The following is a 72,089-nucleotide window of genomic DNA, read 5'->3' as shown; positions in this document are numbered from 1 at the left end:
CTCACTAGCAAAATACCTGGGCAGCCTCAAGGGGTGCTGTCGCTGCAGAGGGAAGCACTACAACTCCCCCCCCCCCCAAAACACACACACAGCTCAGGGGCTGTTCAGCTCACTGGCAACTTGCCCCCTGGCTGCAGGAGAGGCGAGCAGGCTCTGGGAGAAGAAAAAAAGGATCAGGCCCCTTGGCACTTTTTTCTTTTTTTTTTTCCTTATTTTTTGCTGCCAGGTCACATAGCCCCGGAACTGTGGGGAAGGTTGGCCCTTCCCTCTACGGTGACAGTGCACCCTGGGACTACCTGGGTGGGGTGCTAGTAGGCGGGTGCTGTCTGGGAGGCACTACCACCATGGAGGGAAGGACTGCCCCCCCCCCCCCCTGCAGCTCAGGGCCCACTGGCAGCTCATCCCCCAGCTGTGGAAGAGGCAAGCAGGCTCTGGGGTGGGGGGAAAGAAAAGGAATTGGACCCCTTACCACTTTTTTTTCTGGCAGAATCTGCACTTGTTCAAGGAGGGGTGAACTGCCAGCAGGCCGTCACTGTTCCATAACAGTGGCGGAAGTCCCTAAATTGAAATGACACAATTAAAAACCCACCATTTCAGGTAAACCCCCGTCACATGTACAAGTGGCCTACAATATTTGGACAGCTAATATTAAATCTTACCTAGAGGGGAAAATGAACCCATGGCATTGGTGTTATGGAGAATTAAACAGAAACTGTTTTAAATTCTCTGGTACTTTAATTTTGGGAACTTCTACATCAAGACAGCAGAGTGCTCAGACTTGATTCCAAAGAAATAAGCCCTGCTTAACCCAAGCACTGTGTGTTGACCCTGGAAATGAAGTAGTGAGGACACTGTTCTTGAAGATGCTGGAAACTGTAGATTAATCTATGGTACCAGGTGTGCCCATTAAGGCAGCTTCATCACCTTCTGAGAAGACTTATCAGAATGACGATGACCAGTTTTGGAGCCTTCTCAATTCTGCTTGTTTGAAAAATCTTTCTGCTTGGAATGAATGTTGTCAGCTACTTAGTTGAAATAAATGTATGGTTTCTGAATAAAGAGGAGGTAGTACAATTCAAAACTATAGAGTAAAATTCCAAAAATTATTATTTTTCCTAGCACTGTTGAGGGGTGAAATATATGTCCACAGTCTCCCTTTTAAGTTCATGTTTCCCCTTTAGGTAATTAGCTTCTTTCATGGTCCAATTCTAAGTGATTTGATTTTTGTGATATGGAGAACTATGTCCCTAGGTTTGAAGGCAGGAAGTCTGTGAAGGAACTGTAGAAGAACATGTGGTGTTATGTAGCTGTAGCTAGAAATGGTCATGGAATAAGGAGATCTTTTAAAATGTTTAGACCCAGAGTGGTTCCCGATTACCAAAGACCTAGTGACCCACAACAGGAACATGCAAGGAACATTCCTTGCTTTCATTTATTCTGTGTGTGTTGGGGGCGGGGGGTACTAAAATTATAGTCACTATCTTGCCTTTCCTTTTTTTTGTCCTTCAGATATACTGGTGGCTTTTCTTGAGGGAGATGGGGTTGGTTTTCTTTGTTTAGTGAGGTTTTTTGCTGTAAACTTTTAGTAAATATCCGTCCAATTTTATAGCAGTCATAAACAGCTAAGTTTCTCAGATGTGAAGTTTCTATGAAGTGAGTAGCTTTAACTCTGCATTTTACACACAGGACTGTGTACTCTTCATTTATGTATAATTGTACTCTTACTTGTAATGTTAAGTATACATCTTCACTTTTCTCTTACATTAATATATAAGATAATAAGGGAAAAAGCACTTTTAATATTTTTACAGTGTTTTCTGGAGATGTAGTGGAATGTTCATCTTTTTAGATCCTATCTTACCTATTCTGAACTGCTTCTGCTTCTCTCAGTCAGTCTTCTACAACAATGCAAAGTGCAAAATGCTAACATCCTGAGTTAATAACATTTTAGTCCCACTTCACACTGATACAGATGGCTATACAAGGTGAAAGGCAAGATTCACTCTACTGGCTTACCAGAGTGCCTTCCAGTCTTCAATTTGGTATTTGATTAGACCCAGCTTCCAAATCATCTGTAATGCCAGGCATTTCTCATTCACCTCCTGCCAGTTCATCCTCTGTACCTTAGCTTTTGAGGCTGCAAAATCCACATTAATAGCTCAATTTTCATACTCTTCATGTTCTTATAAATTCATATTTGTTTCCTTATGCACCATTTTCCTGTAGGGCCTAGGGTAGAAAAATCAAACGTGGTGGTGGTGTTGCTAAAGGATAAATGTAATGAAAATATTAAATAATTAAAAATTATATTGTTCTAATGTCTTATCCTTCTGAGATAAAACATAATTGGTTTTGTTCTTTTATTTACAAATTCTTTTTTTGAAATTTATTGATAAAAAGTTGTCAAACACAGGAATTTGTGGAACTATTTTGCTGAACTAATTTTTGGCCGGGTACAAACATTACACTTTTACTGGTATAAATGATCAGAAACTGGTCAATAGATTTGTCTTCCCCACCAAAAGGGGAATGTGCATTCTGTTTGCTACTGATCTAAAATAGCCATTTATAGAAAACCACATAGTTCAGATAGATTCTGCCTATGGCTTTTTGCATGTCTGTACTTAGCCTATAAGCACAGACAGAAGTGCAGCTCCCTGCTGTGACTCAGAACTCTTTGCAGGAAGTGAAATGAGTTACAACAATCCCCCACACCAAACAGAAGTTCAGCTGGTTCCAGGTAGGGTTGCCAGCTCTGTTTGAATCTATTCTGGGAGGTTTCTGTAACACCAACATGCCCATGACACACAACATGAATGTGCCCGCGTGTTTGCATCAGGAAGGCAAATGCACTTACTATTACATTTTAAAAATCCACTGGACTACTGTATAAATTGGATTCAACATTTATTATTTATTTTAATGAATGCCCTATCATTTATCTCCCCAGTGACTCTCAGCAGTCTCCTGGAGATTTATATCTAATTCCTGGAGACTCCAGGGCAATCCTGGAGGGTTGGCAACCCTAGTTCCAGGTGGAAGGGGAATCTAGTTCTTGGCTGTGAGCCTGCAACCAGTTTCCAATAGCAATGGCCCCTCCTCCCTGCCAGTCCACCCTGTTTTCAGAGTGGGAGGGGGGAAGGGGAATAGAGAGAGCTCATTCTAGGGGTTCTCCAGCTGGTGCTGGTGTTTTGGAGCCACCTCAGGAGAAGGCGCTCCAATACACCCACCCCACTCTCCAGTGGGGGCTTAAAAGACCACAGACTGAACTCCCTCTGAAAACAGCTCAGAGGTTGGCTGGCAGTGCAGACAGAAGTTATAGAAGATGCTATGTTTTGAAATGTCTTCCTCTGACCCTTCATGCAATGAAGGGTCAGAGGAAGATGTTTACTGAGTTGGCCATTTTTGAAGAAGTCTGGCCATGCACTTGTGTTTGGTCATAGCTATAGACCATTTTCTGTGCCCAAATAGGGCAAAAATTGTCACTTCTGTTTGCACTTTTTGAGACTACAGATTTATAAACTACAGATTTATACTGGTAGAAATAAGGACTGTGATTCTCCTTTATAGAAAAATATATTGCAGATTAACTTAGTGGGGCATACTGGATCAGATCAGTACCCAGTGTCAGCCAACATCTTCAGAGAAAGGTGCAAGAAATTTTAAAATGAATAAATTATTACCCATGAATAAAGTTCATCCTTTGTCTTCCCCAGCTGGAGACTGGTTTGTGGACTAACATTGTTTGTAATTATTTTTGACCAATTACTATTATAGCTAACACATTTTTATTATTAAGATTTTATCCAAATGCCTCTATAGTTCAATATGAACTTGTGCAAATGAGTTCCCCAAATCCTTTGGTGATATAAAGTATTTTCTTTAATCAGGTTTATGTTTACTACCATTCCATTTTCTTGAATGCCTTTCAGACTTCAATTATGACAGACAATGAACAGACATTCCTGAACTGACCTTGTGGCCCATCTGGTCTTAAAGAGGGACAATTCTCTATTGAGAGTAAGTTTATGCTAGAACTAGCTCTTGATTTACTAACTTGAATACCAGATATCTAGAATGAAAAATGAAACATGTATGCAAAGTCTCAGCTAGACCTAGGAAGTGCTTCTAAACTAAAATGATTTGGGAAGCCATACTATACAACATGCAACAGAAGACGACACTTAATTTTACAAATTTTGGCCCACTCCCACTTATGTTATACATCCAACCCCCTATTGAAGTTAATGATTTCATTAGACATGCCAAAAACAAGTGTGCTCGGTCTGTGTGACAATAAAACACACATTGATGTATTATTTTTAATAATGTTAACCTGATTGCTAAAATGCAAAGTTAAATGATGAAGTTAATAAAAAATAATCACTTTTGGATTAAATAAGAATTACATTTCCTCGTTTAATTTCAACTTTGTCAAGAGAGGAAAGTAATGCTTTATAGCATGGTAATGTGATCTATATTAAATCATGGTAAAATAATATTACAAAGTCCACTTTAAATAATCCCAGGAAAATGTGATTTAAGAGCAGTGTTTTAATATGATGAATGTCTGAAATATCCATCCTATTGAGGATAAGGTTTTGGCATCTTTACCTCCCACTGACTTCAATCAGTGGGAATCTGGGGCCAGCGTCTGCAATACTATTGAGCCAATATTATTGAGCCAATAGCTTGATATTGTTACATTTCTGGTAGTTTTATATGTTTCTGAAGAGTTTCTGTATAGAGCACAAGATGTGAAGCCTGCTTAATCCACTGCTTTTTTTCAGTGACTTTGAAGTATTGTTGCCTGACCTTCATTTTGTTGTACCTGCTGAATCCTTTTCATATGAACAGTTGGGCCGCATCTTCACCCTTAATCCTAAACTTTTGAAGCCACAATACATTCTTTAGATTTAAATCTTTTTATTTGAAATCTAAGGTATTATTGAGTGAAATAACAGAAAGAATTAAAATTTGGGGTAGTGCTTTTCTCAAGATTAAAAGGTCCTATTCTGGAGAGGCATCTCTGAGAAGGAAAGGGATTTATTAGTAACACTTTGATATAGGAATAACTTTGAAGTCCTCCCTTAAAAATAGCAAGGAGGAAAGAGGGAGGATCACCAACCTGTCATTAGTTCCAAGAAATAAGGTGGTGGTATGTATAAGGGGCCAAATTTTGCTGTCAAATCTACTAATGTGAACCCAGAGAAAGCATCAACTGATACAGATTTTGGGCTAGATTCTAATCCTGGTTACATCTTTAATTCATGGAATAACTTCACAATCAAATTGGGACAGGGTTACCAGCCCCCAAAAACTTATTCTTACTGACAAACGTGCAAACTTTTTATAGACAACTATTTTTTTACATAATATGAAGAGAGTACAAATCATAAAAAGATGTTATTAGGCCTGTACGAAGTAGCTAGTATTAATTTTGGATTTGGATTCAGCCGATTTGGGGGACAGTGTTTCGATTCAGTGATTTGAATCATTGTCCTGAATCAGTTCAGTCCAATCTGATTCAGAGATTCAGCTGCTGCCGAATCAGCTGAATCTCTCAATCACACAGGCCCCATCCCCTGCCCACTCTCAATGACTGCCCTGCCCTGCCCACCCCAACTCCTGGCTCTTTGAAAAAAAAGCCCCCACTCACTGGCTGCTGCTGGGCTGGGGGGGCAATCCTCGTTGGCCCCCACTGCTCCATACCATGTGGGAGGCTCTGCCATGAGCTCCCAACCCCTGCCTGCTCTCCCAGCCCTCCCCCCAAGGCTGCCCCAGCTGCCCCAGCTCCCGGCCCTTTAAAAAAAAACAAACAAAAACCTCCCACTCTGGCTACTGCCTGGCAGGGGGTGATCCCTGCTGCCCACACTGCCCAGCTCTGCGTGGGGGTCTCTGCACAAGCCCCCAGAAGCCCCAAGCTGCTGCAGCACCCAGTGAGCCCAGGAGGCATTTTTTTTTTCACTTAAAAGGGCCAGAGCAGGGGCAGGTGGGGCAGCCATGCAGCGGGGGTCTGGGACAGCAGGCGGGGGTTGGGGGGCTCATGGCAGAGCCATCCCACATGGCATAGAGCAGTGGGGGGCAACAGGGAATGCCCCTCCGCCTTACAGCAGGCAGTGAGTGGGGGCTTTTTTTTTAAAGGGCCAGGAGCTGGGGCCGGCTATGGCAGCCATGGCGGGGCTGGGGGAGTGGGTGGGGGTCAGAGGGTGCTTGGGGAGGCTGGGGGAGCAGGCAGGGGATGGGGCCTGGCAGGGGTTCCCCCATGGTCCCCTCCTCCCGCCTCCCCTCCCCTCCCCTGCCCCTGCCCCCTACTTAGCAGCTTGGAGTCTGCGTCCAGCTCCCTGCTGCAGCCATCGGAGACTGCCCAAATCACTGAAGCTCTTCAAATATTTTGCAAATCAATTCAGAGAGCTTCAAATCAATTCAGACCTTTTAATTGGTCCCCTGATTCAGTTCGGATTTGGAGATTTGGCCACCAAATTGAGCCGAATCAGCTCCGAATTGAATCAGCACCTGAAGCTTCACACAGCCCTATTATTTATGTAGTTCACAGGCATAAAAAACACATTAATCTCTTTCTCTTTACTGCCAGAAGCAAGTACTTTTTAAAATCCCCAGTATCATTAAATACAGCAATTTACAGTGTTTTCCATCACACCTGCATTTGTGTTATCTTTTTATATAGCAAAACTCTTCTTTTAGCAGTGAGAACTAAAGCTTCCCTGCACAGAGGACAGAGGGAGTGGGAAAATCCAATGCAGAACCCACAGAAAGACAACTTTCCCACTTGCCTTACTCTGGTAATCACCTGCCTGACTGCATACTTTAGAAACAGCTTCAAGCACCTGCTGCTCTTCCTCAAATAAACTTCCCTTCTCAGTAAAGGCAGGGGTGTATTTTCTCCCACCCCCACCTATGCAATGTTTCATCTCTGCCAAATCACAGCACACTCCCCCAAGAGGAAGGGTGAGGTGCTAAGGCTTTCCTGATTGCTCCTTCCCTTCTAGAATATGGGAAACAACCCCTAGTGGTGCTGGGAATAGGCTATGAGTAACCCTCTTTGCTACAGCTGCTGCTCCTTGACCTGTTGTAACAGCAAAGAGCCTGATCCTGCTGTCCCCTCCCATTTGCTTCTGCAAACAAAAGGGAAGGCTGGAGGGAGGCAGTGGAATGCACAAGGGATGAGTGCACTCCGCAACGCGGACAGGAAGGAGGAAAGAACTCAAGCATGGGATGGGGACATTCCAAGCCCCTGTGCTCAGGACATTGTCCTCACCAGCCAGGCCCATCCATGCCTGTCCTCCCACCCCAGAGGGCAAGCATGAAGGAATCTCCCATTCCACACACACAGTACTCAAAGCATTTTTGAAAACACCCAGAAGTCCCAGTGGAAAGCGGCAGGGACAGCATGGTTGCCAACCCTCTGTCAATTTTAGAGACATCTAAATATTTTTACAGACTTGACAGACAAGCACTTTTAGCCATTTCTTTTATGAACTGTGTGGGGCTAGCAACCCTGCAACCCTGCACTAGGCCCAATTGATGGAGGGCTAGCAACCCTGCACTGGGGCTAAAGTCTGTCCCATTATTTTGAGCTTCTGCAAATAGTAAGATGGGAAAACATACATTTTCCCATGTAAAAGTTAACAGTAAAAAAAGAGGAAGAGGAAATAAAGTGTTGAGGAGAAGGAGGACATAGCATATGAACAATGAAATATTCCCATTGAATGAACTTGCATTTGGTCTCACACCAGTTTTACACCAACTTCTACATCATTGAAATATTCTTGACTTGTGCCCTTGCCACAGATGAAAATATAGCTGGGTTCTTTAATGTATCGTCAACTACTTCTTAAATATACAAAATATATTTGCTTAAAGGTGTGCATTGCATTAAAACTACAGATGCACATGGAATGCACTATGGATCATGATCCTGGGCCAGATTCTTTACTGTCCTCACCTATGCTTGCTGCAAGGAAAGAGGATGGAATCAGGGAATCGTGACTGCCAGATCTTCAAATTATTTTTGTCCTGATCCTGATTTAAATTAGGGCAACCTATAGTCACTTGGTTATGGTACCTGAATGGATTATATTCCAGGTGAGAATACAGATGGAGGAGAAAGACAAAAGTTCAGGATTCTATATCCCATGCTTTTCACAGTAGATCTTTCATCTTCATCAATTCCAGTGTTCAGTTGATTTATGTGGCATTTAGGAGCTTCCAAGTCCCTTTCTACTTTCTTGACTGGTCTTAGAACTTGGCACACACAGGCCTCCTATCCCTATGGATACTTTTGAGTGTATCACATTTTCTGCCTAAATTTAGGAATTTTCTTAATAGGAAAATTAATGGCCACACTTAAAAACCCCACTGATTTCCAAAAGAAGTCCTCAGTGTTTGGCACTTTGAATATCTATCCTTCTTTTAAGGGATTAAATATTAACTTTAAACCCTGACTCTAGTTACTCATTTTTTAACAAGCATAGAACTGGACTACTGGGGTATAATGTCTAGTGTATTGGGAAATGGTGTTATAAGAAAAAGAAGATTCCTTTATTTGCATATTAATTTCAAAGAGAAAATCATACTTTCAGAAACTGACAAAAACTTGTAGATCACTACATTTGAAGAATAGCTTGTATTCAAATTGTAGATAAAAAGTACTTAAAATATATTTCTGAATTATATCAGGATACTTTCCAGGTCACAAACTCGAACATTTTTAACATTACTTCTGATTTTCCCTTCCACAATATATTTTGATGGAGTACTTCAAACTGTGGTGGTGATGGATCCCAAGTCTCAAATAAGAGGGGTTTAGTTTTTACTGCTAAATGCCACTATACAACTGCATCATAGCATAATAATCTTCTTGAGACCTGCTATAAAAAACAGTAACATAATCTCACTTGATGTAGTATAATGTGATACTATTTAATGAGAAGCAATTTCATTTTCAGAAAGTATCTACTAAGGTATGATCTACTAAGGAGTAGAACTTAGATTGGAGCCATATCTGATTTTTATACCAAATAAACAGCACGTGGGAGGAATTATTGGGGGGTGGGGGGTATATATGTTTTGCTTGTCCTAATTAAAAAAAAAAAAACTTTTATGATTGGACATAGTCTGAGTTATTCTTCATAGTAAGTACTCCATTAAGAGTGGGCAAACATCAACACATTTCAAAAATCGGTTTGATTAAAAAATCCAGGAGTTCAGGTATTTTTATAGAACAAAAAATTCTGTATCTTTTTGCCTGTAGAATTGGTTCATAAATGCAACATAAACAGTGGCATTTCTGGACAATCAAAGAATCATAGCAAATTAGATTTGAAAGATACCTCAGGTGCTTACCTAGTCCAACCCCCTGCTCAAAGCTGGACCAGCTGCAACTATATGAACCCACCCAAAGCTCTCTAGCCTGGTATTAAAAAACTCCAAGAATGGAGATTCCACAACCTCTTTGGGTAGCCTGATCCAGTGTTTTACTACCCTCCTACTGAAAAAAAGTTTTTTCCTAATATCTAACCAAAACTTCCCTTGCTGCAACTTGAGACCATTGCTCTTTGTTTTGTCATCTTCCATCACTGACAACAGTTTAGTTCCATTCTCCTTGGAACACCCCTTCAGCTCGTTGAAGGCTGCTATTGAATCCCCTCTTGGTCTTCTCTTCTCCTAGGCTAAATAAGCACAGTTCCATCACGTCTCATCATAAATCATATGTCTTGCTCCCCTAATCATTTGATTGCCCTCTGCTGGACTCTCTCCAATTTGTCTACATTCTTTCTGTAGTGGGAGGCCCAAAAATGGACACAGTACTCCAAATGTGGCCTCACCATTGCAGAATAGAGTGGAATAATTGTTTGATCTACTGGCAACAATTCTACTAATGCAACCCAGTATGCAGCTAGCCATTTGGGCAACAAGGCACACTGTTGACTCTTATTCAGCTTATTGTCCACTGTTATCCCCAGGTCCTTTTCTGCAAAGGTGCTGCTTAGCCATTTGGTCCCCAGCCTGTACTGGTTCATGGGATTGTTCGGTCCTAAGTGCAAAACTTTTCACTTGTCCTTATCAAACCTCATGAGATTTCTTTTGGTCCAATCTTCCGATTTACAGAGGTCTCTCTGAATCCTAGCCCTCCCCTCTAGTGTATCTACTAATCCCCACAGCTTGGTGTCATGTGCAAACTTGTTTAGGGTGCACTTCATCCCATCTTCTAGGTAACTGATGAAAATATTTCTCAAGCCGTTGATTACTTCCCCCTGAGCCTGATGATCCAGCCATTTTTCTATCCACCTTACAGTCCATTCATCCAGCCTGTACTTCCTTAGCTTGCTTGCAAGAATACTGGTGACATATAGGGGGCACACTCAGGTGCACATGCACCACCTGAGTGAGGCAGTGCACCCCCTATGAAAAGACACCTCCGATAGTGCTGTCAGCACCTGCGGATAGTCAGTGATCTGTTGGCTTTGTCTGTGGGTGGTCGCTAACCCTTGGTCAGCACACCACTCCCCCCCTCCCACCGCCGACAGTGTCAGCGGCATCTGTGGGAGCTCCCAGCATACCACCACCATGCTCCCATCACCACACTCCTGCCACCACTGTGCCCCACAGCCCCCAACATGTGCCCCCAACATGAACGGGGTATGTGTCATTCCTGTTCAAGAATGTTGTGAGTGACCATATCAAAAGCCTCACTACAGTCAAGGAATATCACATCCACTGCTCTCTCCCCATCCACAGAGCCAGTCATGTCATTATTGTCACAACCCAAGGGTGTGATTTTTGTTTGTGTGTGCTTCGGCACTGCTAAATTATTTCCCGCCACTCGTAGCTTTCTTTGCAGGGTGCATTTCTAGGTTGCAAAAGAGAAATGCACGGTGCAAGGAGTTCCTGCCATTCGTATACAAATTTGTGTCCCACTATTGTCCAGTTCTAAATAATTCCCACGTGGAGGCTAGTGATTGGCCTGCTAGCCGTATAAGAGGCTTGAGTGGTTTCCGCCCAAGTTGGAGATCTCCAGAGGAGAACCCTGCAAGGGGGACTCCGTAAACATCTTGAGGAGAACTCTAGGTGCGCTGCGGAGCCTATCGGACCCAGCGCGTGTACCTTAGAGCTGGCTATAGGGGTCTGATCAGCCTCTCGCCTCTCCCCGTCACCGCCTGATCCCTCGACGTACCCTTCCCTGCGCGCAAGTTCCATGGAGCCTAGCAAACTTCGTGTGAGTGTATCCAGAGCTCTGTCCGGGTTCGAGTCCTGAAGGTTTATCTTCCTGTCGCCGAAAACCCATTGCGACGTACTCTCGTGTTTTGCATCTTCCCGTCACCAAAAACCCCCTGCGACATACTCTCGTGCCCTGCAGGTTCGAGCTGTGTTTTGTTTTGTTTTGTAACTGCAACTCAAGCAAGTTTTCCTGCCTGCACCGCGACCATCTTCGGTGTAAGTAAAATAATCTTAAATCAACCACTTAGCTTCCATGCCTAATTCTAGCGTGCCGCCTGCCTTCCCCTACCTGGCGTGTCCGGGCTGCTGGCCACAGTCCACCGCACGAAAAACCCCCGAGGGCCTCAGACCACTCCCGGTCCGCACAATTATGAAAGACAATGAGGTTGGTTAGGCAGGATTTGCCCTTGATGAATCCATACTGACTGTTCCTAATCACCTTCTTCTTCTCAAAGTGCTTAGAAATTGATTCCTTGAGGACCTGCTGTATGACTTTTTCATGGAACGGAGGTGAGGCTAACCAATCTTTAGTTCCCCAGATCTTTCTTCTTCCCTTTGTAAAAGATGGGCATATTTGACCTTTTAGAGTCATCTGGGACCTGTCTTTATCACCATGAATTTTCAAAGATAATGGCCAGCAGCTCTGCAGTCACCTCACTCAACTCCCTCAGCACTCTTGGGTACACTGTATCTGGGCCCATGGACTTGTACATGTCCAGCTTTTCTAAATAGTCTCTAAGTTGTTCTTCTGCCACTGTTGGCTTGTCACCTCCCCAAACTGTGCTGCCAGGTGCAGTAGTCTGGGAGTTGACCTTGCCTGTGAAGACTAGGGAAAGACAATTAATATTTCAACCCTTTCTGCATCAACTGTCACTAGTTTGCCTCTCCCATTTAATAAGGGACCTACACTTTCCCTCATCTTCTTCTTGTTGCTGACAGACTTGCAGAATTCCTTTTTATGAGGATGCTAGCTGCAACTCCAGTTGTGATTTGGCCTTCCTGATTTCATCCCTGCATGACTGACTAATACACTTATACTCCTCCCTAGTCCTTTGTCCAAGTTTCCATTTTTTGTAAGCTTTCTTTGTGTGTTTTACCTCACTGAAGTGTTCCCTGATAAGCAAAGAGAGGGGGTTTTTTTGCCATATTTGCTACTTTTTTTCATAGCTGTTAGGGTCAGAAGGGACCTCAATAGATCATCGAGTCCGACCCCCTGCATAAGCAGGAAAGAGTGCTGGGTCTAGATGACCCCAGCTAGATACTCGTCTAACCTCCTCTTGAAGACCCCCAGGGTAGGGGAGAGCACCACCTCCCTTGGCGGCCGTTCCAGACCTTGGCCACTCGAACTGTGAAGAAGATCTGCCTAATGTTCAATCTAAATCTGCTCTCTGCTAGCTTGTGGCCATTGTTTCATGTAACCCCCGGGGGCGCCTTGGTGAATAAATACTCACCAATTCCCTTCTGTGTCCCCGTGATGAACTTAAAGGCAGCCACAAGGTCGCCTCTCAACCTTGTCTTGCGGAGGCTGAAAAGGTACAGTTTCTCTAGTCTCTCCTCGTAGGGCTTGGTCTGCAGGCCCTTGACCATACGAGTTGCCTTCTCTGGACCCTCTCCAGGTTATCCGCATCCTTCTTGAAGTGTGGCGCCCAGAATTGCACGCAGTACTCCAACTGCGGTCTGACCAGCGCCCGATAGAGGGGAAGTATCACCTCCTTGGACCTATTCGTCATGCATCTGCTGATGCACGATAAAGCGCCATTGGCTTTCCTGATGGCTTCGTCACACTGCCGGTTCATGTTCATCTTGGAGTCCACTAGGACTCCAAGATCCCTTTCCACCTCTGTGCCACCCAGCAGGTCATTCCCTAGGCTGTAGGTGTGCTGGACATTTTTCCTCCCTAGGTGCAGCACTTTGCATTTCTCCTTGTTGAACTGCATCCTGTTGTTTTCTGCCCACTTGTCCAACCTATCCAGGTCTTCCTGCAGATGTTCCCTGCCCTCCGGCGTGTCCACTTCTCCCCATAGCTTTGTGTCATCTGCAAACTTGGACAGAGTACATTTCACTCTCTCGTCCAAGTCACTGATGAAGACATTAAAGAGTATCGGTCCAAGGACCGAGCCCTGTGGGACCCCACTGCCCACACCCTTCCAGGTCAAGACCGACCCATCCACCACAACTCTCTGGGTGCGGCCCTCTAGCCAATTCGCCACCCACCGGACTGTGTAGTCATCCAAGTCACAGCCTCTTAACTTGTTCACCAGTATGGGGTGGGATACCATATTGAAGGCCTTCCTGAAGTCTAAGTATACGACATCCACCCCTCCTCCTGTGTCCAGGCATTTCGTAACCTGGTCATAGAAAGAGACTAGATTGGACAGGCATGATCTGCCCGCCACAAACCCGTGCTGGTTTCCCCTCAGCATAATTTGCCCTGCTGGGCTCTCACAAATGTGAGCCTTGATAATTTTTTCTTACCAAGGATGGAGGTGAGACTGACTGGCCTATAGCTGCCCGGGTCCTCCTTCCTCCCCTTTTTGAAAATGGGGACCACGTTAGCCCTTTTCCAGTCCTCCGGGACTTGGCCCGTACGCCACAAGCGTTCGAATATTCCCGCCAGTGGCTCTGCAATGATGTTGACCAGTGCCTTCAGCACCCTCAGATGGAGCTCATCCGGGCCTGCCGACTTAAAGGCATCCAGTTCTTCCAAGTGACTCTGCACCACCTCAGGATCTATGTATGGAAGTCTGGCGCCTTGCTGCTGCCTCTCTACAACCCCAGTGAGAGACTTGTCGTGTCCCTCACTTAGGAACACTGAGGCAAAGAACTCATTGAGGAGTTCAGCCTTGTCCCCCCTATCTGTCACTAATTGTTTCTGCCCATTTAGCAGGGGTCCTATTCCACCCTGGGCCTTCCTTTTACTCCCAATATATCTAAAAAACAATTTCTTGTTGTCTTTTACTTGGGTTGCCATCCTCAGCTCCATGGCAGCTTTGGCCCATCTAACTGCCTCCCTACAAGCATGAGCAGAGGAGGTATATTCATCTTTAGTGATCTCACCTTGTTTCCACTTTTTATGTGCTCCCCTTTTGGCCCTTAGGCTGCCCTGGATTTCTATGGTCAGCCAAGGAAGCCTCCTGGGCCCTTTCCCTCTTTTGCCTCATTTCGGGATCGTCTTGCTTTGTGCCCGAAGGATCGTTTCCTTAAGGCACAGCCATCCTTCTTGGGCTCCCATCTCTTCAAAACTCCTACTCTGCAGTGCGTCCTTGACTAATCGCCTGAGTTCATTGAGATCAGCTTTCCTAAAGTCTAGCACTTTCACCCTACTAGTTACCTTACCCACTCGACGTCTTATGTTGAATTCTATTATTAGGTGATCACTGTCTCCCAAATGGCTACCGATCTGGAGGTCCCCTATCATGTCATCCCCTGTTGCCAATACCAGATCCAGTATGGCATTCCCCCTAGTGGGACCATGTACCTCCTGTGTCGGGTGGAGGTCCTGTACACAGGTTAGAAACCTGCGTGAGCAGTGGGACTTTGCTGTTTGCGTCTCCCAGCAGATGTCCGGGTAGTTTAGGTCCCCCATGACTACTGCCTCTTTAGCTTTTATGGTCTCCGAGAGTTGCCTCAGGAGCCCCGAATCATCTATTTCTTCCTCTTGGTGTGGGGGTCTGTAGCAGACCCCTACCACCAAATCCCTTTCTCCTTTCCCCCCATGTAGCCTAACCCATAATCCTTCTACTTCCTCAACCTTGGATTCTGTCTTGATAAGGGTTGTTGTATATTGCTCACTGACATAAAGTGCAACCCCCCCCCCCTTTCTTCCCCAGCCTGTCCTTTCTGTACAATCTATAGCCCTCAATATGTACCGCCCAGTCGTGGGATGAATCCCACCAGGTTTCTGTTAGCCCCACTAAGTCATAGGTGTTTAGTGCAAGCAGGAGCGCTAGTTCATCCTGCTTGTTCCCCATGCTCCTAGCATTAGTATATAGGCACTTGAGCCCTGCGACTGGTGCCTTTGCTGCCTCCCTGCTCTGAGTCCCAAGGGGCCCATTGTTTCTTACCTTCTTGATTCTTACCTGTTCTGTAGTGCTGGTCTCCCCATGGCTTTCAGGTTTCCAATGCTCTCTTTCTTCAGGCTGGTCTGTCCTTGTGGGTGCCACATGGTTTGGTGGTCCACAGCTTCCCCTGCCCTCGTACTCCCCTCCCCCTGACGAGCCTAGTTTAAAGCCCGCTGGAGGACATCCACCAACCTAGAAGAAAACACACGCTTACCTTCGGGGGACAGGTGAAGCCCATCCCAGCTGAGCATGTCCCTCGTCGTGATGTGCGGGTCATTGTCCAGGAAGCCGAAGCCTGCCTCGAGACACCACTGCCGAAGCCGCCAGTTGGTTTCTTGGATGCAGTTCTCCTGCCGTCTTCCTCGTCCGGTCACTGGTAGGATGGAAGAGAATACCACCTGTGCACCAAACTCCTTCAGCACGCCACCCAGAGCACTGTAGTCTGCCATCAGACCCAGCACTCTTTCCTGCTTATGCAGGGGGTCGGACTCGATGATCTACTGAGGTCCCTTCCGACCCTAACATCTATGAATCTATGAATCTATGAATCAGGTGATCGGGGGTTCTCCTGGCCGCATCATTAGTACCCACATGGACTAGGAGCATGGGGTAGTAATCGGTGGGCTTGATCCTGGCCTGGATTACCTCCATCACATCCCAAATCTTTGCTCCAGGGAGGCAGCATACCTCTCATGCTGAGGGGTCCTGGTGACAGATGGGTCCTTCCGTACCTCTCAGGATGGAGTCGCCTATGACGAGCACTCGTCTCCTCCTCCTCTGGGTCCTTGTGGATCTCTTGACCTGTTTGGAGTGTGAAGAACGTGGTGTTTCTTCTTGCCCAAGGGTTTCCTCCTCCCCTCCATCTCCTGCATGGTCGCCAGGGCCTCGTACCTGTTCACCAGTCGGACTGGAGAACCTGGTACCGGTTCGCTGCGAGCTGCTCCAGTCCTGGCTGTGACCGTCTGCCACTCTGCTGTGGAGGGCATTCCCCAGGCTGCTTCTTCCTTCGGTGCCTGGGCCTGCAGGGAAAGGAAATAACTGTCAATTTCATCCTCCGCCTCCCTGATCCCCCTCAGCCTGCTAACCTCCTCCCGGAGCTCCCTCACCTGCGCCTCCAGAGCCCTAAGACAAACACTTCCTACACTTCATACTCTTCCTACACATTGGGATGGTTTGTTTCTGTGACCACCCATAAGGTTTCCTTAAAGTCCAACCAGGTCTTTTGGCTTCCTTTCCCCCTCAGACTGGCCTTCGGGGGGAACCTGCCCATCAGTTCCCAGAGTGAGTCAAAGTCTGCTTTTCTGAAATCCCAGGTCCTTACTCTGCTGCTTTACTTCCTTCCTTTCCTCAGGATCCTCAGGTCACTGCTGCCCAAGCTGACATCCACTTGCACATTCCCCACCAATTCTCCCCTGTTTGTGAGCAGAAGGTAAAACAAAGCATGGCCCCTAGCTGGCATCTTCAACTCTTGTACCAGTAAGTTGTCCCCAAACTGTTCAAAAACTTCCTGGATTGCCTGTGCACTACTGTATTGCCCTCCCAGCAGATGTCAGGATTATTAAAGACTGTAACAAGTGGGCATCCTGAGGCCAATCTCAATATAGACCCACCCACTTGATTCCAGGCTAGCCACCCACCCATCTTTCCTGCCACACCTTGATGTTCCTGATTGTCTGATGTTAATCAGGTGGGAGGCTGTCTTTTACCTGCCCTAATGACAAGGGCCTCTGTATATGCTCCAATCTGCCCTTGACATGTTTCATGCTTTCCAGATGTTTTTTGGCCTAATTCCCAACCACATCATCATTATGGCGTAACAGCTGGCTTCATCATAATATCTAGATGTAATGGGTTCATGGGCCTACTAGCCACATCCTCTGGCTCCAGGCCCTGTCCTCAGGCTCCAAGCCCTGTCCCCAGCCACCCTTCCCCAGCAGGGTGCAGTTTCAGGTCATGTCCAGGACCATGGAGCCTCCTCCTTCCCCATATCCCCAGCCCTTACTTCCAAGATGTTCCAGACAGCAGCTCAGCTGGATGTTGCCTCCTTAGCTGGTAGCAACAAACTGCTTCCCTGAAGTTCAGGAACTTCTTTTATACTCCAGCTGGTCCCTGTTCCCCAATCAGGCATCAGTGCCCAATCATGTTATATTTTCATGACTTTGTGGGGACTTCCAGTTCTTCCTGCTTTGTGAGGACTCCCAGTTTTTCCTGCTTGTTTCCCAGGCTGCATGCATTTGTGTACAGACACCTGAGGTAACTAGCTGATTGTCCTCCTTTCTCAGGAAGAATGACAAGGCCTTTCCTGTTGCCCCTCCTACTTGTGCTTCCTCCAGATAACCTGCTTCCCCACATATCATAGGACTTTGGTTTCCATCCCTGGCAAACCTATCTTAAAGTCCTCCTCATTAAGTTATCAAGCTTGTTTGCAAATATGCTCTTTTCACCCTTCATGAGGTGGATCCTGTCTTTTCCTAGGAAAAGCAGATCTGCCCTAGAGAACTTGACGTAGCAGGCTTTTAACCAACAGTCAATGCAGAGCTGGTGAAAGAACAGCTAGAGAGGCTGGATATCTATAAGTCAGCAGGACTGGATGAACTCCATCTGAAAGTGCTGAACAAACTAGCTGAAGTCATTGCAGAACAGTTGGCGAACCTCTTTGAGAATTTGTGGTGCTCAGGAGAGGTCCCAGCAGGCTGGAATAGGGCCAATATTGTGTCCATCTTCAAGAAGGGAGGAGAGAGGACCCAGGAAACTACAGGCTGGTCAGTCTGACCTCAATCCCAGGAAAAAGCCTCAAAAAATTTCTCAGCGAGTCCATATGCACTAAGCTAGTAGAAGGCTAAATTCTCAGTGGCAGCCGGCATGGTTTTGTCATGGGTAGGTCATGCGTGACTAGCCTCATCTCCTTCTATAACCAGGTTACTCACCACCTAGATGAGGGAGATGAGATCAACGTCATGTACTTGGACTTCAGGAAAGCCTTTGACTTGGTATCTCATGAGGCTCTCAAGCTAAAACTAGGGGATTATGGGCTCAACAGTTCAATGGTCAGATGGGTGGGAAACTGGCTGTGGGGTCAGACCCAGAGAGTTCTAATAGACAGATCTGTGTTGACTTGGTGGAATGTAGCCAGTGGGGTTCCCCCAGGACTTAGTATTTGAACTGGTGCTTTTCAACATCTACGTCAATAAGCTGGATGTAGGGGTGAAAAGCACACTGGCAAAGTTCACCAATGACACTAAGCTTTGGGGAAGTGCAGCCATGCATCAGAGTAGGCTGACAATCCAGGCAGACATAGACAGATTAAAATGGGCAGAACAGAACCAAATGTGCTACAAATCTTGAGAGATGGGTCAAGAAGCTTGAGAGAGTCCAGGGAAGAGCCACTTGTATGATTAGAGGTCTGAGGAGTAAGCCGTAAGCCATATGAAAAGGCCTGAGGAGTAAGCCGTATGAAACTGACATACATGGGACTGTTCAGCCAAGAAAAGAGGAGACTTCAGGGGGTTTGGTGGCAGCTAACAAATATATGAGGGGTGAGAATCAGGGACGAGGTGATCAACCATTCACCATAGCTCCCCAGGGGAAAACCAGGAGCAGTGGTCATAAACTCCTAGATGAAGGTTTAAGAATGGATATAAACAAAAACTTCTTCATGGTTTGTGTGACCAGACTCTGGAATACACTCTCAGTGTGGGAGGTGAAGGCACCTACCCTGGAGATCTTCAAAAGGAAACTGGATGAACACTAGTGCTGTGCGAAATTTTGCTGCCAGTTTTGTTTTGATACAAACAGGTTGAAACAGCAAAATTGAAATGGAATAGATATAGTTGAAACAGCCTCAAAACAAAATGAGGCAAATTGAAATGTTTCGCCGTTTCACTGCTGTTTTGACATTTTGCCCATAGTTTATAATGGGGAAGGGCAAAACAGCATATACCTTTGTCATTTTGTTGGCTACAAATGTCCAACACAGGATCCTTAAAATTCTGGTTTATTAGGCAGATTGAAACACTGCAATGAAGTCAAATCATAAACCTTGGGGCTGGTCCCCACACACACACACATACACACACACAGTAGCAAGCTACAAGAGTCAGGTATACCTATCCCACAGGCGCTGGAGTCTGCCATCAATGGCTAGTCAAGGCTTCTTTCAGCGTGGTGTTTTCCTCCAGAAGGGAGTCGCTGGCTGGTCCTTCTGGCTGGACAGGTCAGGTGCTAGTCAAGTTGGAGATCAAGAGGGCACCGCTGAGGGTCACTTTTTGCTGCTTTTTATCTGCCCTTGGCAGACTTTGGTGACTCCCCAGTTTTCAGGTTTGCCCAATCCAGGAGTCATTGACCCTCATGGGACTTCCCCCTTGATGGCTACTGGATGGCATCTGTCAGCCCCAGGGGTTGTCTGCATGTACGTGCAGGTTTGTGAGTCTGTTGATGAATTTTGAATAGGGCTCTGGGAGCGGTCGATCTGGAGATATTCAGCCCAAAAGTTGGTCCCTGGCATTGATTAACTCAGACCAGGGCTTCTAGGCCTTGAACAGTGAAGTTTAGACAATTCCTGGTTGCTACATTGTCTCCTATTGATTTCTTCCCTTGGTTGATCTGCAGTTTCCCTAGGTGTTAATTGCTGCCTGCTACCGTGTTACGCATTCAGTAACTGATTCACTCACTTTTTCAGGGGCCTGTCTGATACAGGGAAGTGGCAGTTTGATTTCTGCCATTGTTAACATTGTTACAATGTCTAACTTACTTCTGAAACTAAACACATTTAGTTAAAAGGTGAGGAGTATAAAATATAAGCTACAAGAGTAATGCCATGGCACACAAATAGATAAAAATACCAAAATACAAGGAGAGATACAAAATGCACACATAAAAACTTTAAAACACAATTCCTTATCTTATACTCAAAGAAAGAGGAAGGAAGAAAAGGTAGAAGAAGAGAAACATATCCAAAGAGGGGAGAGCAAATGCAGGCAACAGGAAAAGAGGGCTTTCTGCTACAATTTATGGTCTTATTCGAATTAAACTTTCAGGACTGGTAGCTCAGTCTGAGGGTATAAAGTGTGCCAAGTTTCAAGGAGATAGGTGCAGGGGTTTGGGGAAAACTGCACCCCAAATTCTTGAAAGCAAAACTCATGTCACGTGTATGTGTTAAGCCACAGTGGGGTCAAAACTGCAGGTTTGTTATCCTTTGTTGAGGCCACAATGCCTGCAAGGTTTCAAGGAGATTGGTGCAGGGCTTTGGGGGAAACTGCACCTCAAGCTGTGGACAAGCAGAACTCATGACATGGGTGACACTGTGTGTGTTAAGGCGCAGCAGGGTGAAAGCTAAAGGCCTGCTAGCCCCTGCTGAGGCCATGAAGCCTGCCAGCCATCAAAGAGATAGGTGCAGGGGCTTCTGAGTTCTGGGGCCCTGCACCTCTAGCTGCTGACAGGCAAAACTCATATCATGGGTGCTTGTGGGACTGTGTTTGTCTTGGGGCACGGGGTCAGGGGGGACTACAGCAGGCCTGGCTGCTAGGCCCTGCTGCTGCCACAAAGCCTGCCAGCTGTTAAGGAGATAGGTGCAGGGGGGTTCTGGGGCCCTGTGCCCCTAGCTGCTGACAGGCCAAACTCGTGACATGGGTGCTTGTGCAACTGAAGTCTCTGTCTTGGGGCAGAAGCAGTCCCCAGCTCTGTATTGATTCTTTCCTCTCCTTAGTCTGTGGTTTTGTAGGTGTTAATCCTTGCTCATTAACTACTGTGTATTGAGCTGGTCCCTGAATGAATCATGATTGATTATGTAACACAATAGCTATCTGGGATAACAAGTTAATGAGGAAGGATTAACACCTACGAAACCACAGACTAAGGAGAGGAAAGAATTGATACAGAGCCAGGAACTGCTTCTGCCCCAAAACAGAGACAGTCAGTTGCACAAGCAGCCATGTCATGAGTTTTTCCTCTCAGCAGGCAGAGGTGCAGGGCCCCAGAACCCAGAAGCCCGTGCACCTATCTCCTTGAAAGTTGGCAGGCTTTGTGGCCTCAGCAGGAGCTAGCAGGCTTGCAGCTTTCACCCTGCTGTGCCTTAACACACAGTGTCACCCAAGTCATGGGTTTTGTTTGTCCGCAGCTTAAGGTACAGTTTCCCCCAAACCCTTGCACCTATCTCCTTGAAACTTGGCAGGCTTTGTGGCCTCTGCAGGGGCTGGCATGCCTGCAGTTTTGACCCTGCTGTGGCTTAATACATACACGTGACATGAGTTTTGCTTTCAAGAATTTGGGGTGCAGTTTCCCCCAAACTCCTGCACCTAACTCCTTGAAGCTTGGCAAGCTTCATGCCCTCAGAAGGGGCTACCATTCCTGCAAGTTTAATCTAAAACAAGCCAGAAATGACAACATTATAGGCTGTTTTGTCCAGCCCCATTATATCCTATGGGCAAAACGTCGAAACAGTTTTACAGTTTGACCCTCTTTCGATGGAACAAAATGGAACAGCTGTTTTGAATCAAAACAAAATTTGAAATGAAACACTGTTCTGTTGAAACATCAAAACACTGGTAGAAACAGAACACTGCTGTTTTGCACAGTCTTATTGAGCACATTCCTGGGGTTATTTGACCCGAGGAGTCTTTCCTGCCCAGAGCTGGGGGGCTGGACCTGATTATCGTACGAGGTCTCTTCTAGCTCTAAACTTCTGTGAATTTGTGAATCTGTTCCATGATAGAATTTCATTGATGTGCCTTTTATATAAGTCCTGGTTCCCCCTCCATGTGCAATAATTCAGATTTGAGATTGTGAGAGCCAGCAAAGCTATATAGACATTTGAACCACAGCTAATGGTAAACTTGTGTAGAACTATCTGCATGGTGTGTATTCAGTATGTTAAATTATCATCAGGAAATGTGTGTGAATTAAAAGGTGACGGACATTTTTATGACTAATGATAAAATATATAGCTTTCTAGAGTAAAGCAGACATCACATCAATATTTCAAAGCCTCAGCTGATTATAACAGTGGCAGGAAGGTACTTTCTCATTTTACATTCTCATGAACACCTTTGCCCAACTGGTAGACGATATTATGAATGCAAAGTTCACTTTCCTCAAATGTTTCAGGTATTCAGTGCCCAAGGTATAATTATGAACTGTTGACCTTTTTGGCAGATCGTACGTGCTTCATTTGTGATGGTCAGAACTTTGTGAGTTAAGTTTTTGTTGTTTTTCATACAGTTTTACAAGTTCCTAATAAGCAATCACAAATACAGGCATACACAATGTAACATTTGGCCAACCATGTACTTAAGCCAAATTGAGGAAAGGAAATAGATATGTTAGAAAATACAAGGTACTACATAAGTGCCATTTTGTATAAAAAGAGTAACCACAGCAAGGGACCTACAAATTGCCTTTTGTGATGCCAAACAGCTGCTTCATTCACACTGCTGTTGCTAGACTGCTTTATGAATTAGACATAAGCCATCAAAATAAAATATGCTTCACAGCAGGGGGGAACCCCCCACCCCCAAATATTATTGTTATAATATAAATAATAATAATAAATATTTCACCTAAGGGTGAAATTTTCTTCCATGAAATATATCAAGTTTGAAAAATTCTTAATCAAATCATATTAACACATGTACAAAAATATATTGTCTTTATATTTCTAACCAAGCAATGTATTCTAGTGACTTCTGTTGATAAAGATCTATTAACAAAACCTGATGTTGCTAGGAGCTGTGAATCAGACCTGAATGCAAACAGGGAAGTCATTTGTAAAACCATTACCAGAGATGTATCCCTGATCTCAATTAACTATCAACTGAAGTCAGATACTCTAATGTGATTCATTTTAACATAACAAGAGTAAATAGTTTTGCCACGCAGAACAAACTGATTATTTCAGAAGCAGCGCAAGTCTTACTTAAAATGTCAGCTAGATTATGAATTCATGCTAAATGAGTTAATGAAAAGATTAATATCAGTGACAACAGTGTTTCCAGATATATCTCCTTATTATTTCTAAAAAGGAAGCGCTCATCTTTTTCTGTAACTAATGAAAGTTTTCTTTGAAATCCTAATTCTCTGTTCTACTTGAAACTAATTGATAGGTTGGCAGTTTCACTTCATTTTTCCAAGGTTAAAAAAAATAAAAAAATAAAAAATCTCTTTCCGACCCTGATTGTTTTGGTTGTGTATTTTTTTTTAACTCTCCTATATGAAAGTCTCTGCAGTAAAATGTTGGATTTTATTTTTGAAATACATTGTACTAAGTGCAATATATTACCCTAAAAGTCACACACAGACACACATTTATTTATGGTATTTAGAACATAAACCTGCAAAGTACTGAGGACTCTGGCCCAGAGGTAAAAACATTATTATCCTTGTGTTTATCTTGCAACACATGAGTAACTTCATTGATTTTAAAATACAGGGGGGTTTCTTTTTTGTTTTTCTTTCTTCTTCATTAACTGGATTGTACCTGTAATGGATCATCCTCTTTTTGCTTTTGTCTTTAGTCCCTTACTTTTGTTCTGTCCCCCTAGCCTGCATCTAGTTTTATAATAAATAAAGTAATACTTCTTGCTCTGTTAGCCTTTCTTGAAAGATTGTTTGAGTAGATAAACATCCCGCCCATTAGTGATACACATTTTTAAACTTGTCTCCTAGATTCTTACTCTTGGGCAGTAAAAGTGCTAAAGTTCAGTCATTGCAGCTTGGTACACTTGCTGGTACCTTGCTTGTAATAAAAATGTTTCTCTATGTCAGGAAAAAATACAGATTTGATGCACAGTGTATAATTGTATATAAAGAGCTAATTGATTTAGGCCAGGGGCAGGCAATTATTTGGGCCCATGGGCCACATAAGCAGTTCTGGGGGAGTGCAGTCAGCACCTGCCCATCTAAAACAGCCCAGATCCTGTGTGCCCTGCAGCTCCTCCCTACCACCACCACCAGTGTCCAGCAGCATCTGAGCACACAGCCCTGGCCTTGGCCCACCCCACACCTGATCTGGACTCACCCCGACTGAAGCAGACTAGCTCTGAACCAGCTGGGAGACACGTGCACAGTCCTGAACCTGGGCTACCCTGCACCTGCTCTGGAGCAGCCTGTCCACACTGAGCAGTGGTAACAATGGCATTGTCCAGGCAGAAGCTTCTGCTAGGCATGGGGGGAAAGCAGCCATATCCCACTCATCACTGCCAGGCCTTTCTTGCTGCAGCCACCTGGTGCCCATACCTGGGCTGCCCTAGAGCTCTTTTCCACTGCCATGGTTATCCTCATGGCTGGCTCAAAGGTGGCACAAGTGGCAGTAGTGATGGCAGTGGAAAGAAATCACAGGGCAGCCCAGGCACATGTTCTGAGTGGCCTCAGCAAGAAGGCAGCAGCAGAAAGGCAGCTGCCTTTCCCCCACTCCCAGCAGTTGCTTCTTCCCAGCCACCACTGCAGCCACCACCAGTAATTGTGGGCAGGCATTCTGGAGCAGGCCTGGGGTCAATCAGGATCAAGGTTGTGTGTGAAGGTCCCAGATAGTCAGGAGCTGGTTCAGTTTGGTCTGGCCAGGGCTGTGCATGCGGGTTCCCACCAGTAACATGCAGTTGGGGCCAGCAGCACCACCACCTGGGCTGCCTAAAAACGTAGTCCAGGTACAGTGCTGCTGTGTGCCTGGGGGCAGCACGATGTACGCCACAGGCCAGACACCCTGCCTAGGTCAGATGGTATTGTGGGACTCATGCAAAGATGGACAAAGTCCCTCCATGGGCTGGATCTGGACCATGGACTGTATTTTGCTGTTTTTGACAGTTGAAAGCACCAGAAAATTAAGAGGCTAAACATGAAATAAAATGATTCAGAGATAAAAGGAAATTTGAAAAGCTTCAATAGTTATGGGATAACCTGTCCCCAGGGAAAGTGTTCTTCTTAATCTTCAGTAATTAGAGAGTGGCTTAAATCCCTGATGCATGCTATTTATATCCCTTCCAAAAGTCTTATTTATATGTATTTTTCTCCAGTCACCATCATAATGCTGCCTGTTCCGAATACTCATACTGGCTCCATGGAAACTAAACACAGTAGGTACTCATGAAAAATATTTTCTTTTATTCAGCAACCTTCTTTTTTTTCCACTTTTCTTTTTTTAAATATATTTCTATTAATTTTCCCTAATGTGATATGAAAAGCACTTATGCAGGATGGAAAAACATTAATATGTTATACTATGATATGAATAGGGCTATTAGTGTTATTTCCCAGTACAATAAAAAGTTACTAACACAGTGTGAATCTTCCCTTTTAGCTTTTTAAAGCCATTTTAACTTTACTTATGGTGAAACAATTAGAAGCCACTAAGATAACTTTTTATTTGTGTCTGTCACCATTTGTCCCATGAATGTTCATGCTACTGCTCTAGTGATATATTTGCACAGAGTAGCCACCATTTATCTTCTATGTCTTCATATTTGCCTCTCTTATTTTATAATGACCATGGTTTGGGATCCTTGCATGGCCTGTCTCCCTCCTCTGCTCCACAAACAAAAAATTATATGGGGTACAAATATTTTTTTTACCTTTTTTAAACTTCCCCATGTGCTATGTTGATATGTGTCAGTGCAATCCACAGTCGCATGGCTGATTAATGGGATTCAACATATCATGTCTTGTTTAGAGATTATAGAAAGCAGCACTGCTTAAAACAGAGTGTATCTGACCTGGCATATGTGTAACCAGGCAGGTCTGCAGGCCATGCAGACAAGATGCATGCATGCACTTTATTCCTTCTGCACAGAAGCAAAACCCATCAGGAAGAGGAACACAGTTTTCCCTGTCCTACTCTTCTTCAAAGGAACAGAGCTCTTCCCATGGTCTCTGACAACCATCTTTTCTTTTCATGATGGAGATGGAAATTTGTTCATTCTGGGGCTGTATCATAGAATCATAGAAAATGAGGGTTAGAAAGGAGGTCAGGAAATCATCTAGTCCAACCCCCTGCTCAAAGCAGGACCATCCCCCATTTTCTGTGGGTTGAACTTAATTTAAAAAAAGAAGGGTATTTGAAGTTGCTAGGAAGACTTCTGGATTGCAATAATGGGTCCATGTTCAAAAGCAAGTGAAAGCTGCAGGTGCAAGAAGAGTTTTACTTAAAAAAATGACATGCACTAGAACTTGTTACAAAATTTGTTACAGAACTTTTTACAGACTTTCAAAGTGCAGGGTTTGCTCAAAGAATGGATGTATTCAAAATCCTTATGGTTCTTTTTAATCAAATTTAACTGTAATGTTTTTAATCGATGGGTTTGATGAGAGAGGGGAATAATTATAACATGGAGATACTGGTTCTGTTGTATGAACCCTCTTCATTAATGAGGTGACTTCTGTGAAAACATCCGTTTATTCTATATGTCCATGTGGCTCTGTTTGAGGCATAAATTGAGATCTCTCTTCCCAGTTCAAACTTATATAACATATGTGCAATAATTCTGGGGTTTCTGTTCTAGTTTCTGGGCTGTAGTACAAAGCATGGGGTCACCTGTGTACCATTTGCCACAGGTTGTGCCTGTTGTGGTATGCTGAGCCATTACTTACAACCCACCCAACTTACCACCTTCCTGTTTTCTTGCAGCACAGCACCAGGTGTTTGGGCATTTGGACTCCTTCCAGGCCCATCTCTTCCAGGTAGTATAACAATTATGGCTCTCGTCTTTTTAGGGCCATTACACAAAATGGAGAGAACAGAAAGAAAGCTAAATTGATTAGTTTCTCTGAAAACGTTTTTATATCCTGATGATAGATTAGGCACTAAGGACTGAATCTGTCTATGGTTATAAAAGCTAAACTTTCCCCACGTTCCTTGTTGTCAGTCAGCATCAGTTTAAGAAGCCTCTCTGTTAACTCCAAGAATTCCTGCCCTAGTTTTGGTGCATTACATAAGGTCAAAATTACTGACTGTTGCGAAAAGGGTCAGAGCTAAATCTTTGCAGCCCAAAGTAATCTAGAAAACATCTACACCCTCACTTGATACAACCAGTCCCTTATCAAACAGTCACTGTACATTTTATTGCTGTAGGCTTTTTGAGAGGTGTGCGGACCGGGAGCGGTCCGAGGCCCTTTTTCGCGCGGCGGGCTGTGGCCAGCAGCCCAGACACACTGGGTCGGGGAAGGCAGGCGGCACGCTAGAATTAGGCACGGACGCTTAGTGATTGATTTAAGATTATTTTACTTACACTGAAGATGGTCGCGGTGCAGGCAGGAAAACTTGCTTGAGTTGCAGTTACAGATAGAAAAGAAGAGAGGAGGACTAGAGTTCCTTCCCCTGAACCTTCTAGCCCAATCCGGTTGGAGGCTCTAAACCGCTAGCCCGTCGCGCCAACCGAAGAAAGTACTCGAAGCAAAGAGCTCTGAATAGACTCACACGAAGTTTGCTAGGCTCTGTGGAACTTGCGCGCAGGGAAGGGTACGTCGAGGGATCAGACGGCGACAGGGAGAGGCGAGAGGCTGATCAGACCCCTATAGCCTTCTTGATATACACGCTGGGTCCGATAGGCTCCGCAGCGCTTAGAGATCTTCACGAGATGTGAAGTTCTCCTCCTCCTGATAGTCGTGGAGTTCTCCAACTTGGGCGGAAACCACTCAAGCCTCTTATACGGCTAGCAAGCCAATCGCTAGCCGCCACGTGGGAATAATTTAGAACTGGCCAATAGTGGGGCACAAATTTGAATACAAATGGTGGGAACTCCTTGCAGCGTGCATTTCTCCTTTTGCAACTAAGAAATGCACCCTGCAAAGAAAGCTACGAGTGGCGGGAAACAATTTAGCAGTGCTGAAGCACACACAAACAAAAATCACACCCTTGGGTTGTGACAAGAGGAAGCCCTACTTCCATACTGGCTAATGTAGAGTGACCATATTTTTTAAGTCTCAAAACAAGACACTGCACTTTCCCCCTTTTCTGCCCCTTTCCCCCAGCTAATCTTTACCAAAGCTTTCTCTGACCTCTGGTCTTAGTTGAGCGGACCAGACAGTGCAGAGTGAAAGAGTGGGGGGAAAGAAGGGAATGAAACAAGTTCATTTTCACTAGAACAGTCTTGTTTTAAACACTTGTCCAGGACATTGCACTGAAAATGCAATCAAATGTGACTGAACCAACACTCAAAGCAGGTGGTGAAAATTAGATTATGTTTACCCTAGACAAATGAAATTGTTTAGCCTTTTTCAAGGCACTAGAAGACTTGTGTACACATAAGCCCAGTCATTCTGAAAACTGATTTGCATGTTTGACTATGAAATAGTTTCCCATGATTGAATCTACAGTATCAGGGAACTAAAAAACGTTTAAACTGGGAAAAAGTAAACTCTTGTTATCCAAATGTTTTTTTGTTTTTTTTCTCCAAGGAAGAACAGACCTTAACAAGTGTAAAGGGAATGACATTCAGACATTAGCCGCAAAAATTATCTGTCTCTCTGTCTCTCTGTCTCTCTCTCTCACACACACACACACACACATACACACACACTTACCACAATAACTGAACTTAAAAAGAAAATTTCTCTCCACCATCATATTTTTTCGGGGATGGATAAATAAGGCTTGGAGACTGAAAAAAGAAACATAGAAGAGCAGTCCAAAAAAACAAAGGAAAAATTAAAATGGCTATTCTTGAAAACTCAACTTCCTCTTTCCTCATTATATTCTTTCTGCTATAAATAATTTGAATGACAACGTGAAAATGAATGTCTCTCTTAACCAACACTTTACAGAAAGTCATTAAATATTGCCTCTGTATCCCTATTCCACTGTTGTTAATAATAATAATAATAATAATAATAATAATACTGTAAGAGGCAAACAAAAATAAGTCAGTTTCTGGTTGGAGATGCCATTGAAGAAAATTATACTTGTAGGAGATCTTGAGCATATGTTTTCCAGGAAATGTCTTCTAAGTCATTGTGGCTATAGATACACACTGCCCCGATAGTCATGTGACTATAAGCTAGTTTCTGGGACATGGAGTTGAAGTGCTGACATCGAGTACGGCAGAGCCTTAAAATACATGGACTGAATATAAAGACAAAATGTTTGAAATTACATGAAGAAGATTAGCTAAATATCAATGAAAGCTGATTTTAAAGTAGGATGTGAAGCCTCACAGAAAGGGAAAGATTCATGTTGTTTTGCTCCAATTTGTATCCACTAGAAAGAAAATCAACAATGCTGTTACAACAGTATATGATATATATTTCTTTTCATACTGATGATCAATCTAGCAGCTGACTAGCATATGTGAGTAAAAATCAAGGTAATGAGGAAACTTGTGTTGACACTTCATCCATAATGTACTACCTACAGGGAAAACACCATCTGCAATTGGAAAAGGACACAATAGCTCAGTCCAGCACTAAATAGTTAGAGTAATGGATGAAATATCAAGAAGAAAATGGTAGCGCTGGATAACTCTTGAGTACTTCAGACATTTTGCATACCTGCAAACCTCAGTTTCAACTTGTGTCATCTATGGGGAGTGTATAACACATGATTAAGAGGAAGAACTGGAGAAGGGCTGGGGGAATAAATAAGAGAGACAGTTGAATATATTTTAAACAGCCAGGCAAAAAGCCTGGATATACTAGGAATGTAGGATGAGACAAACTAAATAAATTAAATAAACAAGAAAACACATTTAAAAAAATGAAATCCTTTAAGTGGTATTGCTTTCTTAACAAAAAAAAAAAGTAGTGGTTCTCCTGAAAATAGTCACTTCTGAACTGGAAATACATCTAAAATTAAAGCTATTAAAGTATAGTAAAATACTTAAAGCTACTGAACTATATTAAACTTATTTTCTAGCTTTTTTTTAATCACTTTGAGACCTAAAATTCAAGCCATATATTGCAGGTAAGAGTGTATAAGAATCAACTTTATGTATCTTGTGTGTGTATAATATCAAGTAACATAACATAAGCAGTAACAGGACAAGTTAAGAAGGAACTTTGAACTTCAACTTTTGGTTAAAAACATTCCTACAATATTTTCTATTAGTATCCCAAAGGACTGTATAACCACTTTTATGAAATGTACTGCTTTGAACGATTACTACAGGAACTACAGTATTTTTAAAAGGATAAATCTTTACTTCATGATATCACACTATTGATTTTACATGGAACTTCCTTGGATCTTTTTACCTGTCTTTTCAAATAAAAGAGAAAGGGAGTAAAAACAGAAAAAAAAAAATGTTCATTTCACCTTCTGTATTCAGTGATCTGGAATAGTGTGACTTACCACCTCCTGAAAGATGATACCCTTAACTGTGGCCTCTTAAACTCTTGTTCTCATTAATGAAGGCCCAATGATTACCTAGGATAATATATACATTAATCTGTTTGACAGTATTCTAATTGAAATCTGATTAAACAGCAGTAATTAACATTCACTACCAGCTGATTATATCAGTTTCCTTAGAATCATCAGATCAGGCAATGATCATAGCTAGGGCAACTAACACACACACACACACACACAAATGGTAAGGTTTCCAATACAAAGCAGTATATCTTAAGAAGAAGCTGGAAATTGTTGAATGACATATTACAACACAACACAACACAATACAAAACAACCATTCAGAGTACAAAGTATGCCCCATGTAACTGAAATTACAGGATATTTTAGACACTATAGGCAGGCTGCAATTACCCCTATGGAATTTGAAAAAAATATATGTTAAAATATTCCCATTTTAACATAAATACTTCCAAAAGCAGCATTTTAGGTTTTGTTATTCATTTTTTTTTTTAGAAACTGGATGTATTTCAGTATGTCAGACTGGGTTAATTTTAGTTTCAATTAACTTTCCACTGAATGTAATCACCAAGAACACACAAGTGGCTTAATTACTGGTTGAATAAACCCTACCCTTTCCTAAAGAATTCCTGAAAGATTTTTCTGAAAGCATATTGACTTTCTGTACCCTGGCTTTTGTTTCCTAATGTGACCCCAAACCAATCTTTTCAATAATACGTTTCTAAGATATTTCATAGTAATGATGACAGACTAATTGTTCTATATTTTCCAGGAACTTTTATAAAAAAGACAAAAAAAAGTTTTGTTTGCTTTTAGCAGAACTGAGTTAGAACATGCAAACTATTTCTAATACATTCTTTCAGTTTTGTTCCCATATTTCTTTAGGAATATTATCTGCCTCTGAAATCTAGTGTAATATAAAAGCCTAATTTTAAGACCTGTTAGAAATAAATAAGTTGGTATATTATTCTGAACTAATTTTTACAAAATATGGGACAATGGGACAGGGATGATAAAGGTAGGTGTATGGAACCAGTCACTCCGCCTTAGCATTTTTACAATTTGTTTCGTCTTGCAATTGCTTCCTTAACTTCATGGGAAAACTTAGCTCCATGTAATTTTGCTATTGAGTTCAAGCTAGCCATTGAAAAGAAATCCATGTAACATTTCTTAAGTATAGTCATTCATGGTAACTGGACACAATTATTTCCCTGGGAAGTATCATCAAACTTAAAGTGGCAGCTCATTAAGGCTCCTAGGACCTAGGAATGAGTCTGTATTGTTCATTGCTTTCTGGAGATTAAATGATATTGCACACCACTGTAGGTTACAGCTACAGTAAAAGAATGCCAGTGCAATTCCTTCTGGCTTGACAATAGCCTTTGGGGAATCTCCATTACAAGGAATTGTCCAGGTTTCATGACTCTGAAACAATAAACTCAGCATGTAGGTTTCCTCATTCCTTTTCCACTGTGCTAAAAATGAAGCAAGTTGCTCTTTCCATTTCCTCCCAGACCTGATATGAGTCTAAGTCCGTGGCATCAGCTCTTGTTATATGTATAATATATATGAAGGGAGAGGGACAATTGTTCTCAATGCATCAACAAAAGCTCAGGCTGGAAGAAGAGTGAATATCAATAGAGAGTAATATATCTGACATTTAAAGAAAAGATGTTTCTACTTAATTTTATCTGACATATTTTTATGTCCAAATACTGCATATGGATATTAATGAATATGCCATATATTTTACAAAATCTGTTAAAATTAATAGGGATGTACTATTTGCTGATGCAAGTATTATGTCCTGTGAGATGTAAATAGGGGGATCCTGGGCAGATCTACATGTGCAAATGCTGCAGGGTTTACTCTGGAGAAAATTACTGTACAGTAAACCCACCCCAGGCAGGCATCTACATATGTGGAGATGAGGGAGCAGATTTGCTGCTTCTGGCAGCAGTTTATTCCCACCCCCTCTGGCCCTCCACCAGCCCCCTGCAGCAGCCAGGGGGAGATCTAGACACCTGTTTCCTGGTGCAGGCTGGGAGAGAGATTTCTGCCACCAGGAGCTTCCTGATGCTGGGGCAGGCTCCATCCCCAGAGCCCAGGCAGGGATAATGTCCTCCTGCCCCAGCAGCAGGGAGGTCCTGGCCCCGGCTCCCTGATCAGGGGCAGGGCACTTGGAGAGAGCTACAAGGGAGGGGCTACAAGCTCTCCAGGACCCACTCCATGATCATAGAGTTCCCTGACCAGCCTAGAGATTGCTGGGACCTGCCCCTGACTGGGACAGTTCCCAGACAGCCTGGGCTGCATTGGGAAGTCTGCACATGCAGCCTGGAGGTGGCTGGGGACTGTCTTGTTTCAAGCTGCACATGTAGACATCTGCACACAGCCCAGGGCTGTCTGGGGACTGTCCCAGTCAGAGGCAAGTCCCAGCACTGTGCTCTGATTGGCTGACTGAGGTGCAGAATATGGAAAGAGCTGCAAAGGAGGAGCAAGTCCCAGCCCTCTCCCCCGATCCACCGGTGGGGCAGCTAGCAGTGAGCTTCTGGCTGGGCACAGAGTTCTCAGCTACCAAACTTAGGGCTTGCTGGTAGCTGCCCCACCAGCAGACCAGGGCAGGGGGCTGGGACTTGCTCCTCCTTTGCAGCTCTTTCCATATTCTGCACCTCAGTCAGCCAATCAGAGCACAGTGCTGGGACTTGCCTCTGACTGGGACAGTCCCCAGACAGCCCTGGGCTGTGTGCAGATGTCTACATGTGCAGCTTGAAACAAGACAGTCCCCAGCCACCTCCAGGCTGCATGTGCAGACTTCCCAATGCAGCCCAGGCTGTCTGGGAACTGTCCCAGTCAGGGGCAGGTCCCAGCAATCTCTAGGCTGGTCAGGGAACTCTATGATCATGGAGTGGGTCCTGGAGAGCTTGTTCCCACCCCCAGCTCTGCAATCATGGAGTTGGGGCTAGGAACAAGCTCCCAGCCCCTGCTCCGCAATCAAATCAGAGAGCGGGGCTGGGAGCTCTCTGCTGCCAGGTCAGAGGGACATTGTCCCCACCCAGGCTCCACTGGCAGAGACTGTCCTGGCAGCAGGTAGCTCCTGGGGGCAGAAAGCAATCTCCTACCTCCTGCTGCCTGGCTGACCGGGAGCAAGTTTGCTCCCAGTCAGCTATCTACATGTCCTGTACAGTGAAGTAACTAATCACAAGTAAATTTGCTACTTTTATTTACAGATAGCGAATTTACTCATGATTAGAGCAAATTACTGTGCAGTAAGCATCTACATGTGTAGGTGGTGACACTTTGCAGTAATTTTCACTAATCTCATGTAAAGCATCTTATGACGCATGCCCCTGAGGTGGAAATTGCCTGATTTCAGGTAACATTTTAGACCCCAATAGCCTTCATTGTAATATCATGTTACAAGAAAGAGGCAGGGATGTATTTAAATGCACTTTAGAACACTATTGAAGAGGAGAATCATTTTGCAAAGTAAAGCTTCACAAAAGGTTGTAGACATTCCCAGAAAATGATAAGCCTCTCTAAGTTTTATTTTAGCTTGAATTTCTGCCCAGAACATTTCTGCTCTATTCTGTAATATTATGATGTTCTCAGTAAGATCAAATAAAATGTTTTCTCTAAAATGGCTAATTGATAACATTTTAAATATTATTTTTAAATTATTTTAGATAAATAGGATCATAAAATATTTTCCACTGGAGGCGGGAATAGACATTAATAGACAGGTCTAGGTATTTTTCTAGATTTGTTTTCCCTTCAAAACAGGGAAAGCTGGAGCCAAGTCTTGCATTTTTTGCGTTACTGCTTTGCATTTTTTAATAACATTTGACACTCTGGCAACAATATAAGGTCTTTTAAAGGGAGTTAGAAAATGGTCTTTAATGAAGCCACAACTGACACTACAAAATCACTAAGAATAAATTATTTTTGTGTTAATATGGGTTTTCAAGTTGGATTAAACGTTCTGTATTTGTTACTAACTCCCAGAACTTGGCTAAGTATGTATGTAATATCATCCAAAATTGCTGGTGGGGAACTTGTAGAGTTTAGAACTGGATTAAGTTTTCTTTAGTGGATGATGTTGAATCCTGATATCATAATGTTTAAAAAGTTTGATACAGTCCCATAATTTGTGTTCTCTCACACTCCATTACAAAGTTATCTTTTTTTTTTCCTTTGACAAAAAAAGTTTACTCTCAGCTTCTTGGATTCTGCAACTGGCCCTGTTGTAATATATTGCTGCAATACATCATCAACTTAATGTTACATTGGTAATGTATTACTGTAATACATCATCAAAACACCATCATTCTGATGATAACCTGCTATAATGAATTATCAGAGGAATGCCAGCAGGTACATACTAATGACTGGCATTGTATAGGATTATTTTTTTTCGAAATGAAAATGAAAGATCAATATAAAAGTTATGATGGGAAATTATGCTTATGCTTGTTAGTCATTGGATAATCTTTGGACTCTTCTCAATAGTGTTTTGATTTAGTGAATAAGATCTTGAACTATGTTTAATAGATGTGAAAAAAACATCTGGTGAGGATACACTCAAGCTGAGATTTTTGCTATCAGATTTGGGGTAGGGGACAAATTTTGAAAGGCAGAATTAGGATTTAGAAATCCAGTTTTCATCAGAAGTCTTAAAAATGACACCTATCCATGGACACATACTATACATAGCTCAACATGACAATTGTTCAAAATGTCTGCCTGATATTAAAAGGTAGAATTAACTGTCCACGTGTTCCTCACATTTAAGTAAATGATTGTGCTGTGCTAATCCCCCAGATTAGTCTTGATTAGGTTTTAATAATGATTTACATGCAGGGGGGGGCAGGGGGTGGATATAATTTCAGATATAGGTATGCACTTCGTATTTACGGTGTAAATACTACAAAAAATATCTGTAGGACAAATTTACCTGTTCATAAGGTAAAATTGTGTACTAGGCAAATTGCACTGGTGGATTAGCTTTGATGAAATGTTCATAAACCATGGCATGTATGCATTTATCATGCATACATCTATATAAGCCATAAAGTGTTGGCTTACAACATATTTTTCAAACATAGGTCAGTATGTAGAATCAATAGCAACTATAGTAATAAGCTGATGGAGAATAGGTTTAGGTTTGAGATCAGAAGGCAATATTTTACAGTTACGGTGGCCAAAATCTGGAACCAACTTCCCAAGGAAGTGGTCCTCGCCCCTACCTTGGGCAAATTCAAGAGAAGGTTGGACGATCATATGTCTGGGGTCTTGTGAACCCAGCATTCATTCCTGCCTGTGGCAGGGGGTCAGGCTAGATGATCTGTTCAGGTCCCTCCTGACCCTAGCTACTATGAAACTATAGAGGTTGTCTTTATTTTTGTTTTAAATTAAAGCCACAAAAATCAATTTCCAAGAATAAATTAAAAAAGAGGTTTTCTATCTGTAACCGTTGTATATTTCAGAGGCCCATGGCCCATGTCACATTTGTTGCATGATTAATGTGGAAATTATGCCATAAGTAGCCACATACTACATGCTCAGCCAATCAAAGTACCATAAAATGGCAATTCAGCAGCAAAAGATATTCCACGTTAAAAAATCACAAAAAAATTGAATGTTTGGCATGTCTGATGCTGACAATCAGCTGATTATCAGTATTGGGACCTGGGCAGACCCGGGCCTTGCCATGACCCTGTACTTCCAAGTGCCTTGCCTTATAGTTCTCACAGCAGCTGTGAAGCAAAATGAGCAACATGCCAGATGACTATAGTCCAAAAAAGTACTTATTGTTGGCCCCAGCCTTGGGTTTTAAACAAGCCCAGGGCTGTCCAGGGCTAGGACTTACTATCAGCTGATTGTCAACCCTGGGGCCAGACAGTCCCAATTTCAGAGATACCCCCACCCTGATTCCATTTCCTGTTCCATGTCCAATTGCACATCCAGAATGGCACGGTGAACACTGGGATGGGACATAAAGATCCGAATCATGACATGGTGTGGCAAGGCACCTTTGATGCTTGACACTTTAAGGGCTTGTGCAGGCTGTAGAGGAGCCTGCAGGTGGAAGTGGCAGAGGGATACCCCACCTTGGAAAGATTTTAAGGGGGGAGGTGTGTGGTGGAGCACCTTGGGGGGCTAGTCACTTTAAGGGCTTGAGTAGGCTATGAGGCAGCCTGCAGGTGACAGCACAGCCAATCAGGTGGTCACATGACAGCCAGGAGAATGCCTGATTGGAGCAGGGCTGAGCAGCCTCATTATAAGAGCAGGGCCTGAGGAGCAGGGCTGGCAGTTGTTGCAGAGGACTGGAGAATGAATATCACCCAGCTGGAGATCTGGTGATCCCAGGAACATTCCGGAGGTCAGGAATGAAATGACAGAGGCTGAAGCCCAGCCTCCTGATGGGAGGGATCCTGCAAGGGGCCTGAGGGAGAGAACAGGCTAGCCGCTGAAAATCAAATTATGTGGTGGAGGCTGTAATAGAGTGCCCAGGAATGTGCAGCCTAGAATGAAGAACATCTAGGAGTCCAGAGAGGAAATGAAAGACCAGGGAAGGTAGGCCTACAGCTGGTCCTGGAAAATGATCTAAAACTCCACCCTGCTGGAGTTGGATGGTGTAGTGGGGCTGCCTATGGTAGGGCAGTATCCAGGAAATGTAACACCAGTGCCTCCCTAGTGAAAAGTGTGTATGGGGTGCCAGAAAGCCTCAGCCTCCACTGCTTTGTGGGTGACCCGGTGGAGGGGAAAGTCTAAGGGAGCACACCCTGATAGAAAAACACCAGGCTTGGGCAGGAGCCAGGAAGGCCTGAGGCCCAATGTCTGTAAGAATGAGAGTGGGGCCTAATGGGAGGCCTGAATGAGAGTGAGGTCTAGGCATGTCAACACACATCTGAGGCCCAAGGGGTGTAAAGTCCAGAAGCCCAGTGAGGGGGCAATGTGTGAGGAGCTAGAAGCCTAATGTGAGGCAAGGAGCCCATAGTGTGTGTGAGAGCCAAGACCCCAGAAAGGGGGCAGAGCAAAACCTCCAGAGAGGGAGCAGGTGACTTAGGCATGTCTAAGGATACCTGAGGCCAAATTCGGGCCAGTGGCCCAGCAATGGGCCTGGGGAGTTGGAAGTCATTTTGCATGCCATCTGAGAAGCATGGGACATGGTAAAGGGAAGGTCAGAGTCATGTATTATGCATTTGGCATCATGGCATTATAGGTATTGCAGGGAACTAGAGTACCCTGCTCCTTTAAAGAGCTGAGACTGCTAGGGGAAGAGCCCTAGCAGCGAGTTGGAAGCCCCAGCTGCTGGTTACCAGGGCAGCCAGAACAAGCCAGTGGCCTACACCTGCCAGCAGTCAGCTGACTGGAAGGGGCAGGGCCTAGCTTATATATAAACCCCAGGGCTGAGGCCAGGAAGGCAGTTCCCTTACAGCAGCCAAGGGGGAAGGAGCTCTCCCGGAGCAAGCAAAGTGGAGAGGCCTGACTGCAGCTACAGCTTCTGATACTGTTGAGGGACAGAGTACCCCTGGTGTGGCTTGAATTATGTTCTAGCCGGGCGGCTTGAATTTATGTTATAGGCCAGGGGCTCGTGTTTTGTTTGCTGTTGTATAAGACTGGTGGTTTGGGTGAGGCTATTAGGGAAAGGAGGAGGCCTCATTGGGGGCCCACAGCAGCACGGGACCCCGGTGCCAGAGAGGGCGTGGCATTTAGGGTGCACAGACCCCGGCGCCAGAGAGGACACAGAGTGAGACAGGGCTGTGGAGAGCCCAGGGAGGACAAGGGGGGCCAAATTACAACAAGGCCCAGACCGGACAATGTCGGTACCTTCTGCGAAGCTTGGGGCATGGTAAAGGGATGGTTGGAGCCATGCATAGCCCATAAGGCTAGGGTGCCCTGAAACACCCATCGTGACATCTATTTTGAAGCGGGATGCACCAGGGGTCCGGGAACCCAAGGGGTCCAGAGAATCAGTCAAAACCATGTCTGAGAGGACTTAAAGGCAGCTTCCCTATTAACCATTCCATCAAAGATGTGGTGGGTGAGAACAGAGGGTGCCCATTGGGCCAACTTGGCACAGTAAAGGGGCCTTGGGGAGATCACGGCCATCCTTCAGGACCCCATCCCATGACGACAGGGGCAACCTCCCGCATCTTTCTCGTATCTATGGCAAACTCCTGTATCTTTACATCAAGGTGTGGCAGAAAATCAGGGCATACTGCCCTAGACAGGTAGGTGGGCTGACACTGTGACTGGCCCCTGGGATGGACCACTGTCACATGTGGTTTTAACATCTTCCAAGGGCCAGAGAAGCAAAAGTTGGATTCCTACATTTTCTTCAGTCAGAAAATTGGGGTGGGGGGGGGGGAGGGGGAGTGAGTTTACAAACGCACACACACATGCACACATGCATGCATGCTGCAAATTCTCATATAAAGATACCTGGATACCATTCTCTGTCTCGATAAATTGATCTTTCCCAATTCAGTATTTGAGAGACAAGATAAGATTTAAACCTTTCAGAACAAATAAATGTAAGCAGGGAAGCAGCATGGTTAAAAACATGCAAACAAATAATATAAAGAGGAACCAACAGAAGCAGAGAGTCAATGTTTAAAGGGATGAGTTTAAATACCTATATTTTAATTTTGGTATTTTTAAGGGTTTTTCAGTACTTTTAAAAGAGCAAATAGCTATTAATAGCTTCTGTTTTTTTATTATTATTTTTACAAATTATTCCAATTTAACTAATTTTAAGAAGAGGTTTTTAATAAGCAACAATTAACAGTGCTAACAAAGGTTAACACGATTAACTTGAAAAGTACATTTAATCTGAAAATATTGTCCATATTACACATAATCATTAACAGTGCAAAACAAAAACTGAAGGCATAATATTTTCTGTTTTTTTTCTGTCTTTACAGTACATATTCAGCAGCAAATTTCACCATTTTTAATTGTTAGTTGCTTTGTTTTCATTTAAAAATAATATATGATATTTTACCATCTTTTTGACAAAGGCTAGTTATCAGATTAACAATGAATGAAAAAAGTGAAGCAACATTCATTCTATCTCTGTAGCTCTATAGAAAACCAATTGCACTTTTGAGTAGTTGTGCCTATGTTGAACATCATGAGACAATATATCATGGAAAGTCTCACATATATAAGAGCTTAGGATCAGCCCCCTGTTGTCACACAGTTTCCCACCACTGATTGAACAATCTTTTCAATGGTGACCCATCATTCACTAGAGAAACAACCATTTGACAACCATATCAAAAACTGCTGAGAGGACCAGCATGACTCAAATAACATGATGACTCCATTTAAAATCAGCTGGAGATCATCAAAGACTTGAAAAGCATATTTACAGGGTTAAAAAAAGAAACATTTGGAATCCAAGCTGGATACTACCCAGGATCTCACCAGTGTCCAGATGCATGTGGAGTTGGATGTGTGAAATTGTCCTTTATTTCAAAAAGGAAAATAAATCTGTTACAATCTCTGTTTATCCTCTTATTGTCTCATAGTTGGAGGCTGTTAGTACTTTGATCCAATATTTGAAGATTCACGCTCCTAGAGAGAGATATCACAAGTCTGGATCAAAGAAGAGACAACCAGTTCAAAAAAAAAGAAAAGAAAAAAACCCTTTAGCAGAAATACCAGTAATTAGAAATTGCATTAATTTCCTGATTAACATATCTGTAAGGCTCAGTCCTCTTAATGAATTTAGCAGCGGCATTATATAGCTTATACTTCCTTCCAATGCATGAACTGTCTATATACTGGTGACAGTTTTAGACCTTTCTTATTAATTCTTAATAAGTTCAGATGAACTTACTTTGTGTTAATAAGACAATCTGTCTTACTGAAGAACCTGGTTATGTGCCTCTGTAAAGGACATGCAAGAATTGCATACCAACTGCTAGTAAAAAAAATGTGCTCTTTCCGTTACACACAGAAATAAGAGTATTACCATGATACAGCAAGGGGAAAGTCTTAAATTATTCATAGGATTTAGCTAGATAACTCCCACTTACTTCAATGGGATCTATAATGCTAAACCCTAATGCATTTTGGTGATTCTCAGCCACGGTCTAAGTGCTGTGAGACCTTTTAAGAGTGTTGTGGGGTAGTGCACAATATTAGCGCTCTTAGGTGTGAAAACACTTGCATATGATTCACAAAATAAATCCAGAGATTTAAAATAGGAATCCATGGGGTCTAAAATATTCTGGCCCATTCTGGTCTGAATTCCTTGCAACAGAAGTATCTCTCTATTATTTCTTGATAGTCAAAAAAATAATGAAAACTAAGAACTAGCAGTTTCTAACAGGTGACTTAAGTCTAACAATGGGTGCCTTGAGTACAAAAGGGAAGAAGGAAAACCATGGTAAGCAGAAAGGAGAACTGTCCACCAATCACTTGCCCACTGTTCTAATGGTTAAAGGCCCCAGTGATGGGGCTAGGTATAAGTCCTTCTAATGAAGAGGAAATTTGAATCTCTGCCTTAGGCTTCCAAAGAAAGTTTTCTTACATCAGGCTACATGATGAGAAGAAATAAAGGACATTCTCCATCCTGTTGAAGGTGGGCCTTCAACAGGAAACAGAAAGTACTGGTAGAATCGGCTGGTAAAGGAGTACATTCAAGAAGGACCCTATTTCTGTAGCTAAGTGAAGCAGACTTTCCTAGGAGGGAGGCATAGAACCCATGCTGCTTATGCATTTTAACCAGTATAAGCTATCAGGCAAATGTGGGTTGTTTCTTCTTTTTGAGGGTGTTTTTGTGCGCTGGAACCCAACGTGATAGAATCACATAAGAGAATGGGAGTTATGCATATATCAGTACAACAGGGCACACTCCTGAGGTAAGACATGTACCCTTACTTCATGGCAGCAAAGACTGAGGCATCTTGAAGTAGACTAAGGTCTTGGCCATCGTGTCTACTCTGGGTAATGGCTACATGCTGTAATCCATCTCTTCGAATTGTAGCACAATGCTGCATCCAGGTGAGCAACAGTGTGTGGTTTGTAGTGCCAGAAACCACATGTGGTGAACATTATAACATATCCTGCACTGCAGATTTGCAGTGCAGGGACAAAATTTGCTACTGGGATTTTCCAGTAGCAAAAAACAAAAACAGGCTTAGAACAAATAATGTGTGCTGGAAAAAACAGAGGCTTGGTCTTCCAAGGAGATGCTGGCCAGAGCATCTCTACTTTTTCATTTGTGCACTGGCTGTTGCAACACACTGGGAGCCAGGAGGATCCAGGAAAGGGCAGTTTGCCCGAAATAGGACAATTTGTCCCTCAACAAAGTGCATGTGCAGGGGCATGCACTGTGGCACAAAGTAGTGGTACAAATGTGCGCTACTGTTTTTCCCACTGCAAGTGCATGCCCCTGCTGGTCTGGACATGGCCCAAGAGTACATTTTAAAGTAGTATTTAGGCTGAGGAAAATATGCTGGGGCACTGGAATTTAAATAGCTAGCATTTAAAGACAAATGCACACACGAGTGTTCCAGTTATTAATATTTTTACCTTGTGGGTTTCAGCTGAATTTCTAACATTTATAAAAGGTGATGCATTTTCCTTCTGTTTCCAGGATATTATCCCAACTTTTGAACTTTCCTGTTAGAGTTGGAGGTGCAGTCCATTTACAAGGGGCATACCTCATAAACAGACTAGAAGTAAAGATGATAGAGCCACCGTAACATAAAAGGAGCTATCTCTACTTTGACATACTTAATTAGCTATTTTGTGTAACTCTGAAGATAAAATGTTGTGACCTATTTGTAACTCCTGTCAGTAAGCAAGGACAAGCAAGCTGCATGAGGATATGGTTTCACAACTCAGACTTTGACAAATTTTGAAGGGAACAGTCTGAGACAGCATGGTACAGGTGGTACATAAACAAGTGAAATGACTGGACACTGGCGTGGTACGGCAAGCAGCCACAAAGGTTGCCAGGGAACCATACCTAAATGTGTAGAACTTAGATTGAATTGTGAAATGTTATTGGCTCATTCAAAGGTGATTAGTTTACTCTTAAAACTACAGCAGCCCACCCTCAATAGAATATAAAAGCCTAAGCTTCTGAAGCAAGTTGGAATCATTGACCATTTACTTCACAGCACTTGTTTAATGTCTAATTGAAGTATTCCCCAAGATGTCTTAGACACCTGGACAGCAGACCCAGAATCCTAGCACTGAAGTCTTCCTAGCCTACTTTCAGCTGCACTTGTGTGGTATGTGACCTTGTTTACTGGGCAAGTTTGTCGTTTGTTCATAAAATCAAACCGATTGGTGGAATGGTTCTTTGGTCTTAAACACCACTCTACCCGCCAATCCCAAAGTTATTTCCGCTATCCCTAATGCCCTCATCCAGACATGCATGGATGTGCAATTTGTGGCACCACAAACCACACATGGCAAACATTAAAATGTACCCCACACTGCAAATTTGCTAAATCCTGATAGCTAAAATTTGCTATCAGGATTTTCCATGCGTATAATCTGGGAATGGTTTATTTTTGAGCAAGATACTCAAGAGTAAGCTCGCCTGGGCATGTGTCTACATGTGCAGGGACTTGGTAACAGATTTGCTACTTCTAGCAGCAGACTACTCCCAGTTCCTGTTGCCCTGCAACAGTCCCCAGGAGCTGCCTGCTGCAGGCTCTACCACCAAAGCCCAGGTGGGAACAATGTCCCCCTTCCCCATCTGCAGAGATCTCCCAGCCCCTGATTTGTGGTCCCAGGGCCTGGACTTGGAGATCCTTATCTCCCAATGCCAGATCCATAGTTGTGGGGCCAGCCCTGGGAGATCTTTCTCTCACAAAACTAGGTCCGAGGTCTCAGGGCAAGTGCTAGGAGATCCTTATTGCCCAACCCAAGCCCTGCAGTTGTAAGATCATTGTCTTCTGGCTCCAACTCCATGGTCATGGAGCTGGCTCTGGGAGAGAAAAATCTCCCAGTTCTAGCCCAGCAATTGCAGAGCTGGCACTGGAAAAGAAGGATCTCCCAGCCCTGCCCCTGTAATTCCCAGCAGGGGAAATGATGCTGAAAGGAAACCAGCACGGGTTCATCACAGGTATATCCTGCCTGACGAACCTTATAACCTTTTACAACCAGGTAACACAGTGCCTTGACACTGGAGCTGAGGCTGATGTCATCTTTTTGGACTTTAAGAAGGCCTTTGATACAGTTTCACATCCTATTCTCATATGGAAGCTAGCAGGCTGTGGAGTGGATGCTTACAGAGTCAGGTGGGTGGCCAACTGACTTAGGGACCGCACCCAGAGAGTAGTGGTGGATGGGTGATTTTCAGCCTGGAAGGAGGTGGGCAGTGGTGTCCCACAGGGTTCGGTCCTTTGACCAGTGTTATTTAATATCTTCATCAGTGATTTGGATGAGGGTGTGGAGAGCACCTTGTCCAAATTTGCAGATGACACCAAGTTATGGGGCAAAGTTAACACACCGGAGGGCAGGGAGCAGATAAAGGCTGATCTGGACAGGTTGGATCAATGGGCAGAACAAAATGGGATGCAATTCAACAAAGAGAAATGCAAGGTACTCCACTTAGGGAGGAGGAATCCTCAGCACACCTATAGGTTGGGGGATAACCTCCTCAACAGTGCAGTGGCTGAAAGGGATCTTGGAGTCATAGTTGACTCCAAGATGAACATGAGCTGGCAGCGTAAGGAAGTCTTCAACAAAGCCAATAGCACCTTATCATGCATTAACAGATGCATGACCAACAGATTGAGGGAGGTGATGCTCCCCCTCTATGCGGCATTGGTCAGGCCACAGTTGGACTACTATGACCAGTTTTGGGCATCACACTTCAAGAGTGACACGGAGAATCTGGAGAGGGTCCAGAGGAGGGCCACTCATATGATTAGTGGCCTCTGTGCAAGACCTACAAGGGAAGGTTGAGTGATCTGAATCTCTTCAGCCACCACAAAAGATGTCTGAGGGGAGACCTTGTAGCAGCCTATAAGTTTATCAAGTGAAGACAACAGGAATAGGAGATGCGCTATTTACCAGGGCACCTAGGAGAAACTAGGAATAATGGGTACAAACTAGTGGAGAGTAGATTCAGGTTAGGCATTAGGAAGAAATTTTTCACAGTAAGGGTGGCCAGAATCTGGAACAGGCTGCCAAGAGAGGTGGTGCTATCACCTAACTTGGAAGTCTTCAAGAGGAGGCTAGATTGGCACCTGGCTGGGGTCATCTGACCTCAGACCTCTTTCCTGCCTGGGGCAGGGGGCTGGACACGATGATCCTTTGGGATCCTTTCTGACTCTACAATCTATGAATCTATGAAAAATTGCTCTTTAGTTCAAGTGAGTGAAACATAGAACCCTGCCTAACTGTTTAGGTACTTAAAAGTGCATAGGCACCTTAGTTTTCTGGTGTAAACTGACTCAGGCAGCTTATATCATCCATGATTGAAATTGCTACCAGGTTGGCTAGCCTGACCTAAAATATGTAGGATTCATAAACCAGCCATTTCTACATGTAAATCCCTGGAGGGGCCAGATGCAATAGTCACTCCTACTTACTCTATTCAGTAGGTGTAAACCTACTGAATTCAGTGTTTATGTTTACATCTACCTTTTCTATGTAGACCTTATAGTTGGAGCATTCATCCAGGAAGGAGGAATCCTGAGGTCATGGCCTTTCTGAACCTGATGAGTCTCAAAACTATGTTTACCATCTTAAAAACCATTATTTAGAATAATTTTGGTGCAGGCCCCCCTCCACTCCTACAAAAACTGGACTACTGAGCATCCAAGAGTACAAGAGGCAGGGAGCCAGGAGGAAGGTAAGCAAAAGAACTCTCTTGTCCAGAGTGTTCAATAAGAGTAGTGCATTAGGAAGGGAGAGTTCTGGGTATTAGTTTATGCTCCAGGTTTATTTTAGCTGTTATCCAAGCATATGGCTTTTTAGCATTTTTTTTAAAGTAACATAACATGCATAAAGAGCCCCAGGATTGGATAGGCTACCTGCTGTTGCCTATCTAGATTATAGAACCTGATTTCCCTGAATCTGCAGAATCCAATCTAGTATGGAGAACATTTTAATGGTGACACCATTTGCTGAATTAGTTTTTTTCAGCATGCAAGGCTGGTTAAACATCCTTTGAACATGTTTCTAGAAGTGTTCCCTTGGAACTACTGTTTGTGAAACAAAGTTTCTAGCAAGGGTCTGCCAAGAAATCCCATTTGTTCCTCTTCTAGCATCTTTGAAACTGGAATGGGTTTCCAACGGAGGTGGTGCTCTCCTCTACCTTGGAGGTCCTCCTTCTATATAAGATGGGGTGCATCAGGATCTGGGAGAATTGTTGTTCACCAGAGCTCCCCAAGGAATAACAATGTCCAATGGCCACAAACTCCTAGAAGACCAATATATCATCTGATCCCAGTGCTCTTTCCTGCTCAGGGCTAAGGATTGGACTCGATGAACTACTGAGGTCCCTTCTGACCCTAACATCTATGAATCTATAAGGAAAAACTTCTTCACAGTCCGAGTGTCCAGGGTCTGGAATAGACTCCCCTCCAGAGGTGGTGCAAGCACCTACTCTGGGCTCATTTAAAGGATTTTGGATATTTATCTTAATTTATCGCAGACTTCCTGCCTACGGCAAGGGGGCTGGACTCAATGATCTCACTAAGTCCCTTCCAGCCCCTAATGTCTCTGAAATCTATAAAGAGGAGACTAATCAAGCACCTAGCTGGGGTCGTCTGACCCCATCGCTCTTTCCTGCCCAGGGCAGGGAGTTGGACTTGATGATCTACTGAAGTACATTCTGACCCTAAAAATCTATGAAATCTATGAAACTAAAGTAATGGATATATCGTTACTAGAGTAGTGAACGCTCATGGTTCTAAAACACCATGCAAATCAGGTGCAAATCAATATCCCACAATTCAGGACACTCCTTGAGCTTATAAATCCTTCTTACATTTTAGGGCAATTGGTACAGATAAGGAAGGACAGCACAATTGTCCATGCCAGCAAACAAGGTGAAGCAAGATCATTACCCTTATCTCTCTCAGATTGATACATCAGGAACATAATCCTCCCTTCCAAGATGCATTTGCACAACCTGCAGAAAGTGTTGGCAGATAACCTGAACAAACACTACTCTTTAAATAAGAAATGGGAAATCTTGGGACACATTTTCAGAACAAGATAATCCCTAAGTGGAATCTTGATTCCAGTGGAGTTCTTACTACAGATTTCATCAGAAGCCATCTTAACTTTGTAGACAATGGGTCTACATTATGCTCACTCTCCAGTCCATCTAATTTCTAGAAAGCAAACAAGATTCTTACACACTTATATTTATCACTCTGCTGTGGCCAAAACAATTTTGTTTTCTGTCATGTTTATTTTTCAGCCTCCCAGCCTGGGACTTGTCTTGAATCTGAAGTAGTCTTAGATTTGGGTAAATATGAGAGTGACATGCTTTAACTACCGAGAGATATTAAGTTGCCTAATGTGGAAAGAGCACAGGCCAGAATCACTTCCACCTCAGACAGTTGTATTGTGTTTTATCTGTGCCATATAAAACACAATATTAGAACAACTCAAATAGAACTAGACTGTGCTCTCCAGTGCAGGAGCTATATCCAACTGGTTAGTGAGGTGTCAAGGAAAATGAAGGTGCTCAATAGATAACAAGTATATTCATAACCAGTTTATGCTTAAACAACATTAAGGTTCCCAGGCCACCTGGAAAAAGGCCCCAGAAAGGCCTCAAATCATTAGTTTAGGCTAAAGCTCCTGCCTACCCTTTAGCTTTAACTTATCCTCTCCTGGGCACAATGGAGAGGAGAGGCTATATTTCACCAGCATAGTAAGGAATGCAACTTGGCTGTGGATTCCCTAAATGCTCTAGTGAAGAAAAGAAAACATAGATATTGGATTTTTGATACATTATAATCTGCCTGGCAACTGACTCCCCAGCCCAGCCCCTGGCTTGTTTACTTTTCATTCCATCCAGGAAGAGCACGCAACAACTGCTGAAACTTCCTTAGCCTGACAAAGGGTTTTTGAACTTGAAAGCTTGCTTAATAACTACTCTCCAACCATTTGGGTTGGTCTAATAAAAGATATCAAATTCACCCAAGGAACCTTGTCTGCCTAGTGAAGAAAAGGCAGACAAGGTTCTTTGGTATCTGGTATCAAGGTTCAGATATCATTTATTAGACCAACTCAAATAGTTAATGTGCAATAACACACGTGTAGACATTACCCAGCAGTAACTTTAGTGCCATGTCTGCCTAGGCACTAGGGGGCCACCCTGACCCCAGCACTAGGGCTTCTAGCTGGCCACCTCTCCTGCCATAGCCTGGATTGCAGTGTGGCAGCTACTAGCTGCAGGTTATAGAAGCCAGCAACCATTTTGTGCCCTGGGGCACACACCCCAGGTCCTTGGACCACTGCAGGTCCTGTCTGCCCTCTGAAGAGGACTCAGGCTGCCTCTGCCAGTCCTTTCCCCTAGCTAGAGTTCCTGCTTGGCCACAGGTGAGTGTTGCAAAGGGCTGAAGCCTGATGTTCCCGCTTCCCTGCCTGGCTGGCAGACATGTGGCCAGAGGCTGGAGCTTCCCCTGGTGGTCATAGGAGCACATATCAGGGCTGCAGGGATTTGGCACTAACTTTAGTACCAAGTGCACTAGATTTAGTGCCAAGTCCCTGCACATGTAGACACCTGCCAAAAATCATTTAATGTGTGTTAACTTAATGCATAATAAATTTAGTTGTGCTTAAGTGCATGTGTAGATGCACCCCTTGTGTCTTAGTTTTTATTGGCCTTGTGGATATGCCAACATGTTCTCTATGGCAACATGGGAGCTTTAACTACCGAGAGAAGTCTTGACAGCAATAACTTTAGTAAGAATAGTAAAGATCTATACTCTTATGACAGTCCCTCAATATGATCTTCTACCTAGCTATAGTGTCTTCAAAGACACAACTGTGCTGAGTCAGCAATTTACTTGCAGATGAGTCAACCTTTTGGCATGAATTTTATCCTTGCAAAGGCTAGCCCTTGATTATTGTGCTGACAGAAAGCTGACTCTGCCTCAGACAATCTTAAAACCAGCAGAGTAGCAAGTTGTCTGCACAATGTCTTGTAGAGAGTTTTTCACACTGTTTGATCTCAGTATCTTGTCCCTGATCCCTGCTGTTATTTCTATGTCCTACACTATGTTTAGCAGCTGACCATGGCCAAGAAACTCTGATAGCTCTCTGATTCTGATTTCTTACAGAGTTCCACCTCAAACTACAGAATCAAATTCCTTTATTTTAATTTATTTTAATTTTTTCAAATTCCTTTATTCCTTTATAAAATATATTAATTAGAGATGGGATGGTGATGCAGATATCTGTTTTCTCAGGTGAGTAATCTTTACTAGTAACCTGTTCTGTTGTATTCAAGCTCTTCTTCTCTATGACTTAATGTATATTTACATCTAATAGATCTGTATTAGTAGAAGTGAGGGAAAAGTTGCTCCACAAAGAGAGTTCAGCATGAGAATCTCATGTGAAAAGAGGAATCATTCTGCAAAACAGGTGTATTTTAAGGACCCCATCCTGCAAAACAGGTATATTTTAAGGACCCTTTCCTGCCCTCTCCTCTTTTTTTCTTATTGAGTAACTTCAGTGGCTTTCAATTACTTTACTCACTCTTATGATTCTGTTTTAGTTACTGTAACTTGCTCCATACCTTGTCTAGAGAGAATCCTAGATATCTAACTTGGCACCATGAATTCCACTAGGTGGCAAGGCATCTGGAAGTGTGTTGTCTCAGTGTCTACAGTCTTTTCTGAGTATAGCTCATAAATCTAAGCCTGTTGCATGATCAGATTCAATGGGAGTTGAGAGAACTCATCACTTAACTAGTTCTGAGATTAGTTATTCAGTTAAGGGGGAGGCGTGATTTTAAGGGCACAAGATACAAGATTTCCAATTGTTGTTCTTGTGTTTGTCATTATTATTACTAGTAGTCAATTGCCTATCAAGAATGATGGGGGGAGAGGAGCGGACGGGGATGGAGCCCTGTGCCCCCCCCATCTGGGCTCTCTCCCCCCTTCTCTCCTGCTGCTTGGGGTCTGGGCCCAGTCCCTTTGGGCCGGGGCCTGATGTGGGGGAGGACTGGGCCCAAGGGTGGGGAGAAGCCAGGCTACCATGGCAGGGAGGGAGCAGCGGGCCTGGGCAAACCCGGTGGAGGTGGCAGGAAGGGAGGAACAGGCTCAGGACCGATGTGGGGGAGAAGTGGGCCTAGGCCTGAGTGGGAGAGGAGGCCCACTCCTCCCCTCCACTAGCCACTGCCATGTTGGGTTGCATTGGGCTGGGCCCACTGCTCCCCCCCACCGCAACAACAGGCCAGCTTCTCCCCCTGTGTCAGGCATGCTTCCCCCGCATGTCAGGCCCAGGCCCAGGCCCACTCCTCCCCTCCCCCACCACCACTTAGTGTTCCTGCTCCTCCACCCACCACTGCTGGCTTGGCCCTGCTGGCGGCGATGATGATGGAAGGGGGGAGGGGAGGAGCGGGCCAAGGCCAGTGCTGGTGACCTCACCCCCCTGCATTGTCCTGACCCCCCTCCCCCCTGCACCACCACTGCTGTAACCTCCAAGGAGCAAGGGGGGGTGGCAGCTCCAGTAGCCTTGGCCCCCCTGCTCCATCATCGCCACCTGCAGAAAACACAGCAGAAGGGATGAGGCCAGAGCTGCTGGTATCGCTCCCTGCATTCCATCCACTCCATTGCTGCTGCCTCCAGAAAGCAGGGTGAGGGGTGGCATGGCCCTTCACCCTTCCCCCGCTCCATTCCCTGTGTCCCTGCCATCATGGCGGCACTCTGCCACCTGTCCAAACACTTCTTTGCACATTGATCGAATGTTTGCAGCCAGTCAGAGTACAAACAAAGCATTATGGACAGACAGACAGACATACAGATTAAGGCTTTTCTAATATTAGAATAATTATTTTTACTACTATTAAATAAAATAACAGAATTATCAAATAGCTTGCCTCTACTTGTATTGTGTATTAATTTATAAATCTTTCTCTCTTTTCTTCTTTATTTTACTCAGCCTAAAATTCAGATGCTCAGTCTATAGTGATCTTAGTATACTAATAAGTATAATTTAAATCTTTTTAGCTATTAAGGCATTCCTGCTATGTTATGTTATGTTTATGGTTTAGGATCTGACTTTGACAACCTTCTTCATATTCAGCAGCACTCCTAAGGCACCAATAAATCAGAATAATAGTGTCACATCATAATAATTACTTTTAGTAATTAACGAAAGGGTTTATTTTTTTTTTTCTTCACTGAAAGACTGGATAAGCTCTTGCAAACACTGGTATTCCAAGGTTTTTGGTAACCTGGAATACTTGTAAGTAGTAATTAACTGCAGCAGGTCATGTAAGGGAAGCAGGTGTATAAACCAAACAAATCTGGCATCTGAAGAAACATTCATTAGGGAGAAGTACTCCCTCTTCAGAAATTCTGACTCATTAAAGGATAATCAGGAATGCATCAATAAAGTGACATAACTGATTACTAATGCATCTATCTCAATCATCTTTGTGCAGCAGTGACAGCAAGAAACAGCAAACTGCTACTGCATTGTAGTATTGGGTTGATATTTGTGAGCTACTGTTGACAAATTCATGTTGATTTAAACTGCAAGTTCTTACACAGTTGTTTTATGCAGATGCAATTGAACTCGATGCTCAGATGATTACTTCTGACACAAAAAATGTCTATAAAGGTCATTAACAGCATAATATTTGAATTCTATTGAAGAATATCACTATAATTTGCATGATTAATATTAAAGGGTGGCTGCTGTATAATAAAAGTTTCTAAAAACAGGATCATCTATGTGTTGCTTAGCAATGCTTGTGTATAATTACATGCAAAAATGTGTTGGGACAAAGTTAAAGGTTGTGAGCCTAATGAGACAAAAAAGACAGTCACAATTGTTTTCCCACAGTAACCTTAGCCATGCCATTTGCATGTATACCTAACGATGCAAAAATCTGTTTTGCAAAGTAAGCTTACAGTTTAAGCTTAGCTAGTGATCTAAGAGAAGAGAAGAAGGAGCTCCAAGAAAGTTGCCTTCAGTGTCTATTTGAATGAGATTCAGGGTGAAATTTTGTCCACAGTGTTAGTGAGGCATGTTTTTGCCCTTGATTTTGCTTGCGGGGCGGGGGGAATAACTGACCCAGATTATTTATTTTCAGTTTTACCATTAATAACCAAGCATAGACTTATTTTTTCAATATAACGGTAGTTAAGTCTATGGTAAGAGGAGAAATCTTTATACTGGTATATTGGTAAGGAATTTTTGTTAATGTATCAGATATTAAAGTAAAGAAATGTGATCAATCCAAAATCCCTTGTTAGGTGTAACTAGTTTTAAAAGAGCTTTTAGTAATTGCCATGCCAGCCAAGATGATCAGGATAGTACTGGTTTTTCCTAATGTTGTCTTTATCTTGGCTTTTGTATCGATAATGTGATAGTTCAGGCTCTCCCCTTTCTACTCAAAGTTCATGCTATTCATTATTCTAACTAGGATATAATTCAGCCAACAGCTTGCCCCACCCATTTGCTCCTTTACAGGTTTCTATTTTGAGGGTGTCTGAACCCCTCCTATAGCAAGTTACTCTTGGTCTCCAGTGATACTATTACCCAGTGGATTTATCTGTCCCTATAAAAGGCATAGAAATAAGAGGATTTTTTTTTTTTTTTTTTTTTTTTTTGTCCTCTAAAGTTCTAGGCCCCTACAAGGACAGTTAGACTTCTCACTTGGTTGCAAGCATCATACAAGTCAACTCTCCTCTCTGTATGCCTCAATAGAATCATAAGAAATTTGGTCTGGAAGGAACCTCATGTGGTCAAGCCCCTGGGGAACCTCCTCCCACTTCAGTACTTGCCTTTTGTTTAACAACACTGCCAGAAATAACATCCCTTGGGCTATAATCCCATTCTGGAGATTGACCTATCCTGATAATGAGAATATAAATTTGGGTGTTTGGTTTGGTTTCATGGGATTGCTAATAAGAACACACCAGTTTCAAATTGCTGTTTTGTGCATACAGAAATAAAACTGTTTAGCTCTAAATGGCTTGTTTCTTCATTTATTTACATTGCAGAATGACAATGTGCAATATCAACAAGTAATATCTTTACATCTCCTTTTTCATTTTTCATTACCATTTTAATGCCCAGGGATCCTAGTTTTCTCTGATACAAAAAATCCCAATTTTCAGATTTAAAAAAGTAACTCTTTTTAACCCAAAAATTGGGATTTTTTTTTTTTTTTTTTTTTTTTAGCAGTGAAAACCAGGATCCCTGATAATGAAATGAGAGGAAGTGACAATCTTGTGGATATGACACTGGTGGGTATCAGAAGTTGTCATGGACTTTCTGTGTCCCCTTAGGCAAGTAATTTAGGCCTTTATAACCTTATGTGCCTTTGATGGTGAGAGTTGACCTTTAATTTCAAAACTCTAAACTTGTTGGAAGTTATACCACCTTCCAGCAATTTTTAAGTCTTGCCTATTTGGTTTGTAAGCATTTTTTGGCAGGACTGTTACTTTAAAGTATATTTGAAACAATGTAGTCTGATCTTCCTGGGAGTTGTATGTATTATTGTTACAGTAAACTTGAAAACATTATCTTCTATTACATAGACCAGGGGCGAGCAAAATACAGCCTGTGGGCCAAATCTAGCCCACCAACTGGCTGGATCCAGCCCATAGCTGCCCCTGCAATGCTCCACATGAGCTCAGCCCCACCCACACCTACCCATGCAGCCCATGCCACAGCCAGCACACAGCTTCTGGTGTGGCTGTTCCCAGTGTAGCTGCAGCTGGCCAAATGTTCCTTTGCTCCCCTCACATCCAGCTGGAGCAGCCAGGCTGAAACTTCCTCCCCCTCCAACTGACCTGGAGCGGTACAGAAGGGAGCAGGACTGGGAAGATGAGTGGCTGCTGGAGGCAAGGGGAGCACGACAGCACCCAGCTGGCTACAGCCACACCAGGAACAGCCCCACTGGAAGCTGCATGCTGGCTAGGGTTGGTGGGACTGTTCTGCTTCCCTCACCTCCAACTGTTGCTCCTGCTGCACTGTGCTGGGCAGGTGGGAGGTGGCAAGCCTCAGCAAAAGACTCCTGTCCAGTGCATGGAGATCCAGTTCCAGCTCCTGGCTGCCTTCACCTGCTCCACCTGCCTACAGGGGCTGCTCTTGGAGCCAGGTGGGAAGAGTGGGTGGAAGGTGGCCAGGAGCTGGATCCAGAGCTCCATGCACTGGGCAGGAGCCTCCTGCTAAAGCTTCCTGCCCACCCACCCAACGCAGTACAGTGCAGCAGGGGCAGGGGCAGGGCCAGGGGCAGGGACAGGAGTAGCAGAAGCAGCTGCAGCTTGAGGCAGAGGAAGCAGAATAGCCTTGCCAGCCCTGGCCAATGCATGACCCAGCCCAGTGCATGGAGTTCCTGGCCACCTTCCGCCTGCTCTGCTCACCTGGATTGATGAGCAGCCCCTCTAGGTGGGCAGAAGTCAGTTGGAGCTGGAGCTGGATCTCCATGCACTGGAGAAAAGCTTCCCACTGGAGCTTCCCTCTGCCCACCCACCCAGAGTGGCACAGCACAGTGTGGTGCAGGAGCAGGAGCTATAGCTGGAGGCAAGCAGAGCAGAACAGCCATTCTGGCCCTAACCAGCATAGAGCTTCTGCTGGGGCTGTTACAGTGCAGCTGCAGCTGGCTAGGTGCTCCTGTGCTCCTCTTGCCTCCAGCGGCCACTCCTCCTTCCACTCCTCCCTACTTCTTTGCCACTCCAGGTGGGTGGGAGGCAGAGCTTCATCCTTGTTGCTCTCACCTGGGATGAGGGGAGCAGAGAAACATCTGGCCAGCTGCAGCTGTGCTGGGAATAGCCTGGCCAGAAGCTGTGCACTGGCAGTGGCCAGGGTTGTTGGGAGTGCAGGCATGGGTTGGCCAGGTGAGAATGTCTGGGGCTCAGCCCCATGTGAAGCATTGCAGGGGCAACTGTGGGAGGCAAGGAAAATAAATCCAGGAGGAGATGAGCTAGGCTGGGCTGGCCCTGCCATATGCTGTGCCATACGGGTCCCAGCCTTGCAGCTGGGAACTGTGTGCTGCAGCTGAGATGGGATGGTGGAGCAGGCTTCCTACCTCCCACCATACCCCCAACAGATAGCCACGCCCTCCCACAGCCCCCCCCACACACTCTGACCCCCATCCATGACCCCACACCCTACCACAGCCCCCACATACACTCCCACACTCCCACCATATCTGCACACATACCAACACCTGGCCACACACCCTAATTCCCACCATATCCCCAAACATACCCACATCCTCCCACAGCCCCCACACACTCCCATCCTCCCACCCCACCATACGCACACCCACATCCTTCCACACACCCCCACGCCAGCCACATACCCCGAAACCCTCACCCCACTCCCCAACCACACAACCCCTTAACTGCCATAAACACCCTTACCCCCCCACACACAATATCCAGGAGTAAGTTTGTAATTTGAGCTATTATGCAATCACCTCTAGATACACTACGCAAACACATAAATCAGGACAAAAATATTTCTTTTTAATAAAATTAAAATTAAAATAAGTTATACTTTTTTTTGTTTGTTTGTTTGTTTTTTGTTTTTGAGTATATGCTTTTGGAGGGTTTTCAGTTTCAGGATTGCAAGCCTACCCTCCCCCCTCACCCCGCAGGAGTACTTCTGGGGCAAGGGGAAGGGCTTCTGGTGGCAAAGGTCAGGGGTTGGGGCAGGACTTCTGGTCCCAAGATGGTGACTAAGAGGTAGGGCAACTGTCAAAGGGCAGGGCTACCCATGTGACCCTTGACAGTTCACCAATATTTGTTAAATGGCCCTCCAGCCAAAATAATTGCCTGGCCCTCACATAGACAAATCTCAGGAATGAATATGCAATGCTAGAAATGTCCCCAGCCACTCATATTTTGACTGTTAGTGTTATTTTATATCCAACCTAAGCTCTAAGCATTAAAAATTTGCCTGTACTTGAAAGTTGGATGCCCCATTTCACCACACTCTTCAAGAATTTACTTTTTTCTCTCTCAGTTGATATTTCTGAATTAGCTGACTCCCTGAATCACAGGAGAGCAAATGTATCTGGGTGGCAGATTACTCTCTCTCTTCAAATTCTTAATCCTCTCTGGTAAATTCTTTACCAGAATTCTTCTTTACTAAGAACTGATTGACATAGAAACTCAGGACAAATTTCTGGAATTAACATTCAATGCCAGAAATATCACCGATCACTCATACTTTCACTGTCTGTGTTATCTGATATCCAATCTAAAGTAATATAAATCTTTAAAGTGGCTTTTTTTTCCCCTGCCCAATCTGTTTCTGGGCTAGTGCTTCAAAATGTTAAGAAGGATTTAGAAAGGCAGCCAGCTGCCTTATCAAAGGTAGAGCCTGCAATAAGGAAACTACTGAAAAACTATGGCAGGGAAATCTGAACAGCAGAAAATGCCCAGCAAAGTGAATAGGTTCTACAAAATGTAGAACACCAATTTTTCTCTATTGTAACTTAATCTCTACTGCAAAGGTTCTTATACCATCTTCATCACCATAACATCCAAGTGCTTTAATAGTACATTAGGGAATATGCTAAACATCTATTATGTGAGGTTGCTTGCTCTCTTTCTCATACCATCCCCAGGGAAAGAATTCTGTTTGCAGAACAGTTTGTTTTTAATTTGGAAGACATTTTTCTAAAATGTACATGACACTTTGTCATCTTGTGGAAAAGAAAAAAATGGACATATTTTTGATTGTCCTTAGTTCCTGCAGGAGTTCATTCTTATTTTCAAACCAGTCTTCAGGAGAGACCCGTATTCTGTATGGGCAAGGAGTGATGTAAGATATAGCTAAGACCTAAAATATAAGAGACAGTATTCTTAATGATGATCTGAGGAAACAGTCTAAGTGGCACTTAAATTCTGCTTACTATTTTGATGTCATTGGTGTACAAATTGATATATCATAAAATGATATTCTGTATCCTTTGCAGACAAGGTTTCTAAAATGTTCCTCTCAGAGTATGGATAGTAACTAGTTGCTGTAACTTCTTAATGTTCTCTTGATATAGAAACAGCTTGAGACAAAATGTGGCTATGGACTTCTTCTCAACTGAGAGGTAGCTTACCAATAAAATCACTTTGTAGGGGTGTGTGATCATCTTTTGGGGATAATGAGGATGCCATGGCAAATGGGAGTATAGGGCATTTACCCCAGCTCTAACAGAGGGGAAGCCATATTTAGGAAAGTGATGTACAAACCAACCTACCTTCTGGAAGAGAAACAGGCCCTTCCCCCAAGACTTCCAAGAGAAGGATGGACTGAAGTATTTTAGTAAACTGTATTTCCCTGTGTTTTATCTTTATGTGAAGAGCAACCATGTTTCCAAAATCTTCATGTATGCCTATCTTCTGTTACTGTTATATGTACTTGAATAGTTAAATAATAACCCACAAAGTCTAAATGGTTAGAGTTTGGGGATATGGTTTAGTAAACTACAGGAGTATTCTGGAGAATCAGATCCACAAAGGTTCTCAAGACTAATGATATGCAGGAATCCATTTTGTGTAGGAGTTACAAACTGAAAACCTGGACCCAGGAAATATACCAAAGAGGTCAAGGGAGGAAAGCAATTTTGCAATCTATTGAGGCCAAAGGAAGTTCAAGGTACACGGGCCTAAGGGATTTAAGCTTCAGCACAACACTCAACTGAGTATCTAAACCTAGGGAATTGAACTAATCTGCAATGCTCTGAAACTCAATGTGGACTAGCAAAACATCCTTTTTTTATATTACCTGGATTGTCCATTTCAGAGTTTTCTGGCTTTCTGATGCAGTACTAAATTAAATTTATACTTTCTGTTTAGAAAATTGAGATTCCAATGATGCATTTATTCATTCACTCTGAGAAGCTAAAATACCTAATACAAGGTTAACTTTTTTCTCTCTGAGTAGAAGAGGAGAGGGTACTTATTTTCTCAATATTAGAAAGAAAATATAGTAACGGCATATAATTTAAAACATGTTAGCAGTTGGATATTTCATAATCCATCACTCAGCTGTCTGCTAATGGCAGAGTATTGTTTGTAATCTCTGTCAGTAGCTGATGTTCTGCATGGCATCATGGCAAATCAGGAATTTTTTAAGGCAAATCTTTGGCAAGTGTGGAAACATAAATATAATCAAATTGTTTGATCTGTAACTCAGTAAGACTGTAATAGGACATAACCCATACTTACGAGAGAATATGCAAGTTTATATTATGTTTGGAAAATTGTAAGCTTTTTAAATCAGTTATACTGATCTAGACTGATCTGAGAGTAAGAAATCATGACAGATAAGACTCAAAAGAACTTAGACTTCTGAAACTTCAGGGGATCAGGATTCTTTCTTGAAATACTTCAGGATTGAGCCAACTTTATCAACCTTTTTTTTTCTAATGATCTTCCAAGCTGTAACATAGCAGCACCCTAGGCTATATACTTTCTTTGTGCGGTTCTTTGAATTAAATCAAGAAATCTTGTATTTTTAACAATTACACTATTTTTACTATAACATAACTCTAACACAATGGCAGTGTAGCCTGGCACTGCCTACAACTCACATCTACCTGCTGTACCCAGGAACCCAGGTTCCCACCAACCAATGCGAGCCCTTTCTCTACGACTGTTGTTAACTTTCAAAGGCTTATTAACAGTTCCATGATATGTGAAGGTGTATGTGTGTGCACATGTACATATGCATTTTGTTTCTTGAAGGGGCAGGATATTCTTTTTTTAAATTTTCTCAGTTTTTGCATTGTATTCATCTCAGTTTCTTTTTTTTTTTAAGCTTCTGGGCATTTTTATTTGATTATAGAACAGCATCATTAACAAGAAGGTTAAATCTCCAAAACCAAATTGTAATACCACATTTTCTCACATACAACCTTTCCCCAAAAACAAACTGCTGGAAATTTGAGTGTGCGTTACATGTGAGAAATACGGTAAGAGCATTTTCTGCTGCTTATCCTGCAAAAATTAAAGTCAAGTCTTCACACAATCCAGAGGGAGCATAACAGTGTTCCCTAGTTACTGCTACTCTGTTACTTACTGCACAGAAATATCTTTCTTGTAATTTTGCCTTTCAAAAATATAAGATGCATATCTTATTCTGGGACATGTACATGAGATAATATGGTGTTTATTATTTCTTCAAATCACATGATTGTTGACGAAGGCTATGTATATACATTTGGGGAGATTAGTGGGAGGTTAGATTGAGTTACAAAGGACCATCCAATTTAAGGGGAGTAGTGGGGAGGGGTCAGGAGGTTGGGGAGCAGGTGGAGTCTGTGGGGGGGAACAGGGGGACAGGCAGGGTCTAGGGGATTGGGGGGAAAGTGGGGTCTGGAGAAGAGATCAGGGAAAGCTAGCAGGTTCTGTGGGGGAGATTGGGGGGGCAGGTAGGCTTCACGGGAGGTTGGTGGGGAACAGGAGGATTTGGCTCAGGGAGGGGTCACAGGGTCTTCAGGGACCTTGGGGGGATGGAAAGGCTCTCTCCTCCACCCTCTGGGACCACAGACTATTTTTAGCCCTTTGAGCCCCACCACCTCCAGACAAACAACACCCCCAGTGAACCAACCCTGGCATCCCACCTGCCACTCACCCATCCTAAATTACTTTTTCAGCTCACAGCACTAATGAATGCTGGTAAAACTGGTATTGGGAGTTCTTTGTGGGATGAGGGGTTTGTCTGGCTCAGAAATGGGGGGTGGGGAGGGTGGCTGGTCCATGGGGGGAGTGGTAGAGGGAATAGAGGGCTTAAAATAGCTCAGTACCAGGGAGGGTTTAGGACACTGTAGCCATGGGACATCATCTGGGCTTTCCCAGCCCTCGTGCTGCACTGAGGACTGTACAGAAGTTCTGGACAATTAGATTTGGTCTAAAAATGGCCAACCCAATCTAAGTTAGACTGCCTTACAAGTAAGGTTAATTTAGATCAATGTGGCCATTTTTAGACTGATCTAACTATCCTGAACTACTTTGCAGTTTACACTTAGATTGACCTAACTAGTGTATAGTCAGCAGCTGAGTGAACTAAAATAGATCAGATTAACATTTTTAATATAATCTAACCTCCCCCTAACCTCCCCGAATGTCTGTACCTAACCTCTTTGAAGCAAGGTCCTACATTCAGTGGCAGTGTTTCTATTTGGATGGTACATCTTAAATGTAATCAATTCCAAGAGAATATGGACACGTTCTAGGCATCAATGAGCAGAAAGTCTGGAGAAAATTGGAAAGCTGTTAAAAGGGAAGGGGCAGGGAGACCTGGGGAACACGCAAAACCTGTTGCATCTAGGGCACCTATACACATATAGTGAGGCTGCTCCAATGTGCTGTAATTATTTGATTAATCTAGTCTGCTAGAATGTGGTAATTACTGCCTCACATCCCCACACTGAAAAATGGCAGTGGGGGGCACTTTAATTAAAGCTTGTTTGATGAGCTTTAATTAAAGCACCCTTGCCACCATTTTTCAGCACAGGGACACTGTTACATGTGATGTTCTGGGTGTTTTAATTAGAGTTGCTCTCAGAGCTTGTCTAATTAAAGCACCACCCACAACTCCCAGAACACATGTATAAACACCCCTAGTTACCAAGTCTCACAGTTCCCACTAGATCTGCAATTGGCTATAGAGCTAGTCAGTTGGATGGCAGTAAATATCAATAAGGCCCCCATGCCACAATGCCACGCACCTAATACAGTTGCCTTTTTTTTTTCCCATTCTGAATGACTAAAGTCCCGGTGCAAAGGAAAATAAGACTGGCAGAGGGGATGAGGAGCATAATGAGGATTTGAGTATGGAGAGAGAGGGGAACAGAGCTGCACACAACACCACTGGCATGGGAAATATTGTGGGACAATAGCACAGGATTAGGAAGGTGTGAGATAATGGGGGAGGGGAGTATGGAGGGTACACAGAGCCTCTAGGCTTGAAGGAAAAAATGGAGAATCCCTGAAATTAAAGAAGGTGAGAGGGCCACATATGCAAATTTTGAGCTGGGCTAGAGGTGTGCAAAAATCTACTTGAAGTCTACTTCCAATAAAGTCACATGGACCAATAGTAGCTGATCCAGTTAACTGTTGCCATCTTTTGCACATTTTACTCAGCTGTGCTGGCATCCTACACCCTGCAGGCATTTTTGTACTCAAAGTGACAGACAAGGTATGTGCAGTTTACTTGGTGTATGAATGACGGAATGGGGGACACTCCGTTTCCTTGGTCTTGTTTCCATATTCTAGCCACTAAATCACATCTGACACTACCACATGAGTTTTGACCCTAGTAGACAAGATATAAATATATTTAGTTTAGTGCTTACTTGGTACTTACTTGTTAGCTAAAATGTATTACACCCTTGCCATAATTTTAAACAGCAAGCAGACTTCTAATTTTATCTTTTTCTGCAGATACTTTGTTCAGAGGTAAGATCTAAGGGAGAAAGGGCAGCCTCCTCTAGATAACTATTCCTATGACATCTTGTCTGATTCTTTAAATGAGGTTAATTCACCATTTGGCATAATAGACTTTATTTCATTTTTTAGTGTAAAAGGTTCTTTAGCTTAATGTCATCAGGTATGTACTTTTAGGTTAATCCTCAGGCTGTTTCACTGTGCACAAGATTTCAGGATCCCGTACTAGACTTCTGTATTTGCAGTTCTTATGTCGAAAGATTGAGACATTTTAAACTTTGGATAAACAATTCTTGCTGACTAGTTTAATATCCCGCAGTTTGATATTATCACAGAACCTAACTTTTTGTGTAGTTGTGGATTATTCTCAACTTGAAGATCAATCAACTATCACTAATCACATTTTTTTACAAATCTCTATACGGTTATTATTAGGAAATGGATTATGTTCGGATGAATTTCTTTTTTCATTCACATTTGTGATTAAATTATTCCATGTCATGAATGCAATTTTAGTGCAGCTTCTTGGACTGGCAGAAGCATGGGTGATTTGAAGAAACAAATCAAACTTCAAGGGAAAGAATAACTCTGTTTTGTGTTATTTATAAGAATATAAAAATGGAAGTATCTGGGGTATTTGAGTCCAGTCCCCTGCTATCTTGGACACTGCATGATGTAGTCTCTTTCATAAACTTATCATAAGAGGGGCGTTTTTACCCTTCTTATTTTCAGTGGAAGATAGTTCAAGAACTTCATTGTTATACCTGTTAGGAGTCATTTTCTTAATTTCTGGCTAACATTTATTCATGGAAAGTTTATAACATTGGTTCTTGTGACACCATAGTCCATTAGCATAAATGTTTATTTTCCCTCTTTGTTGTTTCACCCTAATTTATTTATTCACAGCCTTCATATTGCAAGGCTGAACAAGCCTAGCTATTCTGGTCTCCTTTCATAAGATTCACCCTCCCCTTGAACACCCTAGAATACTTTCTCTGCGCTTGTTCTGATTTCAGTTCCCTGCATCTGGATGACTAAACTGTATGTATTATACCAGATGAGGTTTCAACGGTGCCTCATTGGGCAATCCTATGATTCCATTGCTGTCTCACTGTCTCCTCCTGGGAGCACTGCATGGCAAGTGTGCTTAAGTCTGCAATCGTCTGAACCCTACTAAAGAAGCTGTCTCTTGACTCTGGTTCCCTAAGAAGCTATTGTCCAATTTTCAGCTTTTTCTAATGAGGATGAGTCATCAGGCGTATATAATTTCAGTGCTTCAGAGCTGGCATTTGCTTCATATAGTTCTTCAAGTACAATTTAAGGTGCTAGTTTTGTCCTGGGTTTTTTTCTAAATGGTCTGGGCCCTATATACCTAAGGGACCACCTTTTTCCTCACACTCTGTTGTGATCGCTGTGATCAGCTGAGAATAACCTCCTGCAAGTCCTATGAATGCACAAAGTTCACCTGGCAAAAACATGTGGAAGGTCATTCTTAGTACTTGCTTCAAAGCTCTGGAATTCCCTCCCCGTTGAGGCCTACCAGCGCCCAAGTCAATTATCAGGAAGTGTTGTAAAACTCTTTGGGCAGGCATTTATTAAGCCTAAGTAATAAACACATATATAAATAATTTTGCAATGCTATTAACATCCTATGATAACCTTTGCCTCTCTTAAAGCTGCATTGTCTGGGTGGCTTATTGACTGAAACAAGAAGTTGCTTCCCCTCAGTTGTTTCCAGATGATGAGGATATAGCTTCAAGCAGATCATTTTGTTCTTTATCCTCAAATGCACAAACCTGCACTTTATATTGTTGAATGTATTCTATTGCTATGCTTTTTGGGTCATCCAGTTCTTTCTGTAGGATATACTGTTCTGGTTCTGTATTGATATTGCCTCCAAACTTGTTTCATCAGCACATTTCCTCAGCACACTCCTAATTTTTGTGCCAATCCATTAATGAGAATATTAAACAAGACTGGTGCCAACACATACCAGTGAAGCTGCTCAAGGATATCTTGGCTGCAGCCTGATACCTTCTCATGCAAACCATCTGTTACTGAATCCACTTTAACTTGCTTTTCTCCCACCTGACAATTCTTCTAATCTTCATATTTTTTCCCACATAAATAGTAGTTCTTGATATGGCATCCTATCAAATGGTGTCTTAAAACCAGAGTGATGATAACCAGCTAAAGCAAAGATGATAGACATCTTATCAAAGATGAGCACCAGATTAATCTGGTATGATCATCCTTTGATAAATTTGTTTTGCATTTTATCCCATATTCCTTTTCCTTCCATCTGCCAGTTTTGAAGAATTCTGGAGTGAAGGTTGTCCAGTTATACTCCGCATATACACGTGAAAGCATTACGCTTCTTCCACCCCTGCTGTGGTAATTTCATAGCCATTGCCCTTATTGTAAACATAAGCAATACTTAGAGGATCTTTAATATTTACCTTATTCTTGCTGTAGAGCAGCCTGACTTCTTTTGTTGTTCCTTTCTGTGTATGTAGCTGGGGGGAAAAAGAAAACCCCAAAAAACCACCTCTGTTATTTATCTTAGTATCATTTATAAGATCTAATTTAACATAATTTCTGGCAATTTTCCACTTATCCCATCACTTCTTGACCTCAAGGACACTGCCGGCATTCCTTGTTTCCATTCCTCATAAATTCACTAATAATTCCTAATATCCTGCTTATTATTGTTTTTTATCCAATTAAGTCTGGAGTCCCTGACAGCTTTAGCATTTTAACTTTAAAAATCTCTGTCTTTGAACTCAAGCTCATTACTAACTAGTTCCCTTTATTTTGTCATTTTGGTCTTTTGGTATCTAAAGTTTTGGTTACAGACATCAGATGATTCGTTCATCTAATTTTAAACAAATTCAGGTCATGCTCACTTATATTTTATCTACCAAAATCATCACCTTTTGGTGGTCCAGTGAAAGTTTGATAAAGAAACTGATCAACTATAACATGCAACGATATCTAGACCATAGTATACTTAGTAGATTTTTTTTTCACTCTAACCTATATCTGGGAATATACTGGATGTCAGTTATCACAATGTTGTTCTAGTTGCCTACGTACACAAGTCGTTATGACAATCATTTTGTTTCACAGACTTGGCCTTCAAACATAAATTTTAGTTGTCACTTACTGACCAAAGACTGAATTAGGAATAGTCCTTCACCCAATTTTCTTTTCTTCAATATTAACAGTTCCTCTTTACTGACCACCCTATTCTTCATTCAATGTGTTTTTATTGTTTGCTTTATTTTAAGATACTTGATTTTTCTCCTCCTGCATACCAAAATGAAACACAGAAACTGCATGAGTATTCCCCAATCTTCTTCCTTCCTTTCTCATGTTTAAATTTCTGATTAGCAGTCATCTCAGCCTTGATCCAAGACAACTATTTTCCTACTACTCAAGAGCAATTTTTCCTTCAAAAACATCTCTTTTTCAGTGAGTAAATCCCTGTGGATAAACATGTAGAAATGTTCCTTATAGCACAGTCCTTGAGCTGTCAGTTGATCTTCATTCAATAGGGATTAACCCCCCTCAGTTAGTTAAGGTATGATACTGGTAAACTCTGAAGGAACTTGTATCTAGTAATCAACAATGTTGATGTCAGTATGATGTTACTACTGTGGCAAATACAAAACAGAGGAAGATCTATCTCTCCTATTATTTCTCTGTATAACCCCCCAAAGTACTATTCAGGACCTACTCTTTTAAAAGCACATTTTGTAGACTTTTATCCCATGTGGAATTTTTTCAAATAAATGCATATAGAAAAAGAGAGTTTCCTCAGCCACTTCAGACACCAAACTGTAAATCTACCTTCTGTCACATGCCTGTGCCTGGTAGAACCACGTGATCATGTTTGACCCAGGTATAGATTTGCTACACTTTAAATTAAAGTTAAATGAAATATCAATTCTAACAAATATTTATTTATTTGAAAAAAAAACCACTCAAAAGAGGGATGTCTTTTTTATTTATTAATATATTTCCTTCGGGTACTAACATTCCAATTTTTAACTGTCCTAACTTCTACAGTGGATGATTGTAGCATAATACAGAATGTTGTAAATAAGAATTACTTTATTTGCAGCCTCACTGCCACCTTCCACTCCTCCCAACTTCCTAGGATAAGGCATCCTACACTATCTCCAAGTAAAATGCTTGTTCTTGCACTGATCAAGGTCAGGATATTTGACAGTGATAGTCTCTGGGTTTAGCGCCAGATCCAATTAAGACACTCTATGATTGTTCAAATTGGTTCTGCATATTGAAATCCAGCCACTAGACACTGATGGTGAATCCTCTAGTGCATTATATCTAAATAATTCTAATTATATGTTAAAAAGATAAATGATAGATATTTATCATAAATTGAACAAATATCAAGGTGTTTTTAACAAAACTGATAAAAGAGGAAATTGTATTAACTAGTTGAAACACTTTGCAACCATGACAATAAATCATTAACAGGAAGATATCATAACCGTACCAGGCTCTTATGTCATTTTCAAATGGCAGCAATGAACTGGAAAATTGTTATACTATAGAGAAGAATGTGTGCTAGTACTATAATAAATCATTTACTGAAGACTATAACAGTTTAAATTAAAATCATTTATAATTAAGTTTAAAGGAACTTTGAACATATTGTTTGATTTCAAAAAGAAACTTGTCTGATATGAATCCAAGTAATTGTTATCCTACTGCGTATTTACTTCAAAGCAAGTGCTAACAATGTCATTGAAAGAGATCTTTTGTGACGGGTTTGCAAACAGGATATACAATAATTTTACTCCTGTTCCACAGTTTCAGAATTGTTTGACTATACTGAGTGATTTAACTAAATCGAAAAGCCTGAGGCTGAATCGATTCAGTCTTTGCAGGTTAGTCTAAACTGCATAGGTTAAATTGAAACAGAAGTGAACAGACATTTTACCTTTGATTCAGAAAATGCAGCCACATGCCTGCAGTGGCTTAGGCCAGAAGCTGGGGGGTGCTTGACAATGGCTCTCTGGCTGTGTGTTCACTGCCTCTTCCTGCTGTCCCCCTTCACCCCCAGGTGTCTGAGATTTGCAGTCCAGAATTACAGCAGAGCAGGACTTTGCAGTTTTGCTCATCACTTCCTCTTCCTGTTTCCACATGCCTCTGGGATTCGTAGTCCACAATTGCAGCCAACAGTAAATTTAAGTGGGGTGAAGGGGTGTTTAGCCCCCTTCCCTGGCCCCAGAACACAGACCCCAGCCAGGGTTGGCTTGGGGGTGTGCAGTCCCATCCCCACCCCCCGTAGACTGGGCTGCATCCCCAGTGGGGCTTGCTCCCCCCATACCTGCTTGTCAGCCAGCCCTCACTGCTTCAGCTAGGGAGCAGAGGGATGGGGCCAGCCCTGCTCTCTGGAGCAGACAGCATAGCATAGCACAGTCTAGCACAGGGCTGAAAAGCATGCTGGGATGCTGGGGGACTGATTTAACTTGAACCAGGAAGGGGACTAGGACAGAAGTTTCAAAAAAAGATTTGACCCAAATCAGTTAAATCTGATACTGCATTCAACCAGACTTATCTTAAACCAGTTTTAGTTATTTATGTGCACTGAGCTTCTGTTCTGTTACAGGTTTAAACCAGTTTCTGATCACTTAAACTGGTTTATGTATAACTTCTGTCCCTAATCTTAGCGTATAGGTAAGTAACTCCTGAGACTACTAACTTCAGATTTGCCAACATAAAATGAGGATTGAAGGACTGATACTATATCAGTGAATACAAGGCATCTTTCTCTGGAAAAAGCTCAGGGAAAATAGTAATTAGAACATTATTGTAATGATATGTTAAATGCTAAGTATAAAGTATATGCTGCTAAGCGTGAAGTACATGAAGAAAAATAAACAAGATTGTACTTGTTAGGCCAGTTAAATACAATGGCATGACTGGCAGATTCAGTCTCTAAAATCATAGTTGCTATGAATTATGTCAACAACCCAACAATAGACAAGGTCTAATGGTCACAAACTGCTGGAAGACTGATTTAGACTGGCCATAAGGAAAAACTTCTTTACCATTCGAGTATTCAGAGTCTGGGACAAATTCCCACCCAGAAGTTGTGCAAGCATCTACTTTGGATACCTTCAAGAAACATTTGGATGTTTATCTTGTTAGGGTCATCTGACTTCCTGCCCTTTGCACACAATGATCTTGCGAGGTCCCTTCCAGCCCTAATGTCTATGAAATCTATGAAAATTACAATTGCACCTTTTTGACTAAATTGTGAAAAGTCCATTCTAAGAGAAAACACAAAAATTATTTTTATATATCTAAAAATTATTTACAGTGTTCATTAATGAATGTACTGTTGCTAAGATAGTCATAGGAGCCCTATGACAATAAAAATATTTGAACTGATTATTATTCTTCCTATTAGAGGTCTTAGGATATTAATAAGACAAAGCAGGATGAACTTTAGTGCAGCTCTCTACAAGTTCTAAAGAACTGCTTATAGATTGAGTGCATGAGTTTTCTTAACTATGATTATGGTAAATTCCCTTTATATCTGCATTTTAATTTTAAAAGTCTTGTATTTGAAACTCAGTTTTCATTTCCTAAGCATTCCTAAAGTCCTTGCACATACAGTCACAGTATATGTATGTATGTATATGTGCGTGTGTGTGTGTGAGTATGTGTGGTAGGAGATACATACATATCTGGACTGTAGAAAACAGATGTATTTCAAAAGCAAACAACTATATGGGCACATCCAGAGGAGTGTGCATGTACAGTTTTCGGTGCCTTAAACGTGCCTGAGGCACCACAAACCATATACAGTGCAAGTGAAACCATTCGCTGCACATCTAATTTTCAGTGCAGTGCCAAAATTTGGTACTGGATGATCCTGCTATGAAAAAAAAGCTGCAGCAAAAAAAGGTGGCACAGTGCTCCAGGAGCATGTGTTGGCAGGCCCAGAGGCTGGGTCCTCCAGAGAGACACCGTGGCTGCTGTGTGCAGTGGCAAAAAGCATCAGCACAAATTTATGCTGTTGCTATTTTTGCCGTGGCAAATACATGCCCCTGCATGCGCATGCTCATCTGGACACACCCTACAGGGTCTCACACACACACACACACACACACACACACACACACACACACACACACAATAAATACTGAAAAACACTGAGCATATCTCTCCAGTACAGACTTTTTTCAGTATATAATTAATAATTTCTAGATGAAGTATTTTAAACTGTTGTTAGAGTAATTCTAGCATGCAGAATGGTCTGCTTTATGAAGATTGATAAATCCATATTAAAAGTTTTGAGTGAGAAAAGAAGTCCATGATTTATGATTTGGCTCTTCTAGAATATTAGAATATGCTTTTCACCAAAATTAGGTATGCTATTTTCATCTCCTAGGTTTCAATATCTTAAAATTAAACAGATATACAGGTTATGGTTCTACTGTGTATAAGAAATTATCATTTTTTTTCTCAAATCACTGTGTAGACTACAAGAAATACCTAATCCATCTTGAACAAAGTAGAGTGATGCAGATTTTCTCTCTGACCTTATCTGATCAAAATATATTACATTATTTCCATGCCAGCTAATTAAGGTCAATCCATTTAGTGGTATATTTAAACTTTGCTTAATTTGCTAAAATCGCCAAGTACAATTCTCTTTTGCTATATAGTCTTTTTTCTCTAATCAACAGATAAACTTTCTATGAGTTCATTATTTTGTTGTCCATTTAGAACACTAAAGGCTATAAAACTTGATCTTAGTCTCTGTTAAACCATCATCAGGCAATCCAAGTGAGGCTAAAGCTAAGCTTTTCATACTATCCTTGTGGATGACTGGGGCATTAGTAGAAAGTGTTAGGAAGTTGGTTCAGAGATAGACAGTTGAGCTAAATGTGAATTTAGCAAAAACAAATAGAAAAGCTGCTTCTTTCTCAGAAACGCTGTATTTTATTGCACTTCTGAAGCCTATGACTATGTCTTCACAGATTTCTCACAAACCGGAATGGAGCTCATGCTAAATTCACTGAAGTACAGCACTTTTGCACTGAACTGGAAATGTTTAGTGGTTTCAGCCGCTGAGTAGTGGGAAGCAGAAATGTGTATTGGATAGAATAAGACTAGGGGTCGTTTGATCGTTCTTTTCCTCTTCTTTCACTGTAGAAGGGCCACTGAACACTTCTGTGCCCTTGTTTCACCTCCAAGACTGTCTACCTTTATACTACCCAGATAGTAAGCTTTTTGAGGGAACTACTGGCTCTTATTATGCATACCTATGAAACTTAGCATAATGCCTCACTGCTGTAGCTAGGGACCTCCAGGTACTAATGTAAGCTAGTAACAATAACAGACAATGTGGGATTTATTTTCTCTCTGATCTGAATACAGAGCATTATTCTGATCACTATTGCTGAAGTGTTATGTGTTAGTATCTAGATCAGTAATGACGTAGTTCAACATTTTCCAGAGTGTTATTATGTTTTATTATTTTCTTTTCAGTATCTAGGTTAGATCTTCCAGCATTTGATTTTAGTCATTACTAGTTATTCATTTTTCAACTTGCTCAATTTTATGCCTCTTATAGAGGCTGCCATTCAGGTGTATAGTAGGAGAGGGGTGGAAGGCTAAGTAACATTCCATAAAAAGGTAGGTCCCCAGTAAATACATTGCACCTGAATAATGTTACTGCATATTCCCCGTGTGTGTTAGCCTCTCCACTGTTGCCAGTATATGCACAAACACAACAACCAATCACACCACTGTAAATTAGACTTCTGGTGCACCTGACCCATCTTTTGTACTTGTACTTTCCACGTGAAGGGTTTCTACCATCTTCCCTCATATTAAAATATACCTGTTAGTTACGTCAACTATAACTCCGACCAGACTTCTCCATATGAATACTTTTCTCTTCTGTTTATTTTTTCATAGACGTTAAGAAAATGTTGATGTAGTTTTCTGTTTATGGTAAGCAGAAAAAAATATGCTGATAAGTGGAAAGCATAGATTGCACGTGTAAATTTAGCTATTATATGAAGATTTTCCATGATACTCCATTGAAAGAGAAGCAGACAATTGGGCACGCATTATTGAACGCTAAAAAGGTACAATCATCTCATTATGTATAGGATTTTGATAATGCTATAATAATTCTGGCAGAAAAAGAACTTCCAGTAAATAATATCTTAGTGCTGGCAAAGCTCATGATAAACATCAGAGCCTTATAAAGCCTTCCTTGCTGAATCCCTCGTTGCTACTGTCCTACAGATGTGCCAATTCTTACCCTAATAATGACTTGAAAAAAGAGTTGTATGCTTAAACTAGCTTATAGCTCTTATATCAAAATGTAGGTGGTTCACCTTTCTTAAAGAAAAAAAAAATCTATACATTAAATCAATATACAGAACCTGCTGACAGCATATGCAAAGTAGCAGACTAGCACAAATAACAGAAATGTTGTATTCTACAATGATCAGCAAAAATCACTGAGGATCCAGGGCCTGGCCAAAGCTGCCACCACTGCAAAAGTTGTTACTGGACTGGGCTAGGGTCAAAGAAAGCAATTGTTCTATACTGCAGAGCCGAGTCGGGCCAGAGCCAGGGTGAGGGTTAATGGTGCTGGGAGAGCAGAGGCTACAGGGGGGGGACGGGATGGGGGCAGAAGTGAGGAGATGGTGGGGGGAGCAGCTGGGGGAGCAGGTAGAAGCTGTGGCTTCAGCCTGAACCCTGGGTCGGGCCTCAAGCCAGAGACACAGCAGCTGCCTGCCCTGCTACTGCCTTGAGAGGCTTTCCCTTGTTAAATCGGGGGGAAACCCCCATTTTGGGTTCATGTAAATATGGTATTATTGGTACTGTATATTATTTCATGAGTGTACTGAGCTCACTGAGGTTTCCATTAAAAAAAAAAAATCCTACTATCTGAATGTCAGATACGTTTTTCTAGCATACATTTCTTGAATGCCCACAATTCTGCAAAGCCTTGATTTAATTCATTTTTGTGGCAAACTTCTGGATAAGTAGACACATACTTGCTTATTCAGTGTGCAAATATACACACATGTAATAATGTTTTATATGCATATTTAATTAAATTATGCAAATGTAATGTGAAACAGAAATATAATACTGAATTATATTACCGATGCCTTTTTTTTTTTTTTACCTGTTGAATACAAGAATATTCTCCTTGATTTTACAGGGATCATTCTAATAAGACTGCTATTATTTAAAAGGGCTTATTTTAGACACCTTTACATAATGTATTAACGTTAGCACTTAGTTTGCTATGTAATCTAAAGTGTGCTTCACCTCCCTGCAAATAATAAGCTGTAGAAATCATGTAGAAATCATTCACGATAATAATTAAGCAGGTATTTAACCCTACCTTATTTAGGCTAGCGTTAAGCATGTGCTTATATCCATTTATCTTTCATAAAAATAAGCAAACCATATGTCTAAGTGCTGCACTAAGAATGGGTCTCTAAAGTAAAGCCATAGTCCTTCTGCCTGTCCTTTACAGAATTGATTCCTGAAATATATTTGTCCCCTCAATGTTTTCTAGACTTCGATCTGACTTTGATCCTGTCCTGCTTCTATCAATTATCGTTTCTGATTAACAAGCAATATTTCTCACAAAAATGTGTTGTTCAGCTTCTACCTCTCCATCTACATGTCCCAGAAGATTGTAAGCCACAAGGTCTAAGAAAGGGTGTGTTTAGTAATTAGGGTATCCAGGGGGGGTCAGCACTTATCTTGGGGCCTTAGGACAGCTGGACTGTGAAATCAGGGGAGACTGTACACAGAAATTATGCTATAGAAGACAAAGTGAGAAACAGCTATTCACTGGAATCAAGCCAAAGGAAGCTTAGGACAACTGAGCCA

At 42.7% G+C, this 72,089-nt stretch overlaps 1 long non-coding RNA gene across 1 annotated transcript; it reads right to left on the bottom strand.

Moving 5' to 3' along the window:
* Positions 1-39,400: 39,400 nt before the first annotated feature.
* On the bottom strand, positions 39,401-70,855 carry LOC106738250 (uncharacterized). Its single transcript, XR_002092838.2, has 3 exons — positions 66,142-70,855; positions 63,629-63,685; positions 39,401-40,170 (listed from the first exon to the last, which is right to left on the bottom strand). It is a non-coding gene; the product is annotated as an uncharacterized LOC106738250 (long non-coding RNA).
* Positions 70,856-72,089: the final 1,234 nt, after the last annotated feature.

Source organism: Alligator mississippiensis, chromosome 3, assembly GCF_030867095.1.
Source record: "Alligator mississippiensis isolate rAllMis1 chromosome 3, rAllMis1, whole genome shotgun sequence".
Classification (NCBI taxonomy): domain Eukaryota; kingdom Metazoa; phylum Chordata; order Crocodylia; family Alligatoridae; genus Alligator; species Alligator mississippiensis.
The sequence above is the reverse complement of the archived record's forward strand: the minus strand, read 5'-3'. Positions and strand labels throughout refer to the sequence as shown.